Genomic DNA, 72,089 nt, shown 5'->3' with positions numbered 1-72,089 from the left:
TCAGGTTTCATTCCAGGATTGCAAATTGGCTTTTTAACTTTTTAACATTTATTTATTTATGTGACCACGCTGGGTCTTTAGTTGCAGTATTTGGGACCTAGTTCCCCAAACAGGGATCGAACCCAGGCCTCCTGCATTGAGAGTGCAGAGTCTTAGCCACTGAGCCACCAGGGAAGTCCCACAAATTGGCTTTTTATTTGCAAAACCCAAAAGTTTATGGAAGTGCTTTCGCTAAAATGCAGTCTGTATTGAAAGGGAAATTTCACCTTTCGCTTAGGGAAAGAAAACCATTTATTAAGTTAAATATATATATATATTTTCCATACATCTAGGTATTGAGTTTTCAAAAGTATTGGAGTCCTTTATCAGGTAAACAAGTGGTTCTCGTACTTTGCTGAGTATTAGAATCATTGTAAGAAAGTAACTGTTAATACTTGCCAGCCACACTCCAGACCAATTAAATTAGCATTGTAGGAAATGATTAAAGAGAACCAAAATTTTATCTGCAACAATCTAATTTTTTCAAAATTAGATTCCTATGTTAACTAGTTATTAAAAGTTAATAAAAATATAAGAAAAATAATGATAGGATTTTTTAAAGGGGTAATTTATTGTGAGATGAGATAATTATAGACCTGTTATTCAAAGCCAAACTTTTTTTTCCCATTTTGGTTGACTGGAGGCCACACAGAGACAGTAGTCATAGAGCCATCATCCAGTAATTCTGGGAAGCTTCTGGAATACAAACATTCACAAAGAGTACAGATGTCAGGGACTTCCCTGATGGTCCGGTGGCTAAGACTCCACACTCCCAATGCAGGGGGCCTGGGTTTGATCCCTGATCAGGGAACTAGATCCTACATGCTGTAACTAAGGCCTGGCACAGCCAAGTAAATAAAAAAAAAAAAAGATAACAGAGTTCAGTCAGGCTCCTCTTTCAGATTGCCACTTTCACATGAATAAACCCAAACAATAATCCTTATAGACCTTCCTTCCCATACAACTAAACATATGGACAACTCAAAGGAAGCTGAGAAAAAAGATGAGGTCTTGCTCACTCTTTTTTTTTTTTTTTTCAGATGGTCCTTTTATTTTATTTTTTTTTCAGATGGTCCTTTTATTATGCTCCCATCCCTCCACTTGCCCACACACAGATGTTCCCTGTGAAAGAACTTGGCTCTATGCAGTTCATTCCAGAATGGGATGGTCCCAGAAAGTTTAAAGAGAGGAACTTGCATTTCCTGAGATGACTTGCTCTTGACATTAATTCATATTTAGGAAGGAGCTGCCTAAGCCTTTTATAAATACCCGTGAAACATAAGTGACTCAAGATTGATTTTATTTCCTTCTGTCCCCCTGATGCCTCTTTAATCTTCCTGGAGTGATGCTATAACTTTGGTTCATGACAGCAGTGAGTGACAGCCTGGGGCTAGCCGTTTCCTCCAGCCCTGATTCAAAAGCAGTTGGGTGTTTCCCACAACTTGAGGGCCCAGGTGCTTGGAAATACTGCCAAATACTTCTTCCAACTTAAAAAAAAAAAAAATTATAATTATATCCATTAGTTCTGGGTTAGGTAACATTCAAAATTTTAAAATTCAGAGGGTATGAAGAACACAAAATGGTATTTGTTCCTATGTCCGTGTCCCCCACCTTCCCAGTTCTCTTCCGCAGTGCTACCAGTTGGAGTATCTTCTTCAAGACAGAGATTTTATGCATATTTTTTAAAAACACATTTCGGAATCCCCTAGTGGTCCAGTGGTTAGGGCTCAGAGCCCTCACTGCCCGGCCCCAGGTTCACTCTCTGGTCAGGGAACTAAGATCACGGCTAAAAATAAAAAAATAAAAGAATGTGTTTATGTTTTCTTTTCCTTTTTTTTTTCCTACCTTTTGGCTGTGCCTTGCAGCATGCGGAATCTTAGTTATCCAAGCAATCAAACCCACGCCCCCTACAGGGGAAGCATGGAGGCTTAATCACTGGACCGCCAGGGTTATGTTTCTCTTCTCCCCTTTATTCTTTTATCTTATATTAATGATAGCACACCCTACAAATATATTTTTCATCTGTTTATTTTTCCTTCTACTCCTGCCACTAGAATGGATGCAGAACGAGGAGAGGGACTTTAATGGTATAAAGTTATATCCTCAGCGTGTAGAATGGCACCTGGCATACTGTAGTTTCTTCATAAATATTCATTGAATAAAGTGAATGAACACACTATTCCACTTCTTGCCCTTAGGAAATCATCTCATTTCTGGAACCTTCTCACAAGGAACCTTCTCACTTATTTTCATGACTGGATAGGGTTCTATTTCCGGACTCATTATTATTTATTTAATCAGATCCCTACTGATGAACATTAGTTTGTTTCTAATCCTCAGCTATGAAAAAAATAGTCCTGGCATTCATATTCTTGTACAGACATCATGTTGTACATGCGTGAGTATATTTAAATGTAAGAGAAACTCATAATGTAAAAGAGCTGGGTCAAGGATAAGCTTTGAGTTACATTTTGCCAACTTCTTTTTAATCAGAAGCACCTTGCCACATCTAAATAGTGCTACTGTGGTCCATGGCAGTTGATGTAAGCCTGTTCTAAGAAAATCCATCATTAATGAAATTGTTCTGGTTAGGCCCGAATTTATGGCTTCCACTTACTCCTGCAAACCCAACAGAAAACCATCACCCAGGTGGGAGCTGTTGGAACAACACAGATGTATCTCAAAAACACAATGTAGAAAGACAGGTGCACACTGCATGGTTCCAAGAACAAACGAGACAAATCTAGGTAACAGGAATCAGAACAGCGGCCTCCCAAGGTTTGGGGGACAGAAACTTTGGAAAAGGGATATTAGGCAACTTCTTGAAGAGAAGGAAACATTATATCGTGATTTGGTGGTGGTTTACCTGAATGTTTGCGGTTGTCAAAACTCATTGACCTATGTTACAATGTAGATATTTGATTTTTGTAAAATATGCCTCAATTTTAAAAACTTGAAAAGAAAACAAGTAAAAACTTGAAAGAACTGGACTTTGAGGGTATACCATGTTACTGCCTGCAGATTGCAGTCATGCTGGCCTTTTTTCAGTTCCCCAAGTACACTGTGCTTTTTCTCACTTGTCAGCATGCATGTATGCTATTCCCACTGCCTGAAACACTCCTTCCTTTTTACCAACACATAACTACACCCATTCACCCATACACACACACATGTGCACGCACATCTGTCTTTTTATAATTCACAGTGCATCAAAAATATAAAGTATAAAAAATAAAATATATATATATATATTAGTTCCCTCTTATACATGGGGTGTATGTTCCAAGACCCTCAGTGGATGCCTGTAACCTCGGAGAGTACCAAACTCCACATATACTATGTTTTCCCCTATACACACATTGGTTGTTCAGTCGCTAAGTCATGTCTGATTTTTTTGTGACCACCCCCCCCCCGCCCCGCCATGAGCTGCAGCATGCCAGGCTTCCCTGTCCTTCACCATCTCCTAGAGTTTGCTCATCCATTGAGTTGGTGATGCCATCCAACCATCTCATCCTCTGTTGTCCCCTTCTCCTCCTGCCTTCAATCTTTCCCAGCATTAGGGTCTTTTCAAATGAGTTGGCTCTTCCCATCAGGTGTCTAAAGCATTGGAGCTTCAGCATCAGTCCTTCCAGTGAATATTCAGGGTGATAAAGTTCAATTTCTAAATTAGGCACAGTAAGAGAATATCCAAATTGCCAGCATCACTACTCTTGAGCCTTGGGGACACTACTAAGTAAAGTAAGATTTACCTGAACACTGATGTGATGACAGTCTGCTAACCTAGTAGACTGCTGAGTGACTAACTAACGAGTTAGCATATATATTGTGGATACTTGTCACAGCCCTGGTGGGATGAAGCAGGATGGCATGAGATATCATCAAGCTACTCAGAATGGTGCACAATTTAAAACGTATAAGTTGCTTATTTCTGGAATTTTCCACTTAATATTATTGAACCTTGGTTGACTGTGGGTGACAGAAATGGTAGAAAGCAAACCCCTGGGGAAGGGGTGGGATTAGATAGAAAATGGCTGGAATGATACATTTACTGTATGAATTACTTTGTAACCTGTATGAATTGCTTTGTAAAACTCAGGCATTAAGAAAATGTACATTTCTCAATTTCCGGGAGACTCAAACTTAAATGCAACACTATCTCTACCTTCCAAGATGACGGTGGGTGACACAATGTTGCTCTTTTTGGCCACGCTGCCAACTTGGCCTCCTGAGCCAAGAAATACCTGGAGTTTAGGAATTTCAGAAAAATTAAAGGGTCTTTGGTCCACTTGGTGGTCCCTGAGATGCTCATTGTTCTCTGTGGTTTACTTGAAGGCGAAAGGCTCAGCATAGTGTCAAGCTCAATCATCAGGAGCCTCTTGGAGAGTCCCAAGACCTAGGAAGTGTTTAGCACTCAATCTTCCTAAGGCCACCAGCCACCCCCATCCTGCCACCTTCTGGGGTTCCATGTGGGGCTGAGGAAGGAGCCTCTGTTGTTCTGGAGCTTGCCTTCCTTTCAACCCTCAATGGGTTTGCCCCTCAGAAAACTATCCTGCAGAGAATGGCAGCAGATAGAGTGGCTTTGGGGAGACCCCTTAAGGCTGGTAAATCCCCATGTCGGAGTCAGCCTCAGCTTTCATTAAACAGCAAATGGGAAAACTGGAAAAGGAGAAGGAACTTTTTTTTTAAGCTTCTAAGGATTTTGCAAACAATTGAAGTAATTAAAAGTTCTCAGAAGTAGCCGATGGTGCCCTTTTCACCGAGGGAATGTGGGCCAAGCATGATATATTAAAAGAAAGGGAGCTGCTCTATTGAAGTTAAAAATAATCTTCTGTCACATGGCTAATTTGTTGGAATGCAGCAATTAAAGGGCTCTGGGCAGAGCAAGAGCTGGAAGCAGCTGGGGAGCTTGCAGGCAGAGTGCACGCCCTGGGGACTGTTGTTTGCAGAGAGAGAAAACACTGTCACAGCTGACTTAGGGCACCTTATCAGAAAGCCCAGAAAGGAGCCAGGAAGAAGGAAAAGTGGGGTTGATTTTAGACCTGTGACCTGTGGGTTTATCAGACAGTGTAGGGATGGGTCAGGACTTGTCACCTGTGCTCTGGGATGGTGATTCACTCAGCAAGGATGAAGGCTTTCCAGTTTCCCCTGCACTTTGAAAACGCGTGCCTTTGAATCCATTTCAAAGGAACACGTAACCCGAAGCCCTTTGATCCTAAATTCATGGGAAAAACCAATCTATATGATCTTGACAGGCAAAGCTCAGGCCAAGAATATAAATCCTAGATTGGGGAGTTGTGTTTTGAAAGTTTTTGTTTTCCTGAAATTTTGAGTTGAAAGAGGTTTTTTTGTTTGTTTTCACTTTTTGGCTGCCCTCTGTGGCATGTGGGATCTTAGTTCCCTGACCCAGGGAGCGAACCCACGCCCCCTGCTGGACCACCAGGGAAGTCCCAAAAGAGATTTAAGAAAATGGTTCTCTATCTGGTATGAGTTTTCCAGGTGAGGCAACATGCTCAGAGAGGCTGATTCAGGCGTGTAACATGAGAGGAGGACATGGTAGTTAGGAAGTGCAGGGTTCACATGACCATGACGCACATTCCTGGCTCCAGGGGCTGTGGAACCCTCTCACAAGTGCCTAACCCCTCTCATCTCAGTTTCGGTGTGTGTAGAGTAGAAATAGCAATAGTACCTACCGCCCAGAATTGTTACAATGCATGTGAAGTGCCTAATGTCTCTCTTGATTAAATGCTAAATAAACTGTTAGCTGTTATTTTTCCACGGTTTTTTCCACACTGCCCTGCATCCTAGCACCATCTTGCAAGTTAACTTGCCCACACATCCTCTTCTTTTTGGTTGGGGTTGTCTTTCTCTTCTTTCTACCTCCAGCTCTCATTCATTACATATAAAGGAAAAGAGGATCAGTCACTTTCTCCTTGCATTTTGTGCATTCCAACACACCCATATTACTTGTCTTCTCTCAAGCTATCGGCCCTCCAGTCTGTACTTCCAGGTTGCTGGCAAGAAAAAATGGCAGCAACATGAAGACGCAAGTATTGCTGCCCCAAATGCAGTAACCAGAGCTATCTGAATCTTTTAGAATACTTGATCAGTTTTCAAGTTTATAAAGGGCACCGTGAAGGGGCTCTGAATGTCCGGTGGATGTTTTGACTTCACAGCCTAAGCACCCTTGGAGAGTGGAGGCCAAGTTCTGTGTGTGTGCATACATTGCAAGGAACGGACAACCTACCTGACTCTAGCTTGAGCCAGAAATGGGCAAGTTTAGTGGCTCATGTAACCACAAGGCTAGATAGATTTCATTTCTGACTAGATCCAAGGGTCAACAACACCCCTAGGGCCCCTTTCTGCTTTGTTGGGCTCTGTTCTTTAGATTCTTGCTACTTATGCAGACAAAATAGCTGTGGAGAGCTCTGAGCTTTACTCTTTTTCCAAGTCCGGTATTCATATTAAGCAGTCTTCCTGCCTTTAGTCCTGTTTCCTCATTGGGTGCCTTAGATCAAGTGTCTCTTCCTGAAACAGTAGGGCCAGGGAAATGAGCTTCTCTGATTGGACAGATTGGATCACATGCCCCAACGGCATCTGATTGGCAGCCCTGCTAGCTTTGCATACACCACAGCAGGAACAGTTCCTCCTGGGAAGATGGGGTACAGAGACCAGAAGAAAGGGAAAGGCAGACAGAAACCGTTAATACCAAAGCCATGGGCACTTTTGTTCACTTTTCTGAGGGGGTGGTTTATAGCTTGCTTCATATCTTCCCAATGTTCTATAGTCCAAGAAATAGTAAAACTTTGGGAGAGGAAAATGCTTTTTCCCCACTCCAAATATTTCCTTCCTGTGGAGGGTCATCAATTAGCATTAACGCTCCCAGCTCCTCTCCATGCCTTCCTTCTCCTGCGCTTAGGGAAGAAGGAGTATTAGGAGAAGCTGGCCATGAGTCTCCCAATGTCGTCTTCTTCCTGGGCTCTCAGGGTCGAGATGCTGGGAAGCAGCATTCCTCCACCCAGGGAGGGCACCCTGGTCCAATGTTTCCTGGGACTGTGGGAAAGTCTGTTTAATTAGGATTCAAGAAAGCCTACTGGGCACACATGCTCAGCCACATCTCTTAACATATAGCCTTATCAGAAGATAATTCATCTCCTGACCACCCAGACCCCCAACTGATTCAGAGCCTGAATATGGAGGAGGTGTCCTTTTTATTGAGCCCCTTCTCAAAAGTCCACAAGAACCATCCACTTCAGTTATTAGGGACCCACAGATTTCATCCTTTCATGCTCCCTTTCCTGGCTGGGTCCCCCACAGGAGAAGCTGTCCACGGAGACAGTGGAGTGCTGGGAGTGGGCTCAGAGGGTGGCCACAAAAATGATAAGAGGCAAGGAAGCTAGATTTACAACAGCAGGTGAGAGAAACTGGGATTATTTCACATGGGCAGGTGGGGGGAAAAGCCAGCAGAGGGGTGATTCAGGAGTAACTTGGACCTTCCCAGGCGGTCCAATGGTTAAGACTCCATGCTTCCAATGCAGGGGGTGTGGGCCAGATCCCTGGTCAGGGAACTAGGATCCTGCATGCTGCATAATGTGGCCAAAAAGTAAAAATTTTAAAAATAAAATAAAAAACACGGATTAAAAAAAATAGTAAAAATAGTAGACGTGACCAAAACCGTGCTAAGGGTGTGGCATCGCTGGTATTTTTCCACAACCTCACCCTGACCCTGAGTGTAGTCACATGTGTGTCTCTCACCTCTCCCATCCCACTTGGGTCCTTCCAAGCGCACCTCTTTGAAAATAAATTGTTCCACTTCCACAGAGGAGAGGGAAGTTGGGGCACACAAATCAACTTAAAAAATAACACTATAATTTCTTTTTGATTACAGAAGTAATATGCAATCTGTGAAAAGAATGGAAAAAGATACAGAAAAGTATAAACATGAAAACTAAAATACCACTCTAAGCCCTCAACCCTGAGATAGCTGTCGTTAGGATTTTGGTCTGTTACTACCCAGCCTTCTTTCTACACATATTTTTTTTTAATGTATTCTTCATTTCTTTAAAAAAAATTATAAAAATATTTCAAATAAAATAGCAGCATGTAGTGTAAAAGAGGAAAATATTATGCTATTTCTTATAATGTTATTTCTTTTAGTATTATGATCTTTCTTTTAGTATGTATGCTATTAAGTGAATATTTTCTATTGTTCACTGCTTCCTTTTCCCTCTCCTGGCCTCAGCAATGGTTGAGGAAAGCACTAGTGTCATCACACCCGCTTTAGAGACAGGGATCTGTGACTTAACCACAGCCACACCCAGCTCCTGCCTGTGGCCAGGATCCCAGGGGACACAAACCATTTCCTAACGTAATAGACACCTTTGTTGAGAAAAGCCAGTGAGGAAGATGGCTTCCACAAGCCAGGGTTCTTGACCTTCCTTCTCTATTCAGAAATACCCATCACATCTACCATAGTTGCCTCCAGAGCCCCAGGATTTTGATTCTGGGAGCATATAGCTGCAAATGAACAAAGAGCTGAGGAAAAGTTCTTTATCAGCAGGAGAATTATTTGATTCCATGTGTTTCCTTACATGAGTTGGGACAATAAGGGAAAAGAATGAGAAGAAATAAAAGGCTAGTTACTCAGGCTACTTTTAATGAATCACCGTGCCCCCCCCCCCTCCCAATGTCATTACCCATCTCCAGTCAGGAAAGGCTTGAGTTTTTCCATGCCAAGAAAAACAGAGGGCAGGAAGAAACAAATTATGACCTTGTTTGTGTTTTGTTTCTTAACTATTTGATTTATAGGCCCAGATCCAATGATTATGGATGAAAGAAAATATGCCAGTGTCCCAAAGCTAACCTGAACTTAACCGGGGTGGATCTCACGTCCACTGCTCAAAGTTAGCACGAAGTTAAAATGCTTTAAGAATAAAGCCTCAGGGTTTGAGGCTGCCTGAACAGCCCAGTAGCAAAGCCAGATTCCTTTCCCATCACCCCAATTCAGATGAGTACTATGAAGAATTTAAAAATACTAAGTATTGGTGAGAATGTGGAGAAATTGGAGTCCTTGTGCACTGCTGATAGGAATAGGAATGTAAAATGGTATAGCTGCTATATGGAAAATAGTATAGCAGTTCCTCAAAAACTTAAAAATAGAATTACCATATGATCCAGCAATTTCATTTCCAGTACTCAAAAGAATTAAAATCGGGGTCTCAAAGAAATGCCTTATACCTAAATATTATTATTTTGGGTTGGTTTGTTGTTTGCCCAACCATTATTTCTTGTTCTGGGAGGCAACGACTAATACATTGCCTTTAAATCTATCAAATGCACCCCCTGCCCCCCGTAGCTTCCTGGTACTTGGAGGAGTTCTGAGTTAAGCAAAATGAAGGTAAAGTTTTTGAGCTGGCCCTTCAGAGAGCCACCAGACTGGCTGAAATGAACAACCACGACTTTTGAAGAATGAGATCACTGCTACTACCTCCAGGACTAGGAACTTGTGCCTGGAATGGTGACTGCCATGGTCAAAGCTTTCTGTCGAACTGGAGAGCAGGGGATGGAGACAGGGCAAGTTAAAACATCACAGAATTCTCTGACTGAGACTCATCTGGTTTTTTCCCCTTGATTAAGCATTCAGCTGGTTATTGTAATTTTTTGCTTAGTTTCCAGAATGCCAATAAAGTTGATTTTGAGAGAGAAAAAGGAAAGAAAAATATCATGTAGCCACGAGCTCTATAGAAAGAAAACACAGTGATGTTTTGGACAGAGTAGCCACTCAGGATGTGGTGGCTCACCGAGGCCTCACCCAGGGGCTGACATTTAACCAGAGGTTAGACTGATAAATCTAAATGTGAAGTTGGGCAGAGAGAATATCCCCAAAGTAGGCTTGTGCTTGGCATATAGAAATGAAACCATCTTGACTCAAGAAAGAAATTTTTGGCCATTAGGGGTTTTTTTGTTTTGTTTTGTTTTTTTCAGATATGGATCTAGATGGAAGGTTGATAAATTCCTCTCTCACTCTTAGCTATAGAAAAAAGATGTTTGACCTCACTCATAAGAAGAGAAATGCAAGTCAAAACCACAGTGTGGTATGATTTTTAAAATGTCCCACGTTTTGTTTTGCTGGCTGTGCTGGGTCTTCGTTGCTGTGCTGGCTTGTCTTCAGTTGCGGCGAGCGGTGTAGAGTTTGTTGCCGAGCCCGAGCTCTAGGGCCCGTGGGCTTCAGTAGCTGCTGCTCCCAGGCTCTAGATCCACAGGCTCAATCGTGCTGGTGCATGGACTTAGTTGCCCCATGCATGTGGAAATTTCCCAGACCAGGGATTGGACCTGTGTCTCCTGCATTGGCAGGCGGATTCTTTACCACTGAGTCCACCAGGGATGTCCTAAAAACGTCTCGCTGTTATAATCCAAAAACTTTGATACACACTCTGGGACTGTGAGGAAACCGGCACTCATGTACATCGCCAGTGAGAATATAAATTGGTGCAATTGATAACATTACAATTGCATGTGCTTTTGACTTAGAATTCCCATTTCTTCTTATACATGTGTACAGTGATGAAAGATCAAAGTTGTATTAATTGCAGCATTATTTGCAGCTCCAAAACACTGGAACCCAAATCTCCATCAGCGGGAGACTAGTTAAATTATGATATATTCACACCAAACTGTGAATACTGAACTATAAAAAACTATGCAACTGTAAAAACTATGTAAAAATAAATAAGGAGGTACTTTATGTATCATTATCTAAACACTTCTAAGATGTCATTAAGTAAAACAGGCAAGATGCAGAAGGGTGATGTTCACTACCTCTTATATGTAAAGAAAACTTAAGTATAAAAATGTTAGTTGTTCAGTTGTGTCTGACTCTTTGTGACCCCATGGACTGTAGCCTGCCAGGCTCTTCCAGAAATACTGGAGTGGGTAACCATTCCCTTCTTAAAGGAATCTTCTTGACCCAGGGATTGAACCCACATAGCAGGCAGATTCTTTACTGTCTGAACCACCAGGGAAGCCCTTAAAACTAAGTATAAATATGTGTATTTACTTGCATTTTGCATGGAGAAACTCAGGAAGGATACACACAAAAAAATTGTTAAATGGTTTCTGTGGTGGATGAGTGGAAGGGAGTGGAAAGTAGGTAGAAAGGTGGTGGGCAAGACACTTTTTATTGAGATGTTTAATTTTTTTTTTTTTTTAGTTTGGAGCCATGTGAATATATTAAGACTTAAAAATTAAATTTAAAACTTGTTCCCTTTACTACCTCTTATCTTAATTTATTAATTTATCACTTAATCCATAACCATTGTTCACTCCTCCAGCCTGAGGAAGTGTTTAGTTAAATGAATGTGGATGATGGTTATAAAAAGTACATTAGTGTGTATATATTATATTTTTTAAAAGCTGACTTAAAAAACACATTAGAGATTAATCTAGTCATGAAGGAGATTTCTGTGCTTTACCCCTCATCCTCCACAGATTAAATAAAGGTCATTGACCAAAGACATTTGGAACATTCTGAGGGCAAAACCAGCCTAAAGGAAACTTTGTGTTTATGGAAACATTATGATTTTTCAAAGTGGCCTTTGGCTCAGTAGATTGTAGTAAAAACAATGACATCATCCAGTCTCTGAACTGGATCATCTTTATCAAAAAGAACCCTTTACAGGGTAAAGAATGTCTAAGTGTTGTTAACATCTTTTTGCATCCATTTTTTCATTGGCTCCGTCTGGAAAGTATTGTAGCCCTTTAATGTTTTTTGATTCCCTCCTTGTGCCCTTCCCCTAACCACTAAATTAACTTTGTTTTTTCCTTAACAGCTTTGTAACTCACATACTATACAAATTATCTATCAAAAGTATACAATTCAGTATCTTTTAGTGTAGTTACAGAGTTGTGCAGGCATCATTTCAATCTAATTTTATAACATTGTTACTGTACACAAAAGAAGCTTCATCCCCATTAGTGGTCATTCACCGTTTTTTCCCAACCCTCTCAGCCAGGTACAACCACTAAATGTACTTTCTGTCTCTATAGATGTGCCTTTTTAAAAAAATAATTAAGTAGGCTGTGTGGGGTCTTAGTTGTGGCAGGCGGGCTTAGTTGCCCTGCAGCATGTGGGATCTTAAGTTTCCTGACCAGGGATCGAACCCTCCCCTCCTGCAGTGGAAGTGCAGAGTCTTAACCACCGGACCACCCGGGAGGTCTCTAGATGTGCCTTTTCTTGAAATTATATATATATGAAGTCATACTGTATGTGGTCTGTTGTGATGGGCTTCTTTCACTTAGCACGATGCTTTCAAGGTACATTCATGTTTTAGCATGCTATTTTTTTTTTTTACTGCTGAATTACATTTCATTGTAAGGACACATACACATTTATTTATGTGCATATGGAATCCCATGAACAGAGGAGCTTGGTGGGCTACAGTCCATATGGTCGCAAAGAGTTGGGCACGACTGAAAGCAACTTAGCGTAGCATATCTAGATGATCGTATAAAATCATGTAATCATCATCCTAATAGATGCAGACAAAATATTTGACAGGCTTTCATCTCCTTTTATGATTTAAAGAGAAAAAAAAGACACCTCAGGAAACAAGGTAGGTAGGGGAATGCTATCAGATGAAGAGTATCTACTGAAAAATCTACAAACACCATATTTAATTGTCAGAGACAGAATGCTTTCCTATTAAGATTAGGAACAAGCCAGAGATGCTCATTTTACCATTTTTATTCAGTGTTCTTCCAGAAATGCTAGTGTGAAATACTCCTTGCCAGTGAAATAAGGCCAGGAAAAAGGCATATAGATTGGAAAGGAACAAGTGAAACCGTCTCTATTAGGAGATGATATGATTGCCATGTAGAGTTTTCTAAGAAACCTACAATCACTAGAACTATAAGTGAGTTTAGCAAGGTTATAAGATACTAATTCAATGTACAAAATCAATTATATTTCTCTATTACAGCAGCAAACAATTGAAAATGAAATAATTCCATTTGTAATAGCAGAAAACCATAAAATATTTAGAAATAATCTTGACAAAAGATGTAGAAGACCTCTAGCTGTAAACCACAAATTGAAAAAACATTCAAATAAATGGAGCAGTGTACCATGTTGGTGGATTTTGAGCCTCAGGATTATTAAGGTGTTCATTCTTTATAAATTCATCTATATGTGCTTTTACAGAAATTAACAGGCTCATTTTTAAAAGTAACCATATTATTTCGGGATATGTTCAGATTTACAGAAAAGTTGCAAAATAGTTCAGAGTTGTTATATACCTCTCACCCCACTTCCAATAATGTTAACATCTTGAATATACCATAGTACATTTGTCAAAACTAAGAAATCAACACTGGTGCATTACTGTTACTTTAATCTGAATTTTACTTTTTTTTCCCCTGATATCCTTTTTGTTTTGTTCTAGGATCCAATCCAGGTTTCCACTTTGCATTTGAGTTGTTCTGTCTCCTTAGTCAAAGTGGGTCTGTGACAATTTCTCCTTGTTTCCTTTTTATTTTTTAAATAAGTGTGATGGTTTTGATTGCTATTGGTCAGGTATTTTATAGAATGTTCCTCAATTTGGGTTTGCCTAATGTTTTTCTCCTGTTTAGACTGAATTATGGGTTTGGGGAAAGAATGCCACAGTGGGGAAGTGGTTTGGAGCACGTACCAGGGAGTACATGCTATCAACATGATTTGTTACTGGTGCTGTTAACCTTGATCGTGTGGCTCAACAAGCTTATTTTAAAACTTTGGTGAAAACATAAAGGGTCTAGAATAGCAGAAACAATTTTGAAAACTCAGAAAACCTGAAATACTTTCATCACTTGACTCTAAGCCTTACAAAGTGATCATAACCAAGATAGTGTGGGACTGGCGTAAGGCTAGACAAATAACTGGAACAGAATAGCAAGTTGAGAAAAAGACCTATACTTACATGGTCAGTCAGTTTTCGACAAACGTGAAAACAATTCAGTGGGGAACTGTTTTCATCAAATAGTGTTGAAACCCTGAGTATCCACTTGGAAAAAAGATTTAGAAAGCCAGCTGAGGTCACCAAGTTTATGAGTAGCAGGGACACAGGTTTCAAGTTAGACTTTCTGGCTATCATGGGCTATCATTGTGAATATGAATTTATTTAAGCCATAGTATTTTCCTGAATCAAATTCAATTTGAAGCCACATTCTAAAAAAAAAATGCCTACGTCATGGAAAAAAAAAGCAGAGTCTCAAGAATCATGCCTGATTAAAGGAAACCAAGGAGACATACATAAATGCAATACATTATCCTGACTTGGATCTTTGATCACATAGACATACCACAATTTCACAAAGAACAGTATTATAATGATTGGAAAATAATGTGGACAGCTTTTTAGATAATAGTTTTATCTGCATGTTAAATTCTCTGAACTTGAAAATCATATAGGGGCTTTTCATAGAAGACACAGAATTATTTGGAGGTAAAGTGTCATGAACAGTATGAAAAGGCAAAATGATAGGATACTGAAAGAGGAACTCCCCAGGTCGGTAGGTGCCCATTATGCTACTGGAGATCAGTGGAGAAATAACTCCAGAAAGAATGAAGGGATGGAGCCAAAGCAAAAACAATACCCAGTTGTGGATGGATCTGGTGATAGAAGCAAGGTCTGATGCTGTGAAGAGCAATATTGCATAGGAACCTGGAATGTTAGGTCCATGAATCAAGGCAAATTGGAAGTGGTCAAACAGGAGATGGCAAAAGTGAATGTTGACATTCTAGGAATCAGTGAACTAAAATGGACTGGAATGGGTGAATTTAACTCAGATGCCCATTATATCTACTACTGTGGGCAGGAATCCCTTAGAAGAAATGGAGTAGCCATCATGGTCAACAAAAGAGCCCGAAATGCAGTACTTGGATGCAATCTCAAAAATGACAGAATGATCTCTGATTGTTTCCAAGGCAAACCATTCAATATCACAGTAATCCAAGCCTATGCCCCAACCAGTAACACTGAGGAATGCCGGAGCCTGCCGGCAAATGAACTGGTCGAGAATGCAATTACCAGAGTACCTAGGAAAATAAGACTCAGAAAGATGGGGTTGAGAGGGACGGAGTCCGCTTGCGTCTGACTCTGCCAACTTTATTGAAGAATACCACGCCTATATATACGCTAACAGGAGTTACTAAGAATAGATCGAGGGTTTGCATACATGCAGAGCTACAGATGTTTTAAATTCCCACACTCAAGATCAGTAAAGCATTAATTACCCTAGCGCCCAACATGATTAAGATCAATAGAACATTAGATAGAAAACAGGCTTCATCAATAGAACATTATCTAGATGGAAAACAGGTTTCGAGCATGATGAGTTTATCAGCACCAGAAAAACAGGCAAAAGGTCACCGGGGTGTTTTTTCCCTGAAGGAGACAAATGCCAGTCTATACTTTAACAAGAAGGGGTGGCAGGACAAAGAGAGACCTTTTGTTCTCTCTTAGGGCCGTAAGGGGCCTGTACGTTCAGGCCCGCTCCCTGCTGAGGAAGCTGAAGTTGAACAGTTCTATGAAGACCTACAAGACCTTTTAGAACTAACACCCAAAAAAGATGTCCTTTTCATTATAGGGGACTGGAATGCTAAAGTAGGAAGTCAAGAAACACCTGGAGTAACAGGGAAATTTGGCCTTGGAGCATGGAATGAAGCAGGGCAAAGGCTAATAGAGTTTTGCCAAGAGAACACACTGGTCATAGCAAACACCCTCTTCCAACAACACAAGAGGAGACTCTACACGTGGACATCACCAGATGGTCAACACCCAAATCAGATTGATTATATTCTTTGCAGCCAAAGATGGAGAAGCTCTATACAGTCAGCAAAAACAAGACCGGGAGCTGACTGTGGCTCATATCATGAACTCCTTATTGCCAAATTCAGACTTAAATTGAAGAAAGTAGGGAAAACCACTAGACCATTCAGGTATGACCTAAATCAAACCCCTTATGACTGTACAGTGGAAGTGAGAAATAGATTTAAGGGACTAGATCTGATAAACAGAGTGCCTGATGAACTATGGACAGAGGTTTGTGACATGGTACAGGAGACAGGGATCAAGACCATTCCCATGAAAAAGAAACGCAAAAAGGCAAAATGGTTGTCTGAGGAGGCCTTACAAATAGCTGTGAAAAGAAGAGAAGTGAAAAGCAAAGGAGAAAAAGAAAGATATTCCCATTTGAATGCAGAGTTCCAAAGAATAGCAAGGAGAGATAAGAAAGCCTTCCACAGCAATCAATGCAAAGAAACAGATTAAAACAACAGAATGGGAAAGACGAGAGATCTCTTCAATAAAATTAGAGATACCAAGGGAACATTTCATGCAAAGATGGGTTCGATAAAGGACAGAAATGGTATGGACCTAACAGAAGCAGAAGATATTAAGAGGTGGCAAGAATACACAGAAGAACTGTTCAGAAAAGATCTTCATGACCCAGATAATCACGATGGTGTGATCACTCACCTAGAGCCAGACATCCTGGAATATGAAGTCAAGTGGGCCTTAGAAAGCATCACTATGAATAAAGCTAGTGGAGGTGATGGAATTCCAGTTGAGGTATTTCAAATCCTGAAAGATGATGCTGTGAAAGTGCTGCACTCAATATGCCAGCAAATTTGGAAAACTCAACAGTGGCCACAGGACTGGAAAAGGTCAGTTTTCATTCCAATCCCAGAGAAAGGCAGTGCCAAAGGATGCTCAAACTACCGCACAATTGCACTCATCTCACACACTAGTAAAGTAATGCTCAAAATTCTTCAAGTCAGGCTTCAGCAATATGTGAACCATGAACTTCCAGATGTTCAAGCTGGTTTTAGAAAAGGCAGAGGAACCAGAGATCAAATTGCCAACATCTGCTGGATCATCGAAAAAGCAAGAGAGTTCCAGAAAAACATCAAATTTCTGCTTTATTGACTATGCCAAAGCCTTCGACTGTGTGGATCACAATAAACTGTGGAAAATTCTGAAAGAGATGGGAATACCAGACCACCTGACCTGCCTCTTGAGAAACTTAGATGCAGGTCAGGAAGTAACAGTTAGAACTGGACATGGAACAACAGACTGGTTCCAAATAGGAAAAGGAATACGTCAAGGCTGTATATTGTCACCCTGCTTATTTAACTTCTATGCAGAGTACATCATGAGAAACACTGGACTGGAAGAAGCACAAGCTGGAATCAAGATTGCCAGGAGAAATATCAATAACCTCAGATATGCAGATGACACCACCCTTATGGCAGAAAGTGAAGAGGAACTAAAAAGCCTCTTGATGAAAGTGAAAGAGGAGAGTGAAAAAGTTGGCTTAAAGCTCAACATTCAGAAAACTAAGATCATGGCATCTGGTCCCATCACTTCATGGGAAATAGATGGGGAAACAGTGGAAACAGTGGCTGATTTTATTTTTCTGGACTCCAAAATCACTGCAGATGGTGATTGCAGCCATGAAATTAAAAGATGCTTACTCCTTGGAAGAAAAGTTATGACCAACTTAGATAGCATATTAAACAGCAGAGACATTACTTTGCCAATAAAGGTCTGTCTAGTCAAGGCTATGGTTTTTCCAGTGGTCATGTATGGATGTAAGAGTTGGACTGTGAAGAAAGCTGAGCGCCAAAAATTTGATGCTTTTGAACTGTGGTGTTGGAGAAGACTCGTGAGAGTCCCTTGGACTACAAGGAGATCCAACCAGTCCATCCTAAAGGAGATCGTCCTGGGTGTTCATCACAAGGACTGATGCTGAAGCTGAAACTCCAATACTTTGGCCACCTTATGCGAAGAGTTGACTCATTGGAAAAGACCCTGATGCTGGGAGGGATTGGGGGCAGGAGAAGAAGGGGATGACAGAGGATGAGATGGCTGGATGGCATCACTGACTCGATGGACATGAGTTTGAGTAAAATCCAGGAGTTGGTGATGGACAGGGAGGCCTGGCGTGCTGCGATTCATGGGGTCGCAAAGAGTCGGACACAACTGAGCGACTGAACTGACTCAACTGAAAGTGTCATGAGGTCTGTAACTTACTCTGAGATGGTTTGGTTTAACAATATTAACAACAATAATAAAAATAAATATAAATGAAATAAAATATGGAAAAATAATAACCATTGGTGAATCTAAGTTAAAGTGGGAATTCATTGTATTATTCTTTCAACTTCAGTTCAGTCGCTTAGTCATGTCTGACTCTTTGCAACCCCATGGACTGCAGCATGCCAGGCTTCCCTGTCCATCACCAACTCCTGGAGCTTGCTCAGACTCATGTCCATTGAGTCGGTGATGCCATCCAACTATCTCATCCTCTGTCGTCCCCTTCTCCTTTTGCCTTCAATCTTTCCCAGGATCAGGGTCTTTTCCAATAAGTCAGTTCTTCGTATCAGGTGCCCAAAGTATTCGAGTTTCAGCTTCAGCATCAGTCCTTTCAATGAATATTCAGGACTGATTTCCTTTAGGATTGACTGGGTTTGATCTCCTTGCAGTCCAAGAGACTCTCAAGAGTCTTCTCCAACTTCACAGTTCAAAAGCATCAATTCTTCGGTGCTCAGCTTTCTTTATGGTCCAACTCTGACATCCATACATGACTACTGGAAAAACCATTTGAAATTCTAAAAAAGAAATTTAAATATTAATTTAAAAAAACACTTTGATTCTAATTCCAATTGCCATGATGGTGGCAAATTGAATCTCAGTCATTTATGAGCATTTCTCTCCTCTGTCCCAGGGGTTTTACATAGTGCAGAACATTCAGGAAGGGCCCTCTAGTCTTCAGTCCACACTGGTCACTTCCTGAAGATCAGGCAGAACTGACAACCTCTGCCCTGATGCTGAAATATGTCTGCTAGCTGGGAGCGTTTGCAATAAGGGTCCAGTCTTTCTGCACGCATCATGTAACCCTTCCACTTCAAAATCCTGTCACTAACCTGGGTCCCTTTGGCAAAGCTTATAGGGTTCTTGCTACTGGAGGAATCCCAAACTGCTTTCTTCTTCCCAGACTCAGGAAGCCCAATTTAGCTTTTGTGGTACTCCAAATATATTTGTCCAACCCCTCCCTTTGTGGAGAGTTTCTTCCATGCTAGCTTCTTAGGGTCTTCAAAAACACTATTGGACTCAGTTTCCTAGAGGTGGAGGTAGTAAAGGAAATGCTGTGTGATTTTACTAATTCACTATATGAAAGATAAACACATATTAAATATGCTTCAAAACAGACTCACAGGGAATTCCCTGGTGGTCCAGTAATTAGGACCCTGTGCTTTCACTGCCAAGGGCCAGGGTTCAATCCCTGGTTGGAGATCAAAGATCCAGCAAACCTCAAGGTGTGGCCAGAACAAAAACAAAATAGAATGGCTTAAAAAAAACCAACAGACTCACATATAATAGAGAACAGATTAGTGATTAACAGGGGGTGCGGGTGGGTGGGAGAGGGGCAGTATTGGGGGGAGTGGCAGGACAAATAATTGAGTGTAAGTTAGGTTACAAAGACGTATTGTACACCACAGAGAATATAGCCAATATTTTCTAATAACTGTAAATGAGTGAAGCCTTTAAAAATTGTGTAGAAAAGTTCAGTGTTTCCCAAAGTTACCCATAGATCATGTGCATCAGAGTCATTCAAAATACTTGCTAAGAATGTTAATTTCTAATTCTATATCCAGACTTGCTGGGCCTGAATCACTGGAAATGGGGCTGGGAATTTGCTTTTTAAAATTTTTTGTGTTTTAAAACAATGTTTTATTATCTTATAATTCTGGGGTTGATGGGGCTGACCTGCTGATATAGCCTGAACACAGTCATGGTTTGCATTAAGTTGATTAAGGGGCAGTCTCAGCTGAGACACCTTTAGTAGCTGATCTTTGTCAACTGGGGGCGGGGGGGGGGGGCCAAAAACAAAGCATAATGTGTGAGCTGTGTTTTGCCTCATTTGGGGAAAAATAGGCCCAAAGAGACAGCATTTCTGTAGCCCAAGAAATAGCATTTCATATAGCTCTGAGACACTGCAACAAAGAGGTAGGGGGGAATGTCAATATATATATGTGTGATTTTGGTGAAGGGAGAGTACATGCAATGAAACACATAGTTTCTGTAGATTACTGCTGGTCACGAGGAGCATATGTCACAATGAAGGATTTTAGTGCATTTCTAGATTCAAGGAGATGCAAAAATTGGGCTCATAAAATCATCTCCTGAAAATCCCTAATTATCTGAAGACTTGTTCGGCCACTTTTTCCCAGAGCACAGAGTGCCTCATTCCTGATCTCCACCTCAATTCCTTTCATGGGGTGTTGAAGGTCTGCAGCTGCAGTGGCTTATAATTTGATCCTTGTAGAGGTAGGTGGCCGGAGAAGGCAATGGCAACCCAATCCAGTACTCTTGCCTGGAAAATCCCATGAATGGAAGAACCTGGTAGGCTGCAGTCTATGGGGTCGCTAGGAGTCGGACACGACTGAGCGACTTCACTTTCACTTTTCACTTTCATGCATTGGAGAAGGAAATGGCAACCCACTCCAGTGTTCTTGCCTGGAGAATCCCAGGGACGGTGGAGCCTGGTAGGCTGCTGTCTATGGGGTCACACAGAGTCGAACATGACTGAAGGGACTTAGCAGCAGCAGCAGCAGAGGTAGGTGGCAAGTGCCAATGTATAGGTAACATCTTTAATCCCAGACTTCTTCACAGCATCATGAAGTGTTCTAAGATGGTGAAGATAGAAATTTCAAGGTCTCTTGAAGTCTAGATGTTGTACCTTGCACAGTACCATTTCTGTCACAATCTATTGGCCAAAGTAAGTAACAAGGGAAGCCAAGATTTAAGGTGAGGAAAAGTCTCACCTTCAGGATTGAAGGTGGGAGGAGATGGGGACGACAGAGGATGGTTGGATGGCATCACCAACTCAAGGGACGTGAGTTTGAGTAAACTCCAGGATTTGGTGATGGACAGGGAGGCCTGGCGTGCTGCAGTCCATGGGGTCGCAGAGTCAGACACGACTGAGCGACTGAACTGAACTGAAAGTCTCTCTGTCTGGACTGGAGGGAATCTGCTTTTTTGTTGTTGTTGAGCTGCGTGACTTGTAGGATGTTAGCTCCCCCAACCAGGGATCAAACTTGGGCCACTGCAGTGAGAGCTCAGAGTCCTAACCACTGGACTGCCAGGGAATTCTTGGGAATTTGCATGTTTAACATAGCCTTCTAGTTGACGCATGCACACCAGGGTTAAGCATGCACACCAGGGTTAAGTATGAATTATCATTTAACAAATATGTTTACAGAGCTGTGTCCTTTTTGCATTTGCTACAAATCTCTATTGCTAGCACTTAAACTTATATATATGTAAATATTTTAGTTCCTTTCAGAAATTTCTGAAATAATAATGTGCTGAAGTACCATATGGAGATGGGATCACTGGAGCTCAGAATGGTAGCAGAGGTTGTGAAAAAGAAGGAATTTGAGGTGCTTGAAAGGTGAGTAGGCATCAGAAGTAGAGGGTATCATAAGTGGGTGGACCTGATATGACCACAGATGTGGGCTTAATACCAGTAGGTTTAGGAGTCAGTGACTGGTGCACAAGGCTTGTAAAAGGGAATGGTTGGGGATGAATTATGGAGAGTAATGACATGACTGAAGTGACTTAGCATGCATGGAGAATATGGGAGAGTAACATGATGAAAGTAACATCTCACCATGACCAGTTTGTCAGTTGTAATGGCAGTTAAGAATGCGTAGCTCACAATACTGCATATTAACCAAACTTATAATTCCAAAATGCTGGGACCTCTAACCAGCCACAGTTGAGGCAAAATTCTATTTTAGAACACGTATAAACAGTGTAGTTGTCCTGGTCACTTAAGAATTAACTTAAAAACAGATCCCTTCCCCGCCCTAAGCCTTATTTAGAGATAATTGACATACAAGAAAATCAGATTCTCAGTAGTGGCACAAATTTGGGATTCTCCATATCGTACCCTCAAACACTATCTCAAGGTGCCGGTTCACCGCCTGTCATTTATACACTGATTACTAGGCACCAAGCGCTCTGCAGGTACATTCTCTCTCTCAATCGGCCAAATTTCTCTATAAAAGTAGAGATTATCATGCCCGTTTTACTGGTGAAGAGGAAATTGAGCCTTAAAGAGACTGGATTCGCCAGGTCACAGCCGGGAGTGACTTTGCCCCGTCTTCCAGAATTCTGCAGGTCTGTAAGCTGCTTCCCTGGTGGATCAGACGGTAAAGAATCCGCCCGCAATGCGAGAGACCTGGGTTCCATCCCCGGGTTAGTAAGATTCCCTGGAGGAGGCGGCATGGCAACCCACTCCACTATTCTCGCCTGGAGAATCCCCATGGACAGATGAGCCCGGCGGGCTTGGCCCATGGGGTCGCAAAGAGTCGGACACGACTAAGCGACTTAAGCGCAGCACCTAAGCCGACTGAAGAGGAAACCTCTTTCTCAGACGGACGTGTCTCTTAGGCGCCTTTCCAAAATCACGGTATCTGATTGGTGAGATTGGAGGGGCTGGGTGAGCCTGATTGGTTAGTTGGACCTCGAACCAGGCCCACGCCCCTAGGGTCTGGCGAGGAGTGTGTGGGATTTGAAATAGAATTCCTCGTTTCATTGGTGAAAAGAAAACGAACCAGAAGCTATTCGTAAGCGTGATTGGCTGTTGACAGGTTTGCCCCGGTTACGGAAGCCGGTGAGGACGGAGCGGGAGGTCGACTTCCAGGAAGTTGGTAGTGGAAACCGGAATAGCGGTGGAAAAGAGGTTATCTCAGGCCCAATGGCGACTGTGGTAGCAAGCGGCAGCGATGGAAAAGAGCAAGGAGTCGAGACTTCCGTCACCTATTACCGACTGGAGGAGGTGGCGAAGCGCAACTCCCCGGAGGACATATGGCTGGTGATCCACGGGCGAGTCTACGATGTCAGCCGCTTTCTTAACGAGGTGGGGCCCAGGAGGTGGACTGCGCTGAGGGAGTACGGGCCCAGAAACGCTGGTAGGCTGTGTGTGGGAGGGAAGTGAGGCCTAGCTGAGGACGAAGAGGCGTGCCAAAAGGGACCGCGACCCTTCGAGACCGAGTTTGGTGGGGCTGGGGGGGAACCTTAGGTCTGCGTGCATTTCTTCCGGCACTGAGTTCTGGTACCTTTGATAATATGCTTCTGTCACATGTTGAGCATTTACTGTTTGCTTGTCTAAACTTTTGAGTCACCGGTATCACCATTTTACAGAAAGAAAACCCGAGCCTCAGAGTTTCTCACCTAACTGCTTAGAGTCATTCGAACCTAGGTCTGAAAGCCCCAGATCTCTACTCATTTTTTTAACTGTCCCTTCTGAAGCAGTATTCTTGCCTGGAAAATCCCATGGACTGAGGATCCTGGTAGGCTACAGTCCATGGGGTCGCAGAGTCGGACACGACTGAGCGACTTCACTTCACTTCACTTCTGAAGTAATACCAGTGTTTGGTTTTAATTTTCTTGAGAAGCTGAGATGCCTTCTCCCTTCCTACCATCATGCTGCCTTTCTTTTTCCTATTTTGAGCAAACCTTGAGCCCAGAGATTATGAGTTGGTTTTTTTTTTTTTTAGCTCTGACTCAGACTCTGTTACCTCTTTTGTAAATCAAGCATGTGTATTACGTTTTACAAGTTCTCCTTGAGACTGGTGCAAGTGATTTTTTTTTAAGTGATTTTTTTTTTTAAAGAAATATACTTTTAATGTGTTTAACTCTACTGAGGTGTAATTTACATACAATAAATCAGGCATGTTTAGAATGTACAGTTTGATGAGTTTTGACAAATGTATTCACCCATGTAATCACAACTCCAGTTGAGAACATTTTCATTACAGTAAAAATTTCCCTCGTGCTTTTTTGTTGTCATTCCTTTCACTCCCAATCCCTGAGGGTTTGGGATTTTTTTTTTTTTTTTTAATGTAAATGTGTTTGGTGGTTTATTTTTGATGTGTATATTTTTATTTTGAGCAGTAGATTAATAATCTAATGGTTAATTTCTTGGGCATATTTGTATAATATAAACCTACTAACACTGAGAAAAAGTTTTATTTCTCTTAGTTCTCTTTATGACGCAAATATACTAGTAAAAAAAATTTTTTTTTCTATTAATTTGGGGCCTAGGGCACAAAGCTCTACATCCTGATTCATAAATCTCTAAAAAAAATTTTTAAACTTAAAGTCCCCCCCCCCCCATACAACACTGATTTTAATAAATCTTTCTAGTGGCCAAGAAGTTAACGTCTTAGCATTTAGTAACTTCCTGTATTTGTGGGGTTTATGGCAGTTAAACACTTTTAAAAGTGCTTTCCCGTTACTTCAGCCTCAGAGTAACTAATTGAGAGTGAGTTGGATAGTACTGATCCTTATTTTAGCAGGAATATAAGAAACAGGTTCAGAAAGATTTTGGTCAGGCAACTGATTAGTGGCAGGGTATGTTCGATAAATTCCTTGGTTTCTTTTGTCTACATAGCAATACTTTGGAATTCTAGTCTTAGCTGTATTATGGTGTATGCCTCATAAGTTTCCAGTGTGGCTTGTAGCAGAGTAAAGCATAGTTCAAAATGGGAAGCCAGGATGGGTTCTTTTGTGGTTTCATTCTACCCACCCCCCACCCCCCCCAGTTTCTTGTTGATTAATTCAGAATAGATAATGAACTTGGAAGGAACACTCAGTGCACATAGTGGACATTAGTTTAATCTTGAACAGTTACTAGCTTGGTTCACCACATGCTGATGGAGCCAGAGACATCATAGGTGTGCCAGCAGGGCCTTTTAAGCTTGACTTGCAGATCTTTACCTGCAGTTCGCCATTCTCACTTATCCTGTTCCAGAGTCTCTGTCCCTCTGTTCTTGTTCATTCCAAGTCAAGTGCTAAGGAGAAAAGTGAAGCAGAGAAGAGGACTATGGACATGTATGGAGTGACAGCATGAAGATGAAGGGTTGAAATTTTAGATATGGTGGCCAGAAATGGCTTTATTAAGATGATTAAAGTAAAGGCCAGAGAGAAGTTAAGAGAGCTGGCCTTGTGGACATCAGCAGGAAGAGCTTGTTCAAAGCAAGTTCAAAGGCCTTGAGGTGCAAGTATGTCCAGTGTGTTTGAGGAACAGTGAGGGAGGTTATGGTGGCAGGAGAGTAGTAGATGAGGTCAGCATGATCAAGGTGAGGAGCAGGTCATGTACAGTTTTGCTGGTTTTAGAAAGGATTTTGACTTTTGTTCTGAGATGGGTAAGCATAGTGGAGCAGAGGACCAGTAATATGTGACTGAATGGTTTACTATTCAAGCATTACTGACTGCCCTGTTGAGAGGAGACTGAAGGAACACTCGAATCCAGTTAGGAGGCTGGTGGTGGTAGTGGGGGTAGTGAGAAGTGCCAGATTTTGGATGTGCTGTGACGGTAGAGCCAATAAATTTAATGATGCCTTTTTTTTTTTTTTAATGATGCCTTGAATTTGAGAGTCAAGGGTGACCGAGGTTTTTGCCTTGCAGGTCTGGAGGAATTGGGTTGTTGTTAGATCAGGTCAGGAAGAAACATCAATTTTCATCCTTTTCTTTCCAATCTGAATTCACTTTGGGGCTCCTCCTTAGAAAGAGTTTCCTCGTTTGAATATCTAGCATTTATAGATTCCTTTCTTTTTTGATTAATGAATATGGTTAGAGTGTTACTCTGGGCTTTGAATGTGATAATTTAGGATTGATAATATAATTGAATTATCTAATAGATTAATTTCATAGGTTTCAGTCAGTGGTATTGATTTAATTTATTGAAATCACAAATGAAAAACCAAAACATTGCAATCATACACATCGTATTTCTGTTACTTAGTGGTTTTGAAAAAAATGACGTAGAAGTGGTTACAATATCTGTGCCATTGACTACAAAATATCAAAGTGCATCTATCTTAGCAAGGGTAAATATGATTTTGTGAACTTCGTTTCAGTTTATATTCTTACTACTGTATCACAAATGGGAAAAGTTGGGAAACCATTGTCTTATATATAATTAACCATTTCTGACAACAGTAACCTAAAATAACCTGTTATGCTGTTTTAAAGCTTTCTATGTATTTTTTTAGTGACTGTTGGGATGAGTGGGTGTACTGCTTTAGGATCTGCTTCACAGATGGGATAGCATTTTATTCATTCAGCAAACATTTGTTGAGTGCTGAGTCTTCTCAAGTGCTGTGGTACTAGGTCCTGGTAGCATAAAAATAGACATAGATCTGCCCTCTTGATGCTACCCTTCTAAGGGAGACAAAGCAAAAACAGCCAGGCAAGGAGTTGAGAAAGTAAAATGGCCATGGTGGGGAAGTCTACTTTAATAAGAGTGATCTGGGAAAGCTTCTGTGAAGATGACTTTTCGTTGATGAGAGGGAACTAGCTTTGGGAAGATGAAAGAAGAGCATTCCTACGGCATTTGCAGAGTCAAGCAAGAGTTTGGCATGTTGGTGGGACTGAAAGCATCTGTGGCTTTAGTGTATCCAGTAAAGGTCAAGAATGGCCAGAGAACTTGGCAGGAGCCAGGACAGGCAAGGCTGGGTAGGTGGTATGGATTTGTGAACCATACCATAAGTAAATGGAAAACCACTGATGTGTTTTAAGGTGGGGGTGACATTGAAGGAATTTATTTCAAATATATTATTTTTGCTGAGGTTTTGAGAATAAATTGAAGGGGAAAACAATACAGAAGGGAAGAAAGGAACTCTTTAAATCCCGAGAATTTGAATCCTCCATCTTCCATGGAGTGCTGCAGTCCACAGGGTTGCAGAGTCAGACATGACTGAGCGACTGAACTGACTGCTAAACAGAAATAGAATCATAGTATTCCTTAATCAAGTTATAGTGTCTATTAATTGATTCAGTGCCATAGTAATAGTATGTGTTAGGTGCTTATTATCGTAACAACTTGCTTTTTTTAATCCACTTAATAGCCCATTTTAGAGATGAGAAAACTGAGGAGCAGAGAAATAACTTTCACAAAGTCATAATGCTAAGTGGTACAAGCAGTCTGACCAGATAGCCTGTGCCCATGACATTAGGATTTGTCTCTTTTTTGTTTTTTTCGTGGCTATAGAATATGGAATTAGGTCTGTGTTACAGCCACCTTCTTCCACATCTTAGACATAATTTGGAAGGGTGGGAATGTGATAGAGGGAAGTTAGAACTAGCATCTTTTTTCTGGAACCCAGGTAAGTTTTTAATTTTTTGAGTAGGTCATATAGGTATACTGTGCAAAGCCTTCTTCCCATCTGCCCACTATCACCACCTCCTAAAATTAACTACTACTGTTTGTGAATCTTTCCAGAGTTTTGTTTTGTGCCTGCAAGCAAAAGTGAATGTAGTTCCTCTCATCCTCTCATTCTTCCCCCCACCCCCCGCCCCGACCCCCCACCCATAAGGTAACTGATAACATGCCTTGCCTTTTTCACATAACTGTATATCTCAGGAGTCTTTCCACATCCACATCTGGAACACTTCCTTATTATTCATAGAAATTGTTGAGCTGATTCTGATTTATTCAAGCAGTCTTCTATTTATAAGCATTTGGGTTGTTAGTAATATTTTGCTGTGTAGATTTTTCCCCCATCTAAGTCAACTCTATTGAGATCTAATGTCCATACAACAGAATGTAGAGATTTTGTATGTGGAATTCCATGAGCTTTGACAAAGGTCTCACCTGTATAGTCCCCATCACCATCACTGTTTCAAACATTTCTACCATCTGTGTTCTTGGGCAACCAGTGATTGATTTCTCACATTGCAAAACAATATGCTTTGTTCTGTGTCTGACATCTTTTACTTAACGTATCTGTGAGATTCGTCTATATTTTTTCTGTGTGTCAGCAGCGTGTTCCTGTTGAGTGCTTATTCACTGTAACTATACTAAAATTTAGCTGTTCACCTGTTGATTGACACTGGCTTGTTTCCTCTTTTGTTTTGTTTTTTTTTGGCTATTATGAATAAAGCTGTTGTGAACTTTTCATATACAAATCTGTGTGTAGACACATTTTCATTCCTCTTGGGGAAATACCTACGAGTGAGATTGCTGTTTTTTGTTTTGTTTTTTTTTTCTAGCTGTACCACATGGGTTGTGGGATCTTATTTCCCCAACCAGGGATCCCTTGGCAGTAAAAGCTCTGAGTCCTAACCACTGGATGCCAGGGAATTCCCATAGGTCATATTTTTTTGTTTTCTTTTGTTTTTGTTTTACATTTGAAGCAATTGGCAGACTTTTTCCCCAGAGTGGCCCCATCATTTTACAGTCACACCAGCAATGTGTCTGTCTTCCAGTTTCTCTACATCCTCACTGACGCATGATGGATTGTGAGTGCTTTCACTTGTAACCATTCTGATAGATGTGTGCCGGTATATAATAATGGTTTTAACTTGCTTTTCCCTGATGACTAATGATTTTGAGCATCTTCAAGGGCTGATTGGCCTTGTGTGTGTCTTGTAAAGTGTATGTTCAGTCTTGCTCATTTTTAATTGTATTGTTTTTTTATTACTGACTTGAAGGCAGTCTTTATATATTCTGGATGCAAGTCCTTTTAGAAATATGTATTGTGAATATTTTCTCACAGTCTGTATTTTGCCTTTTCGTTTTCTTAGGTGTCTTTTGAAGGGAATTTTGGTGAGATGTATATATATATATATATATATATGTACATGTACATTCATGTATATATACACACACATTTGGTATATAAAACATTCTGATGACTAGATGTGGGCTGTGGGGTTAAAGAGTCTTGTTCAGTTTCCTACTTTACTGTAACTTTAGGAAAATGTGCTCTGTGAAGACCTTTTCCCATCTGTTCAATGGAGATTATAGTACCTACTCCACAGAGTTGTTGAGACAGTTAATTTAGGTAATTCATACAAAGACTTATCATGGTACCTGATATAAAGAGCTCAGTAAGTATTAGTGGCTGTTTTTATTAATAATTAAAAATTACGTTGTTTCCTATAGCATCTTTTGAGTGCATAGTAACTAGCAGATGCCCTGAAGATGTAAAGATGAATTAGATGCTTTGGACTTGCCGGGAAGATGAGATCTGTGCACAAGCAGTTGTTGTGCATGGTAGAGTAGTCTTGCCTTAGGAAAGACAGAATGTGGGCTCTGCTTGGTGCCACCCTAGGGTACCCCCTGAAAGTTTCAGAGTTTGACTAAGCACAATTCTTACTGTCTTTCTCCAAGACTGGTCAAATGAAGTGCAATTTCGTCGTTATCTAGCTTGTGGAATTAACAAATCTATAGAAAGTATGCTTTCTTTCCTCAAACAGGTCCATGTGGCTAGTCCTAGGGAAAGCTAGAAATAACATGAGGCAAAATTTAACCTCCAGCACTGTCCAGGTGAGCTGCCCTGATTGACACTTTGACTTTGGGGTGTGTATTTGTGCAGCTTACATGCCAGAGAGGGAGAGAGGGCAGGTGGGAGTGGAGGAGGGCATTGTGAGCGCCCCCTAGATCTCACTGTGTTCCAGGTTCTGTACTATATTCAGGAATGTAGCCAGGAGTAAGACAGCCATGGTTCCCGTTCTTAGGGAGCTTATAGTCTAGTGGAGGAAGAAGACATTAAATAAACAATTGCAGTTGTGATAAACACCATGAAGATGCCTAAGGAATTGTGAAAATCTGTATCAGTAGGACCTAACATGGTGGGGAATAAGGGTGTATCATCTGGTGGGGATGAGTTATGTTTGGATCTGCAGACCTGATATTTAGACCTTGAGCAGTTGGAACTGCCAAAGTTACACTCTTTCTGGCAGCCATCAAGTTAACCTCTCCTAGGTGACACGCTGCCTTACGAGGTTCTTTCTAATCCAAACGCAAATACCTGTGGACCCGCACCGTTTCCTGCTGTTCACCACCCAGGTCTCTTATCTTTCTTTGAGTTGTCAGACTATTTTTTAGGAAGTAGTTTTTAATCCTCTCCAAAACTTTAACCTCCATATCTTATTTTGATGATTAGTATTCTGCTAATCCTGTTTGGCTAGCCTGGCCTAATTTTGCAGCTTCTGTAATCTTAATGTTTCTAGATTTCATTTTCCAAGTCAGGTGGTCTTTAGCATATCCTATTGTTACATTTTTATTACATCACCATGGAATTTCCATTCACAGAGAATTTGTGTAATTTTTTTCCCAACAAGATTTTTATTCTGTAACTGGCATTCTTCACATTCTCTTTTCTGTCCATCTGTTCCTTATCCGTTCCATAGAATTAGCAATCTAGAAATATTATTTTATGTTAGCAATTTGTCCTCTTTCTTTTCTGTATTAAAATATGACTTTTCTGTCCTCCTTTCAATAAATACTTAGTACATGAACTTAATGAAAAGCTGAAAGATTTCCCCTGCTCCCTGCCACATGCTTTGTGAATTTACTAAAACCCTTCACAGAAGAACCTCACCAAGTTTCCTTTGTATCTGTATAAAGTATTTCACTTGATTATTGCTGGACTGAAATAGAAATGAATCCATCACAGGCATTGTTTCATCAATTGAAAGTTTATGATCTTGACTGCCATATAGTTTATTTGAAATATTTGTAATGCTATTTAATTGCTTATACAATAAAAGCTAAGACAAGATCCGTTAGTCTTAAAACATAAAGGCTGTCAAATTCAGAAGAATCTTTTTTGCAGATTCATATGAGACTTAAAAGCAAAGCAGAAAAAAGTGGGGAATGTGTACCACCTTATGTTAGATCTGCTTAATAAAAATAGGGAGAAATTTATGATTGTGTGATAGATTTGAATAGCACCCGTAACCAATCTAGTTCACTAACATCCAGACTCTTTTGGTCTTACTTGTTTTATTTTGCTATGATTCAGACAAAAGTAAATTTTTGGGTTATGTTAATTATAGGTATGTAAACCAAGCTTTGTATGTGTGTGTGGTAAAGTACACATAAAATTTGCCATTGTAACCATTTTTAACTGTACCATTAGGTGACATTAAGTGCACTCACAGTTTGTACAACCAACACTGCTATCCATTCCTAAAGCTTTTTCATTACCCCAAACAAACTTCATCACCATTAGGCAGTGACTGATCTCCTGAACCTGTGGGCCTGGAGCCCGTGCTCCTCAGTAACCGGGCTCAGCAGTTGTAGCGCGTGCGCTTAGTTGCCCGCAGCATGTGGAATCATCCCAGACCAGGAATAGAGTAATCGTCTTTCCTTGGCTTTCTTGACTTTGATATTTTTGGAGATCACAGGCAGATCATTTTGTAGAATGTCTCTCAGTTTACGGTTTTCCCAGGTTTCCCCATAATTGAACCCACAGTATGCATTTTTGGCCAGAAGACACAGGAATTATGTAGTGTTATCCCGTTTGCTCCTGTCACAGGATATACATGCTGTTTCATCCCATTGCTGCCATTTTAAAGGAGAAAAGGGAAAAGAGGAGAGCAGCGGGGGAGGAGCTTATATCAGTTAGCTTTTCAGAGAGCCCTTACTTTAATAATATCTTTTTCTTGTAGCATCCTGGCGGAGAAGAGGTTCTGATGGAGCAAGCTGGAGGAGATGCAACTGAAAGCTTTGAAGATGTAGGCCACTCCTCTGACGCCAGAGAAATGCTCAAGCAGTACTACATTGGTGATGTTCACCCGGTAAGAACCAGCTGAGCTAGGAGTGCCTGTAAGAGAGAGGAAGCTATCTAGCAGCCACGGGTCGTGATGAGGAATGAATGACTAAAATGGAGATTCACTCAGCCCAGCCATTAGGCTAAATTTTCTCCAAAATCATCCAGCCTTACTGTGCTAAGCTGAAGCTTCTTATTTGTAAATCAGCACATAGAGGATCTCTGAAAAGGAACTGATTTTGGAAGTGGGTTTTTAGTTGATAAGTTTCTTTGTAATGAGGTTAATATCATGATCTAAAATAGTGCTTTGATTGTTCTTGCAAATTCTTTGCTAAAAGTGGTAACTGTGGACCATGCCATTCTAACAAGGGACTGTGATGTGCTCAGAGTCAGGGATGCAGGGGTGAGGTAGGGGGTCGTGGCAGGACCCTTCTACAGACACTGACATCTCCTAGGGGATTGCTACCAGAAGGTAGTCTCATGTCCCAGAGTTAGAAATAAGCACGTAATGAGTTTGTTTGGATGTGTCTTAAAATATTATTTATTTTCCTCTTTAAACAGAATGACCTTAAACCTGGAGGTGGGAGCAAGGTAAGAAGTCCTCTATTTATCTTGTGTGTTTCAAGTGTTTATATTTCTATTTACTCAAATGGAATTGCTGGGTTTTGTTTTTTTTAAGTATTTTAACAAGAAATGTTTCTCTCCAAGCAAAAATCCCATTTTTCAGGAAATTGCGTCCAGTACCATCTCAGAAAAAAGTAGCAGAGTCTTGAACAATAGGAACATTTTGTTCAGGCCTCTGTTCATTTTTTTAAAAAATTGAAACTCTAAAGCTATGACCCGTGTTCTTACATTCAATAGTATAGATGATAATAATTGCTTCTGTGTTGGAAAAAGAATTGGAAAGTTGATTTATTCTTGCAAGTCTTAGAACAAGTTGTAGACTGGAATAATTGAGTAATCAACTGGAACAGACCTTTCTGTCCCCATTACCCTGTTGTCTGGACTCAAATAGGTCTACACACCCTTCACATTCACTCGGTGATACCACAAAAGTAAAAGATTAAATATTTGAAAACTTTAATGTGTACTGCGTAATGTACCAGGAAGAAAATTTGAATGCCTTTTTGTTTCCCACAAGCTGGATGCCTCACTTCCCTTATACCCTCATTTTTTTTCTGTTTTCCTCGACTCTTCTACCCTCTTAATTTAAAGACGCAACAGTTAGTTGTCACCAGAACTTCATGGAGGCGATGCTCCTTCCCCTTTTCCTCCTTCTAGCTTCCCTTTCCACATTGAGCTGGAATTACTGAACCTGTGTGACAGCAAAGTTGGCCAAGACACACGGATTCTTTCAACTCAAGAGGTTGCTTGACAGATTCTGCCACCTGTTCCCCCACCATCCAGAGTGTTTGTGTAAATTAACTCTTCCATCTTGTTGCACTCTGCTACTCTGAACTGTTGAATTGTTTATGAAGGGGATGTGAAGTGGTTCCTTAAATGCTTTGCAAGCACTGGTAGTTGTTTGTCCCCTCCTCCTAACACGTGTACTATCCATTCTTGAATCTTCACTTGTGTAATTAAGATAAAATTTGAACTAAGCATAGTTTGTTTGGTATATTGAAAATGTCCAGAAACCATTGCTCTCAGAGGTCAACATCTGGTTTGAGGGATATGCCTGTTTGTACAGGAGATGTACCTTAATTCAGGAACCATAACTCACTTGTTCACAGCACCCTGAGAGCAGTTTTTATATTAAAACAAATAAAATCTGTTGGGGGGGGGGAGTTCTAGTGTCCAGAAGTCTTACAAATTGCTTCTTGTTGCCATTTTTCTTCCTTGGTGGTATATATGTAGTTAGGACCATTCTTAGGAATGGAGAGCAGTGTTTTTACAGTTCTGTTCCTTGTACCGCCTGTATTGGAATCTCTTGGCATGTTTTCCGAAGTGCGTATTCCCTGGGTTTCCATTACTACTACTGATTAATGCTCTCTGGAGGTGGGAGTTTGCATTTAACTAACCCAGGTAGCCAAGTGCCAGACATTTGGCTGAATGACATGCCCATCTTCTCATGTGAAAACTTTTAGGGAGCTTTCAATTCTCTTCTGTGGAAAGCACTGTCTGCCTTCTGTAGATCAAAGAAGTAACTAGAGATGTCTCAGATAAATTAAAACTGTTGAGCCTTGAACTTTTTATAAGAAATAAAAAGAAACCCTTTCAGCTGGTGAGATTTGATGAAATTTGTTAAGAATTTAGAAGTCTCCAAATGTAGTTTGGCCCCAGCCCGGCTTAAATTAAACAGTGATTAAGGGCAGTGTTTTCAAGGCTCTGTTTTCCTCATGTCTGCTGTACTCAAAGGACAGTCTCCTTTAAATAGAGAGTCTGATTTTTGAGTGTTTCCAGTCACACTGCTGTACTTCAGGCAGACCAGCCAAGGGAAACCTTTGGGAAAATTTTCAAGACCACCTACATAGGTTGTCATAGAGCTTATATAGTCCAGTCTGATTTTAGTTCCAGGAAGAAATTCTTGCGCCTTCAAATTTATTTCTTACATGAGTTTTAAATAAGCCTTTCTGCATCTAGGCTGCAGGTATCTCTTTTCTTAATTTTTTTTACATTTACCATGAAGAAGTAAATGTCAAGTTCATTGCACTACTATTCTTTCGGTTAAGGTTTCAGAACCTCTGTAAAGAATTGGTTTTTTTTTTTTTTACAATGTCTCATTTAGAGGTTTCTTCCGCCTTATGGACAGAGTTTTCATTTCCCTTCTTCCTTTATTTCTCTGCTTCTCTCTTCCCTCCGCAACTCCATATCTCTTCCCCGTCTGAAACTACTTCTGCACCCCTGCAAAAAAAAAAAAAACCTTTTTTTAAAGCACCTAAAACATGCTATTCCAGAGTGCAAACCAGGAACTTTTCCCCAGTTTTTTAGAAACTGCTTTTCATACTACTTTTGCTTTGACACGGATGGTCACCTTTGTTTCCTTGTAATGCCTGAGGTTCAAGACCCTGAAGTGTTTGTTACAATACCAAAGCTTAAAAGCTTAGAGACTACGGATGTTTTTCTTAGCTGCTTCAGTTGAAGATAACTAGAATTAAAAACATTTTTATCTCTTAAATCTCTTCTCGGCTGAATTAGTCCCCATGTCCCGAGAGCTATCAGTCTTCTGTTCACATTTGAGTTAACATTTTTCTGGTCTGCTTTTGAGTTATGGAAACTCACCTTAGAAACTGTTCTGTGCCCATTTGCCTGTCTACTGTGCTGCAAGTAACCAAGATACATTTGTGGTCAGTGATGTCTCTTGATTATGCATTTAATTCTTGGTTAGAATCTTTATCAGTCATGAGTCTACTTTCAGTTCAGGAGATAAGGTCACATACAGATGCAACCTGACCAAAAAACGGGGTACTGTTTCATTCATTTATTCAGCAGGTATTTTCTAGGTTACAGTTCCCAACTGCTTCACTAGTCAAGTCTCACTGCAGTGAATAGACCCAGTAACTTGACCATTTTTCCATTTAAGTTTTTTGAATGGGAAGTTTGTGGTGTACATGGCTAAAAATTCAATAGTACAAAAAAGTATACTATAAAAAGGACTCCCGTCGCCAGCCCTGTCTCCCAGGTCCCTTCTCCTGAGGTAGCCAGCTGCCATTTTCTCGTTTACTCTTCTGAAGAGATTCTATGCATACGTAAATGTAAATGGATGGGTGGAAGGCAGGTGGATTGACCAACAGACCAACTACCCCATCCTTTAAAAATCTTGCACATACTGTTCTGACCCTTGCTTCTTTCTACTAAAGCATTTTACCTTAGTGACTTTCCTATCAATTTATAAACATCTTTTTAAGCAACTAAGGTTGTCTCTATAAAAGCTTAGCATGTTTCTTAAACTTCATTTTTCAACTTAAGAAATTTAACTTTTGAAATCTAGTCAGTTCCATCTATGTTAGAAGCAATTTGTAAATTGCATTTAAAGGCAGGTACATTTTTCTCTCCCAGATGTCTCTACAGACTTTTGTTATACAGAGTTTTCTATTAAAGGTACATCCAGGAACATACATAATGTTCCATTTACCTCCTCTTTTCTGAGAGGGAAACTAAAAAGAACACGTACTTTATAGTTTTGTTATGTAGTTGGTTGCAGCATACTAAAAATTTCCTTTTAAGAATTGTTAATTATTCCTATCATACCTACAACCCAATTTATTAATATTTGAAATGGATATGCCTTTGGATGAGTAGTGCTTGCTATTTACCAAAGAATTTTGTGTGGTTGTTTCATTGTTGACTGTTTGTTTACCTAACGTTTGTATTTTGTAACATAATCTTTTGAAATAAAGCAGACTATAATGGCAAGGTCACTCTTGAAAGACAAAATACCCTTCTTGAGAAATCTCAAGGGTTAGTGTGTCTCCTTGTAATGCTTTATTTAGGAATGACGGGTAGTTTTGCAAAACAAGATGTCAGAAAGACAAGGGTAACATCTTTTTCAAATCCGCCCTCCAGTGTGGTGATAAGTAGAATAGTCTCTGAGTGTGTTAATTTTTTCCTTCTGTGTTATCTTCTATATCTTGTCACAATGAGTTCTTGAGAAAGTCGTGTAGAAATTTGTCTCAGCAGATGTTTTCCATGTTTGCATTTGCCCTTATATACAGGGAACTATTTTTTGTATGACTGGGCTGACCAGGCGTTTATGCTTTACAAGACAGTAGTTGTTAAAACTGTATTCTCATCTAGAAGGAAATATTAGTACATTGGAGCTTCATGAGAAGGCTGTCCTCAAGATCCACACCATATGGCCATGAATATATTGACATCATGTACTTTCAAAACTCAGCTTTCCTGGATTGTACGGTGAACCTCGCATTGGAATTCACGTAGTGAGAGCTGATGTTACCGACGGTCCTTTGTATTCTGAGGGGAGAATCCTTTGCAGTAGTTTGAAGCACAAAGTTCCCAAGTTGTTTTTCATGTTTCTGGCCACATACAAACCAAACTATTCTAAATAAAAAGCTACAAAAACTACCAGGCCACCCAGATACTCATTAAATTTGTTGAAGGTGTCCTGTGGCTTAAAATCCACTTCTTCCAATTTTAAATACTTGGAATCCTCTAGGAATGGCAAATATTCAATTTAGGAATTAACATATAAGCTTCTTATGTTTCCCTTTTATTTAAATCTCTGAAAGTCTAAATATAAGCTATTTAGGCTTGAAAGTATATGTATAATGCCCTGTATATATATTTGAATGCCTCATAACCATAATTTTGACTCACTGCTTCCTATGTTTATATTCTGGTGACAAAATACACCATTCCTTAAGAATGTGTTCTCCTGTTTTTTTCCCTAAACAGGGTTCATAGTGAAATCACCCCCCACTGATCCCTAAATCCTTTCCCATATGTTTGCCAGTTATGAGATTTCTTTATCATTCTTTTAACCACGTGAAAGCATATCAGAAGAGCATCTGGAAGAACGCATCTTTATGTTCTACTGTGAGATAGAAGCATCTCTTTGTGGTGCTCCTTCAGTCTTCCTGGATGTGGGAGCATGATGTCAACATCTCTCTCATCTTTAGAAGTCTGCTCTTATAGGTTTTGCTACTACAATGCCCTTGGGTCAGAGAAATGTGTTAATTGAGTATGACTTTAGAATTCAGGTTCATCTGATCTGAACTTTTCAATTCACAAGTGAGGAAACTGATTTAGCATGGAGCCTGAAGATACCAGATGTAATTTCAGTTACAATCAGCATTAATAAAAAGGTTACTCAAAAATTATGAAGTATTTCCTTTGTTTAGTATTTATATGTGTGTGCATGTATTTATTTATGTATTTCATGAGGGAATTAAAGCCTTAGTGAATCTTGAACTTGAGGAACCACCTTGTTTAAACAGTTAATTTCTGTTAATTTTGAATTAAAGTTAGAGTAGACTTCGAGGTGGTTGTTTGGAAGTGTATTCCGGACTTGTTGAAGGAGAAAGAAACATGGATGTTAATTACTTGGGAAAGCTTTTGGTAGAAGAACTCTGGATTTGAACTGCTCTTTTGTAACTAAAATCATAGGGTATTGTAGTTACTACTGTCTGTGCCAAAGATGGAGACCAGTGCCTTCTCCTGACCAATCTTGCATGTAAATTAACGTGTGGGCAAGAACATAAGCAGCCAAGATATGCCTGAACACCCACAGGGGTAAATTAAAGTCAATCATAAACTGTAGGAATTTTACCTAAGCATCTGTTAGACTCGGCGCAGAGCTCTGGAGTGGAAATGAGAACTATGCATGGTGAGAACAGAAAGGTAGACTCGAAGAAAGGTTTTGTATTAATAGAACATTTTTCTTTTTAATTTTGTTAAATTAAAAATAACTTTTTTGGCTTCTTTCCTAAGTTGGCTGAGGCACTTTTGGCTACCATGAGCAGTGCCTTAAACAACTCTTTCATTTATAGTTGATTAAAAGCAGAGTAACTGTGCTTTGGCATTTATTTGGCTGTCAGTATTCTAAAGAGGATATGCTGCTTTCTCTTCTCTTTCCTCCAGTGTTAGGGTAGTTCTTTTTGCATTCAGGGAAAGCTTGATCTTAAAACGGGTTGAGGTACTTGGTTAAAAGGAGGAATGAGTGGTAGGAAGGAAGGATGCAAACCATATATATTTAAATTTTTAAAAATTGCTTGTTAGGAACTATTACCATTTCAGTATATTATGGTCTTGGTATGTCTCCTCTCTTTCCCCCCCTCTTTCTTCTCTGGGTTGCTTACTGCATTGTCTGAGGTTCACTCGAGTTAGCACACACCCAGTGCTTGTGGTTGTAAAAGAGGCTAAAAACTTCTAGAGAATTCCTTTATATGAACTAATGGCTTTTAATGTTTTTATAGGTTAAGCAAAGTGATACATTTATTATTCATTATGCTCATGTAAGCCTTTCAGATTACCTTCTTTTTTTATTTTTTATTTATTTTTTTTTCAGATTACCTTCTTTTTTTAAAAAAAAAAATGCTAATTCTACATTTTTTGTTTTATAAATCATTGGTATATTTGTGGATAATGAAAGCATAAAAGACCGTGGACATTTTCTTCATAGAATTCAATCATTTTTTGGTTACTGTAGTGGAATATTTTGAAAGGCAGTGTTATAAATGAGATGCAGACACAACCGTCAGTACTGTTCCCACCTTTCAACTCTGCAAAACATTTGCTGTATTTCTCAAAGATTGACAGTAACATGTTTTAACTAGCCTGACTCATTCTACTCAAGGAGAAATATCCCAGATTGTTATCATCAGGGTCTCAAAGAAATATAGTAGTAAAGTAATAAGATTTATCTAAAACTTCCTAGAGGTTTTATTTGGCTGTAGGTGAATTTCTTTCAGGTTTCAGGCATGGTCTCATTTGCATTGCAATGTTCTGAATGTAGGAAGCTAAAACTCACCTCATGGTCTGCTCTAAAGTATCTAGGCCAGTATGTATGTAGGGTTGTTGGAATTCTTGGAGGTTACTGAGAACTGTAATTATGTGTTCATACCCTGGCATACTGCTGACTATTGGCAGAGATGATCTTTCGGGCAGCAGTAACCTGTGCTAATGGGTTACTGTCCTCTGGCGGTCAGTTAGCATGCTTTTTTGTACTCTACAACTAATTAATGAAATCCATAAGTTCATTTGATGTTTACATAAATTGAATTTAAAATTTTGGTATCAGCTTTATTAAGATGTAATTCACATTTCATCCAATTCACCTATTTAAGATGTACAGGTCAAGGGTTTTTAGTATATTTAGAGTTGTGCAACCATAATCACAAATCAGTTTTTGAGCATTTTCATCACTCTAAAAAGAAGCCCCGTAACCTTCAGCAGTCATTTTCCGTGTCCCTCCAGATCCTCTTCTCCCTGCCCTAGGAAACCACTGATCTACTTTCTTGCCTCTTGGTTGCCTGTTCTGAACATTTCATGTAAATAGACTTATGTAATACATGGTCTTTTTGTCTGGTTTTGTCAAGTAACATTTTCAGGGTTCATCAGTGTTGTCACTGATGTATCAGTACCTCTTGATTAGTTACTTCCACATTTAAAAAAAAATTTATTTTGGTATGTTCTTAACCCTAACCCCATTTTTCCTGTTTTCAGTATGAAAAGCCCTAAGATCTCTAATCTTAATTATTATGATTTCAGAGAGTAAACCAGTTTGCTTTTCTAAGTCACAGAGCAGTCATCTGCATGCTTTTGAGCATTTCCCAATTGATCTCTCTGTTACAAGAGAGGAGTTTTTATTTTTTTAAATACGCTTTCAGGAAATGTGATTTTAACTACTGTCACTGGCAAGCCCAGCTAAACTAGGCATATCATTGTGACTTCAAATGAGTTCATTAATTTATTGTAATATAGTTTGTATCAATGGCATTTTTTTTCCAATAAATAAAAAGAGTTTAGGTCATTTCTGTGTGCTTTCATAGTGATTCTTTACTAGAGAATGCCAGTATATTATCAGAAAAAGAACTGAACATCTTCCTATACATATGGATACTTGCAAACGTCAAATTACATGAAAAATGAAGTTGTTATTTAGTTTCATAGTTTACATGAATATGCATGAGAAGTTTTATATACTCTGTGTTAATCTTTTTTTTGTTTTGTTTGTTTTTAAATATGCATCTTCTTCAGGAACCTCCGAAAAGCAATACATGCAAAAGGTTGGTATCTCCTTAATAGACTTTCTTATGCTCCAAAATACTGTGTGGCCATAAATACACCTGTGTGACATAACTTAAAGAGTATAGTTTGACAACTCATTCTCTTTTTTTTGGTCAAAATTATTGCAAATCAGTAGTCTCTTAGCTTTAGCAAAATTAATTTTTCCAGTTTCAGTAATCTTGAATAATCTAAAAAAAGTTCTTGCCTTGAGTAACTTTTAAATCTCGTTGTGACATTAATCAAAGTCATAGGTAGTAAGAGGCAGGAGTGCATGGACAAGTATCACTCCTGAGTCAGACCCACAGTCTCTGCAGCTCAGCCCAGCTGTGCAGTTTCCACTAAAAACTTACTCTCTTTTAATCCTCACAACACACCTATAATGTGGGTGCTGTTATTACATTTTACAAAAGAAAAAAATTGTGTATTGCAGTCATATTCAGGAGTTTGAGTTTTCTCAAAGGTTTACCTTATATCCCTTGCAGTAATGTTGCTAATACAGTAGTAGTAGCCCTGAAAAGTATACATTTGGCATCCCTTAAATAGTGTCTCTACTTGAGATAATTGTAGAATCCTTGGCTTATAAAAATTTATAGAGATTATATAGAGCTGTTTCATCTTTCTGAGATCTCACTTAAGGCATTTCATAGAGAAAATATGTCTTCCCCCACCCCGCCCCTATAAAACTAACATGTCTTTTTTGTTTGAGATGATAGTCAGAATATTTTTAAAAAGTGGAAATTAAAGGAAACTGTTAGTAAATTCAGCTGATTTATACTCAGCCCAAAGTCCCATAAAGAATTTGAAAATACAGGCCATAAACTTGCTGTAGACTTTTACAACACTTAAAATTGGTTAAGAATTATTCTGTGGAATACATAAAGAATTTTTACAAATCAATTAAAAAATAACTGTAGAATATGAGAAAAAGATTTAAGCACCTTACAGAAGAGGAAGCACAAATATGAGCATATTAAAAAAAAAGGTTTGATTTCATTTGTCATCAGAGAGATGCAAATTAAAATCATAGGGTATATTTCACACCTATCAGATTGGCCAAAATTAAAAATTCTAAAAATAAGAGGAGTTGTTTAGGAAGTGAATTACCAATATTCTTAGGCCCTGTTAGGATCTTGAGGAAATGTAAATGGGTACAGTCACTATGGAAAACAGTTTATGCATTATCAAGTAAATTTGATGATATAGTAACTTTTGATCAGCAATTCCATTTCTAGGGATATATATATGTATATATACACTCAAGAAAAATGTGTATACATATATACCAGTGAACACATTACAGGAATGCTCATAGCAACATTATTCAAGATATTAAAATATTGGAAACAACCCAAATAACCATTCACTAGTAAGATGAATGAATTCATTCTGGGATATTCACACAGTGGGATATTACAAACCAATAAAAATAACAGTCACAGCTACAGGCAATAACCTGGATAAATCTGAATGGATAGAGTTCTGTCTTACGGGCAGGAGGTTGTTGTTGAACCTGTGTCTCCTTTGCTGAAGTACAGGTGCATTGCCTCTGCTTCTCTTCTCTGTGGTCATAAAGTGACAAAGGATCATCTGAGGACTGATGGTCCTCCATTCTTAGTCTTTTGCACTGAAGGCTTTATCTTCTGTGTTTTGTCAAGGGTCCTGCTTTTGATCTCTTTTGCCTCTTGGGCTGCCCTGGAAGGTGCCTGAAACATTCCTCTTTTGGGGAGATTACTTTTATGTGTTTCCCTGTGCCATATAGCTGTTGTACATACTGACCGACTTGCTTGTGTCTTTAAGCAAAGCTACCTGGCTGACATTCTAAACTTGTCCAGAACAGCTTTCTGCCATAATTTAATGTACAAAGTGCCTGGCGTGTTCAGACAAAAGGAATCATTTTTATTATTGAACCACAGCTGGTTTTTGTGGACTTCAAAGACTTTTAGTACTAAGACTGCATATGTCTTAAGTGGAGGTGCAGCCAGGTCATTTGGATTAAAACGAGCAGTGTTAATAAGTTCTAATAGAGAAGAAGGATTTTTTTTTTTCTTTTTTTTTTTTTTGACTGTCCCATGTGACTTGCAGGATCTTAGTTCCCCAACCAGTGATTGAACCCAGGGCCACCGCAGTGAAAGTGAGTCGTCTTAACCCCTGGGCCACCAGGGAATTCTCTTTATTTTGAGGAGAATAATGACTGTCCTGAAACTGAGGAGAGTTTCTTTGCAGGACTTCTTACGCCAGCCTTCTTGAACCATTTGCCTAATCTTATTAGCACCCTCAGTATGTTCTGTGTGTGTGTGTGTGTGTGTGTGTCCTTATTAGTATCCAAACAAGGATAGGAATCAAGCTGCTTGACTAACTTCCCTTTGTGATTTTGGGTGCAGAGCTTGTGTTTTCTATGTGTAAAATGAGAATAATAATAGTACTCATTTCATGGGATTGTTGTGAGGATTACATTTTTAAAATAATTTGGGGCAGATATAATATTATCAGCAATTGTATTAGGTATCATTGGTTCTACATTGATAATTATATACATAAAATGGTGGCCTTTTCCTGTTTAAGGATGTTAATTGTTGAATATGTGAAAAGTCTTGAAGAAAAATTTAAACTATCTGTAATCCCATAAACCAGAAATAACCATTTATGTCTTTGTGAAAACACATACTGAGGTGTGTGTGTGTATTATCTTTTTTTGGTATCATGCTATATGTTCCATTTTTAGTCCTTTTAAAATTATTGTTGAACTCTCACTTTAACTAAAATCTTTGTTGGTTTTTTTTTTTATTTTTTATTCAAATCAAAGAATTTTGAATATTAAATGTGAAAGTATTTAAATACTTTAGTATTAAAATATGAATGTTGAATGATAGGGAATGTTTGGTATGAAATGTTCACAATTTTATTGTTTTTTTCCCCCTTGAACATCTAGCTACTGGTCGTATTGGATCTTCCCCATCGTGGGTGCTATTCTCTTAGGTTTTCTGTATCGTTACTACATGGCAGAGAGCAAGTCCTCCTGAGGAGACCTTGTTGAAATCTGGAGAGCATTTCCACTTGGGAGCAAGAACTAGAGACTTACTTGGAGCCTGCAGCGGTGCCCTCTTCTTGAGTCCTGCCATTTGTATTCTTAGCCCTTGGAACCCAGATGGTTGGCCAGACATCCACCTCAGCTCCACGGCTGTGTCCAAGTCATTTCTCAAGAGCCTTACTCTCAAAGCACCTGCTCATTTTTCTGTATCCTTGCCTTTGTTTCCTCTCTTTACTCTTTTTCATGAGCGCCTTTATGTTTCAGAACTGTCTTCTCTGATTACAGTCCACATGTCATTGTGGCATTCCCTTTGGTAAAATTGCCTGCTTTCCAGTGCTTCGAACGCACGTTAGACATATTTAACAGCGTGTCACGTTCTGGTTTTGAAGCATTTCTTTTTCCCTTTTTCTTTTAAGTAAATGTTCCTATTTTTTAAATTATGACTTAATTTTATTATTTATCATAAGAGGTTTTAATTCATGGCATCAGGTTGCACATCTGTGACTTAAAACACAACTGCAGAATTACCCTTTTCCTTGTTTGTAATTGTTAAAACTGACCAAGTGTAGCAAGGAGCCCTTGCCACCCTCTAAGGCATCAGATGGTGGTGCAGGGCAGAACTCTGCTTCCCTTTTGTTCATTGGGAGTGGAGAGAAACAGGGAGAGGGGGAGATGAATTAGGATGATAGAGTGAATTCATAGTAATCTTTCCTTTGAAAAATATTGAAAAACACAACTTTAAGGGCAAGAGTTCAGAAGAACCACTAAAACTTCATCCTTTTTTTTGATTTGGCACCAGTTCCTAACCATCTTTTTTCTTTTAAAGTTACCATCTTTTATTGGTAAAATGCAAGTAAGTATATCTTTAGGGCTTTACAGTTTTGTAAAGGATTTTGCTGTTTTTTAATCAATTGGCAATTTTTTATTTACCATTTTATAGAAGTGAGAGACTCCAAATTGATCAAAGATACAGTATTTGATCTTCTGTTTGCCCCAGTAAAGTAACTCCCATGGTAAAGCGGCATTTGGAAGCAGGAGAGCGGGGCAAGAGTGTTTTCCACTTCATCTTATTTTACCTCCATGGCTCCAGTTTGTGGTTTTGTTGTTTTTCCATTGAGAGGGGGAAAAAAAAGTGGTAGTTACTTTTTTTTTCCCTTGGATAACTGTTTCCGTGAGGAGTAGGTTATTATTCAGAATTATATTACTGTTTCTCCTCAGTTCAGGCATTTCTCTGGCGTATTTAACTGCTTTCTTCCTCTCAGTGGAAGCACCTGAGGAGACCATCCACTGGCAGTTTTCTGCTGACAACTGTGGTGATTCTTCCTCTGTGTCCTTTGAGGATGACCAGTCTGCTCTGAGCCATTGTCACGTACAGCAGGGAACCGCGTGGTTCAGGAAGGACCGTGGCCACTGCTCAGCATCTCCTCCCCTCTCCTGCTTGCCAGAGACTTGACAGGACAGGAAACTACACAGCAAACCTGTGTCTGCCCATGCAAACTCCTTAAGAAAAAGTTCAGCCCAGGTCTTGTATCCTGTGATTTAGCCGTTGAGCAAATTCAGAATTCATAAAAATAACATTAACCTGGTAATTGTGCACTTGGTTATGACATTATGGAGTAATTTTAGGGGATTTCTGGCCAGCTTTTATATGTCAGGGATGTGGGTTAACTTTTAAATTTTTATCTTTAGAAAGTATTTTGTATGTATTATAAGATGCCACTTTAAGACAATTTACTGAAAGAAAAATCTTTGATGATTATGTAACAGAGGTGGTTGTGACTTGGTTACTCCTCAATTTGAAGGCAAAGAAGGGTTGCCTTGAATAAGAATTGATACTGAATTGCTGTAATCATTTAAGTCACCTGATGAGATGGGCCCACACTGGGGTAGAAATGAAGAACAAAGGAGTATTGAGCTGGAAAAGGGAACATTCGAGCTAAGACTAAGCCAGAAGATAACTTGGATTAATTAAAAATGTGTTGGCAGTCCCCCAAATTGAATGGAAAACATCTGGCTTAGAAGAAATGTTAAAGAACAATATTCTTAAGTAAAATTTGTGTTTTTTGGTATTTTTTAAGGTAAAGACCACTGCAAAAGGTATGTTTTTCTGTTTCATATTGGTTGTCGTTTCCTGTTTACATCTGGACTTGTTTTTATTCAGAGCCAGAGGAAAAGATTTTCAGACTTTGTCTCAGCCAGCCATGAAATCCATCCAATACCCAGGGCTCTCTTTTGATCTGCTAATGTGATGTCACTTTGTGTTATAAAAACCACTTTTGGGTCCACCTATTATTATTCTGCTGCCTACATAAACAGCCAGGTGAAAGGTAGAGCTTGTGTGAGAGTTTGCAGAGGTTTTTTTTTAAACAATAATGTAATACAGTATATTAGCCAAATCTATCAAAAAGGACTTTTGTTTTAAGACATGGATGGGAATTCTTGAAACAGCCTCGACATTGATGGGTTGTGAAAAACCCCTCTGCAGAGCCGGTGGAGCCAGTCCCTGTTGTCCGGAGCCTCCTGGGGTGTCTCTGGAGTGTTGGGTTGTTTATTCCCAAGGAAGGCTTAACCGCCGGCGCCCACCATTCTGTCAGCATAATGGCTGGAGATCACAGGAGAGGGGATGAGGGGAAATTAGTGCCCCCAAATAAGGACGTTAGTGCCGGGTCCCAAGATTTCCTGCCTCTGTCTCTCAGGAGTTGGTTTTGGTTTCCAAATGACTTACGTTTTGTAAAGACAGGAAAGTAGTGGGGACAGAGTTTATACTGTGTTTAGTTCTCATGTGACCACTTAAGCTGCAACAAAAATCCATTGGAACCTGTAATTTGACCCTGTAAATTTCTTTCAGCAGTTGTCGTAGATGCACATGTTGTGAAATAAGAATATTATTGTGTTTACACTCGCTCAGTTCCCATGTGGAGCAATGAAAAACGCTTTTCAGGCCAGATGTGTCATTACTTACAGAGTATCTCATGTTTAAAATCTCAAGTGATACCCATCTGATTAAATTCCATTTTAGAAACATAGAACAGTAATGTTGGTTACTTCCTTCCTCGGGAGAAATGGATTCAGATGTGTCTTGTGTCAACAGAGACTGTTGTTTTTTTTTTTCTTTCTTTCAACCATCTTGTTCTTTTGCCAAATATCATGAAAGTAATGAGGAGTTTAGTCCCATCTGGCGGTTGTGCTCTGCGAGAGCTGGGTTTGTAATTTGTTGGGGGTGATCTCAGAGGGGAGGTTCCAAGAAGCAGAGGTATTTTTCAGGTTACCTACTCCACACCTAGCTTCTCACTCATGAACTTGAGGGGCCAATTTGCACCTGCACCTATATTCTCCATTTGCTGTTTAGACAAAGCATGGTGATTTCACTTTCTTTCTTTTGATTTTACCCTCCACTCTGAGCAAGTGATATTAACATTCCTCTTGTGTATTCAATAAATGGAGTTTGTTTACCTATTTTATTTCAGCATATTTTGAACAAAGATATTTGTCTGCTGGAATGTGCACACAGTGAATGTTTGTTTAGAACTACACACAATAAAGATACTGTTTTCCTTTTCTTGCCCTGACTACAGTTATTTATTTATTTATTTAATTTCTTTTTTTAGTAGAAATTTTGGTTCTGTAGTTCTCAGGTGTTCTGGAAGAAAAGAATTGGGAAGCATAAAAGCCACCTGTATCAATGCTGATACTGGGTTTAGTGTAACTGGAGAGAGTTCTGCGGTTCTTCATGATTTTTGCTGCTGTTGCTCTTTCCTTGATGCGTGTTGCTCATTTGATAATCACGAGAGGCACAAACCAAGACTTTTGCTGAATTAACAGATGTGATATGGCAGCAAGGTAGACAGGTTTTTACTGAAACCATCTGATAAAGAGAAACCAGTTCAAGCTAATAATATTTGTTATCTATAATGCCAGTCTTCAAATGGTTGTTTTTCTTGGAAATAGCTAAACTGTTGGGGAAAATTAAGCATTGAGATCGAAGTTCTAGTGACTGGTAATAAAGCAAGGTAAATAAGCCATTTTTACAATTAACCTTTGAAACACACTGATAGCTTTCTAACATTACCAATGAGACATCGTTCTTTAGGGTGTAGTTATTTCACTATCATATGAAATGAGGATTACAAATAGAAAAGCCCCATTCTTGTTGCTAGTGTTTGAGTCTAATGTTTAATCTTCAGTCCTAATAATTCACTGTTCCCGATGCTGAGTGTTTGGCAGGTATTTGACAAATCCTGGTCAATTCCTGAAAACCTGAGATGGAAGATTGTGATTTCTGTTGTGTTAATTTAAGGGACCAAGCACCCACACAGTCTGCTAAATAATTGGTAACTGCAGGTAACGTAGGTGACCTAACATTAATCAGCTTATATCTGTATACCCTGCAGGTTTTCATCCGTTTATGAGATGGTTACGTCCCAGTAGTGAGTATCATACTGGATGTCATTGGCCCAGGTAAAGATAAAAATTCAAAAGTATGAGTTTTACTGGATGCACATCACTTCCGCTCTCATAAAGTAGAGAAATTATAAGTTAAACCACACTAAGCCTTTCAGGGCCAGTCAGCTTAATCACAAACTTAACATCTTAGAAAACAATTCTTGTATGAAGCATTCAGGAGAGACTAGGGTTGGATTTCAGGCAAAACGTGAGGACACAGTTGTAACGCTCATTTATGTGTCACCTGTTCTGCCATGCCGTATCTTAGACGACTTCCACACACTTCTGATTCTGCAGGGTCTTTACATGGAAATCGAGGATATCCAAATTTTACCAGTGACTTGAGGCCACACAGCTAAGAGGTGAGCTAGACTTTAAGCCCAAATCCAGCCCTGCAGCTCTCAGTTTCTACTGTTGGTTGTTCCCGTAGAGTCTTCTGTGTAGGTTCAGTGGTTCAGACTCTGTGCTTTCCACTGCAGGGGGCACAAGTTCAATCCCAGGTGAGGGAACTTAAGATTCCACAGGCCATGCAGTATGACCAAAAAGACCCCAAAACTGAGCTCTAGCTGTACCAAAATAATATGCCTGGTATTCTACTACTGATTATCTTTTACATATATAGATATTTCTGTGGTCAATAAAATAGAATCGTGAATAATACAATCATTTTTCTTAATCAGTAGATAACCAGAAAATAGGTGCTATCTTAGGAATCCACCCCCAAAGTCTTCATTGTTGAAGAGAATCATATTGGTTTAGTGTGAACAATTTAAAATGACCCTCACTCCCTTCCTCGCGAAACAGTTTCTTGATGCCAGTTACTGAGAATTTAGATTTGAACTGTATTATTAGAGTCAACTTTGGAGAAAAGGTAGCCTGTAAAACAGTTAAAGACTATTGATGAAATCCTTAGGCAGCAGAGATGAGACATTCTTGCATAACTTCTTCCATCCTGTAATCCAGTCTAGGATTCTGGATGAGATTTAACTTGGAAATATATGTATGTGTAAACTTACAGTTATTAATGATGAGTAATTGTTAATAGATTGGCTTGACCTTTGCCTTTTCTGAATCTTATCTCTATAAATCATGAGGAAATCTGAAAAATGAAAGTCTTCCACTTCATGCCATGAAGCACACAAGACTTGGAAACTGTCATTTCTAGCTTTTTTTTTTTTATATCATTGCAAAAGATGATTCAAGGTCATTGGAGGGCACAACATAATGCAAATACAAATGCTGTTTGTTACAAGTGTGACAAGTGGATTTTTGACCCTTCAGTGCCAGTCTCAGAGCAGTTTCCTATTGTTTGCTCCTGGTCCTAAGTTCTGTGCCTGAAACATCAATGTCATGTTAACTTCAGAACCACATGGACCTGGTAAGAGAAAAATTTAAGAACCCAGGAGCCTGAATTTCATTTCTCCTTCGAGAAACTTACTTTGAGGATCTTCCCCCACCCAGTTTCCTCACTGAAGTTTTTCAGGAAGAAAGGTGGCATTACCTTACAGAATAATAGGGAGATGTCCACAATAAAAAGAAATCTCACACACCTGTCCACTATGATTTAATTATCCAAGAAATCTAATCAAGAGCAGTCCAGGAAAGTGAGTTTTCCAAGACTCCCAAATCTGACACCCCCACCCCCGGGTTTTTTTTCCCTGAATCTTTTTTGTTGTTTTTGTTTTGTTTTGTTTTAAGGCTTTTCAGTTTTTAGACTTTTTCTACACTTCCTTCTGCTCCATCTGGCCCCCTTAGACTACATTACTCTGACTCATGTTTTACTAATAAGTGACAAGGTTACACCTCAGCTACGTGTCTCTTCATTTTTAAGTATTATGGTCCAAAAATATACACACTGGCCTGTCTTAGAAAACGTTTGAAAGAAATAAAGCTGATTTGTTTATAAGCTGGGCCATCCATGTAAACTAGTGCAGTCCTGTTGGAACATCTTTATTGACCTCACTCTGGGCTAAATTCTACCTCTGGACCTTTCATGTATGAGTCAATACGTTTGGTTTTTGTCTCAAGCTAGTTCAAACTTGGTTTCTAAAACATATCCTAAATACAGTGACCTCTGCAGCTTACCTGACCTTAAAATGCCTGCCTCAGTAGCATCTTTGAAAAGGTTCAGCCTCTCCAAGTATACCTAGCTCCTGTAGGGCAGAGACTCATTTTCTTATTCTGTGCCAAGTCCTAAGTATCTTTGCAAAGAACTATTCATTACTTTAAAAAGATACACACTCAAAAAAAAAAAATATATATATATATATACAAGTTTATTTTTGTCATAGAATAAGATACATAAATATATTTAAGATAAACAGTTGCAAAGGGAACTTGTTATCAATCAGTTATGAATGGGCATCTGATGGGACCTAGGGGTAAGGAGCACAACTGAACCTCGTGTGCACTAGAACCAGTAGGAATCAAGGTGGCTACGTTGGTTTCTAGTTCAAACCTGTGAGGAAGACTAACTCTTAGAAGTGAGAATGTAATTAGCCAGATAGCATCAGAGTGTACATTTCTGGTCCCATCAAAGAGAACAGGACACATTCCTCAGGTTTGAATGGGAGAAGGATCAGGGGAAGCAGATAGCCAAGGCAGGTACTGTTATCATATACTTTGTGTATTTTGTCTGAGTGCCTTCATCAATAGACTATATGCTCCCTGAAGGAAGCATCTTCTGCATCCTTCAAGTTGCCCTGCTTTATGCTGGACCATAAGAAGGACTAAATAGATTCCGTATGGTTTTATCATGCTGTGTCTAAATGAGCAACCTATCCAAATTTGTTGCAGAAGTATCTAGGACTCCGAAGTAGAATTTTGATATGAATTCTTAATTCTTCCCACATCACTAACAACCAAGAACCCCATTCACTCCTGTGTCCCTACAAATCCATTCTGTCTTCTCTGTAAATAAATTCAGCTGCCAGCATTTATTGGTTTCATAGACATATTTTAACAACTATATTTTAGAGCAGTTTTAAATTTAGAAAAATTACAAAGATAATACAAAGAGTTGACATAAACTCAGCACCCAGTTACTAGCATCCCCTGTTACTAGCATCTTAAATATTAGTATGGTACATTGGTTACAGTTAGTGAACCAGTATCAATACATCATTATCAAAATCTGTAATTTATTCATACTTCCTATTTTTACATAATTTTTTCTGTTCTGCTGTTAAATTTAGTCATTTCTTCTTTGCCTCTGCTTGACTGTGACAATTTCTCAGACTTGTTTTTGATGACCTTAAAAGTTTTGCGGAGTGTTGGCTAGGTATACTGAAGGATGCCCTAAATTGGAACTTGATGTTTTTCTTATAATTAGACTGAGGTTATAGGTCTGGTTGGGGCCCAGGGAAGCTCTAGATGTAATTTGTTATCATGTCATGTCAAGGGTATATGCTATCAGTATGTTGTATGATTGATGAGGTTGTCCTTGATCACCAGGTCAGCCTTGATTACCTGTATAAGTCCTGCCTGCCATCATGGGATCTGTAAAGAGGTAGGATTTGTCCTAAGAGTATACTGAAGCATTATGTTCTGTGCTCAACATAACTGGTAACAGACACCACCTGAGTAACTTCAAAAAATGTTTATGACTCAGTGCCCAAATGGGCAATTCCAAGAGGAAGGATCATTGAATTCAGAGCAGAGGGAGAGAGGGCAGAAGGCCGCTGTGTTTATTTTGCCATGGTCAATTTATTCTCTCCTCCCAGAGAGTTACTTACCTCTAACCTTGAATCTCTCTAACATTAGATTCAGCCACAAATCTCCCCTGTTTATGACCCTTGCTACCACTGATCAATATAAAGCATGTGTATACATGAGCGGAGGCAGGCATTTTCCGCCTTCATTCATTTTCCTCATTCATTGCTGTAGGGAGCACTGGCATGGGCTTCTCAACATCCATCACACCCGAGCTGATAAGCCTAGGACAGTTGGGCCTGACTTCTGTCCCACATGGTTCTACATGTGACCCAATTCTCACCAGTGGGATGAAACTTGTGGAAGAAACTTTCTCTCCAAAGACAAGGGTCACAGAAAGAACTGCTATGGCTGTTTTGCCACCGTCTTGAGAAGAAAGCGACACATCAAGATGCCTGAGTGGAGGAGAGAACAGGAGACTCTTGCCAGCTGCTGACACAGTGAACCCTGAAGCATACCCTGTTTAGCAAGACTTCCATTTAGGTGGAGATTGTAAATGCCTTTATTGTTTAAGCCCTTTAAGTCGGGGTTTCTATTACTTGCAGCTGGAAGCATCCTCACTGATAAACCATCCCTAAGAGGAATGACTCATGGGGAAACAGTCCTCCCAGCTTCTGATTAACTCTGGCCTCCAGAGATAATTATCTGGGCCATCAGATACACAAGTATGGAGGTCATAAGACTAAAAGGAGAGTGGTTACATTTAAGGAGAGGGTGAAAACAGTGGCTGGGAGGGGACCTCAGAGGGGCTTCTGGAATGTTGGTAATTTCTTGATCTGGGTGGTGGTTTGGTGAGTGTGTTTACTTTGGGATAAATTCATTGGACTGTAGACTTACGGTTTGTGTACTTTTCTGCATGGCGGTTATACTTCAATTTTTAAAAGCAAGTTTTAGCAAACTTTTAGTAGAGATATTACCTTGTAACCAGACCTCCACACAAACTGTTTATATCGTGAGTGGAAGGATATGAATGCCATACTGTGGTCATTTTATTAGGCAGCCAAACTCAGCTGCAGTGATGTGCTTTCTTTGATAGGCTTCCAGAATCTCATTGTGAAGACCCCTTGTCACTGGTGTGTGGCCAGCCTTCTCTAATCTCAGCCAGAATACTTTCCCGTAGGGTTCGGATGGGAGGGCGTCACATCCTTGCAGATGAAGTACTTCATCATTCAGTCACAATGACTATTAAAATCAAAATGAAAGCTTACAGGCTAGCGCCTGTCCACATAAGGCTTGGTCCTTCTCAGGCTTTCTAGTTACAGGAGGGTCCACTCCAGAGAAACCACAGAGTTTGAAGACTGCAGCCAGCCACCTCATGCAGCCTAGGTTGAGGCCTCTGGTTCATGGAGGAAGGGATGGAAGATGTTGAGTTAGCTGTTTGTGGAAGAAGAATATATAGGCTTTGGGGACCAAATTATCTGGAAAAAGACTTGGCACCACTAGAGGAAAACCAGATAAGAAAACCTGGTAAGAAAAGTTACCATAGGGACCCCCTGGCAGTCCAGTGGTTAAGACTTTGCCTTTCAATGCAGGGGGTGCAGCTTCAATCCCTGGTGAAAGAGCTAAGATCCAACATGCCTCTCAACCAAAAAAACAAAAACATAATAAACAGAAACCATAGTTAAAACTTCAATAAAGACTTTAAAAATGGTTCACATTAAAAAAAAAAATTTTTTTTTTTTTTTAAAGATAAAAGTTACCATAAATTGTAACTTTATGGAGAGTGGAATTGGACCTGGGGTCGCAAGTTGCTGGTAATATAAATCCTCGTGAGGGAGTGGATTTGGAGAGTGATTACATCATGATACTAAATGGGGAATCTGGTTGGTGGTCAGACCCATGGAATTCAAATTCCTTAGCTCCTTATAGCCCTGTCCTGATTGAGGAGTTACGCTGACCTGCAGAACTGGAAGCTCATCAGAATGTGGAAACATAATTTCTGTCCCACCTAACTCATCAAGGTGCTTACACATCCAGTATAATATCCTCGCTGAGCCTTGTGAGGTAGGTAATTTAGATATGATCATAAAAGAGACAGTGACTAAGAGAACAGACCTTATAGTCTCAGACCTGTGTTTGAATCCTGTCTGCCTTCCCAGTGGAACTGTGTTGTGAAATATATTCAAGCTGAGTGGTCAGTTGTTCTTAACCCCCATATGGCAACCTATGGAGACATTTTTGATCGTTGCAACTAGAGGAGTGCCCTTAGCATCCCATGGACGCTGTTGAACATCCCGTGGCGCACGGGACAGCTCCCTACTGTAAAGGACTGTGCAGCCCGAAGTGTCAGGAAACCCCTGACTCTAATCTGATTTTTAGTCTCCTCATCCATACAGTGGGGATACTGACAGTACCTAGTTGGGTTGTTAGGAAGAGTAGATGAAATACTAGTTGATGTCAGATTGTCTGTTCTTTCATTCTCCCTGCCATTCTCAGAGCCGCCCTCTCTGGAATAGACATCTCTCCAGAGTTAGATCTCCATGGGCTGAACTGCCGACTGTCCATAGTTCCCATTTGGTTTCATGATATTTGTCCCTGGCAGGCGTTTTGCATGGTGTGTCTCTGCCACGTGCCACAGTTGATTGGATCAGGGCTGAGGCCAGATCCAAACCAGCAGTAAGAGTTCTTTCCTTAAGGAACTGTGTAATCTGTACTGAGAGATGTCGAGGCTCTGTCTGGCTGGTGTCTTGAATCAGTTCAGTTCAGTTCAGTTGCTCAGTCATGTCCAACTCTTTGCGACCCCATGGACTGCAGCACACCAGGCCTCCCTGTCCATCACCAACTCCCAGAATTTACCCGAACTCATGTCCATTGAGTCGGTGATGCCATCCAACCATCTCATCCTCTGTCATCCCCTTCTCCCGCCTTCAATCTTTCCCACCTTCCAATGAATATTCAGGACTGATTTCCTTTAGGATTGACTGGTTGAATCTCCTTGCAGTCCAAGAGACTCCCAAGAGTCTTCTCTAACACCACAGTTCAAAAGCATCGATTCTTCGGCATTTAGCTTTCTTTATATTCCAACTCTCACATCCATACTTGACTACTGGAAAAACCATAGCTTTGACTAGACAGAACTTTGTTGGCTAAGTGATGTCTCTGCTTTTTAATATGCTGTCTAGGTTGGTCATAACTTTTCTCCCAAAGAGCAAGCATCTTTTAATTTCATGGCTGCCGTCACCATCTGCAGTGATTTTGGAGCCCCCGGAAATAAAGTCTCTTACTGTATGGAGAAGTTATAAACCGGGCAGCTGTGGGTGGTCATTTTCTCGCATATGCTGCTGCCAAGTCACTTCAGTCATGTCTGACTCTGTGCGACCCCATAGACGGGAGCCCACCAGGCTCCCCCATCCCTGGGATTCTCCAGGCAAGAATACTGGAGTGGGTTGCCATTTCCTTCTCCAAGGCATGAAAGTAAAAAATGAAAATGAAGTCACTCAGTTGTATCCGACTCTTAGCGACCCCATGGACTGCAGCCTACCAGGCTCCTCTGTCCATGGGATTTTCCAGGCAAGAGTACTGGAGTGGGGTGCCATTGCCTTCTCCTCTCGCATATGAGTGGAGTGCAAAAACAACCAGTTCACAGCAAAGGAGAAGAATGCAGCAGTTCCAGAGAGAAGAGCTGCAATGAGAGACAGATTCTGTTCCCTGCTGCACCCTGCCCTTAGGTGATTGAGGCCATTTCTGCAACCATGTCATACTTCTTGCTTGAGCTAGCTTCAGTTACGTTTGTTGTGCTCTTGGGACATATTACCAATGACATATGTAAAAACATTTAGCATGGTGCCTAGGAATAGTCCTAAGTAAATACAATTATTATCATTGTTCCCATTTTAAAGATGAGGAAGTCAAGGCAGAGAGATTAAATAATTGGTCTTATATCACTCGGCTCTTTAGGGGTAACCCGATCTAGAATCCAGGTGTCCTGACCCCTCGACGTGGGTTCTGTTCCATCTGTCCTTTGAATTGTGAAATAAAACTTTTAAGAATAGTGCATGAGTAAGTAAGTACCTATGTACAGTTAAAAATAATTCACAGTGAACCCTGGTGTATCCATCACCCAGGACAAGACTCGAAAATTGGCTGCCACTCAGAGGAGCTTCCTCCGTCCCTCCCTGACACGTCGTCTCCTGTTCTCCCTGCCAGAGGTACCCAGTATCCTGTTTTTTGGTTGAAATAATTTTTAATAGTTTTTCCACCCGCATTTGCATCCCTGAACCACATGATTTCACTTTCTTTGTTTTGGAACTTTATATAAATGAAACTACTATACATACTCTCTATGACTTATATCTTTCAACACCGTGTTTGTAAGGCTCGTCCATGCTGTGATGTGTAGCTGAAGTTCATTTGTTTTCTTTGATGTATAGTCCACAATGTGTTTATGCAAGGTACTGTGAATGGGCACTGGATTATTTCTGACTTTTGGCCAACAGTATGACTGGAAGCATCCTTGTTTGTATGCTGGTGCACACGTGCAAGGCTGTCTCGTGGGTGTGTAAGTAGGAGACAGACTGCGGTGTGTGACTTGCTTTGCTCCATGTCCTTGTCAGTCTGGGCTCTCTTTCATGCAGATGCCTGTACCTGGGGCCACAGGACAAGGCAATTACTGCGTAGTGCTGTAGGACACACAGATTTAAAACACAGAATCCTGGGACTTCCCAGTGGTCCTGTCATTAAGACTCCAAGCTTCCAATGCAGGAGGCGTGGGTGCAATCCCTGGTGGGGAAACTACATTCCCATGTGCAGGCAAAAAAAACAAGAATAAAACAGAATCCTTCCTCAAAAAGTTACACATAGAATTACCATGTGACCTAGCAATTCCACACCTAGGTATATACCCAAGAGAACTAAAAACATGTTCACACAAAACTTGGGCATGAATTTTTGTACCAGCATTATTCATAATAGCCAAAATGTGGAAATAGGCCAAGTGTCCATCAACTGATCAGTGAAATATGGTCTGTACCTACAATGGGATATTATTCAGCGTTAAAAGAAATGAAACGCTGATTATACTTCAACTTGGTGGTAAGTGAAAGAAGTCCAGACACAGAAAGTTACATATCATTCTGCTTATATGAAATGTCCAGAATAGGCAAATTCACAGAAGAGAAGTAGATTACTGATTGCCAGGAGCAAGGGGGCAGGGAAAACGGAGAGTGACATTGATGGGTACAGGGTTCTTTTTTGAGGGGATGAATATGTTCTGGAATTGGTTTTCCTGGTGGCTCAGATGGTAAAGAATCTGCCTGCAATGCAGGCAGCCAGGGTTCGATCCCTGGTTCAGGAAGATCCCCTGGAGAAGGAAATGGCAACCCACTCCAGTATTCTTGCCTAGAGAATCCCATGGACAGAGGAGCTTGGGAGGCCACAGTCATGGAGTCACAAAGAGTTGGACACAGCTGAGTGAGTGACAGTTTACACTTGACACTGTATGTTCTGAAATTAGTGGTGATGGTCTGACCAATTTGTGAATATACTGGAAAACCACTGAATTGTATGCCTTAGGGGGAATTTAATGGTATGTGAGTTATACATATATATACATATGTGTGTGTTTGGGGGTATTTTATTATTCAGCAGTAGATAAACAGAAAGACTTTCCACTAAACAAAAAAGTTTCAAATGTTGCTTAATTAGAGGTATAAATTAAAATAAATTCTTTCTGCTATACTGCCATTTCCCTCACTTATGATAACCTGCTATTAATTTGTGATGGAATTCTATGTGAGGAGTCCTTCATTGGGGTTCCTTATTACTCCTATCTGACGTTTAGGCTGCAAACCTTAAAATAGGTGTGTTTCTAACCTTCTGTTAAACCTTCTGAGGTTCTAGTTTTAGCTGGATGTTCCCCCTCTTTGATAAACTCTTTGTTGAACCTCAGACAATGGTCATGCGAGTGGAAGCATTTTTTTTAAAAACAACTTTCTTATTTATTTTTGGCTGTGATGGGTCTTCTTTGCTGTAGGCAGGCTCCACTCTAGAGCGTCACACAGGCTTATCATTGCTTTGGCTTCTCTTCTTGTCGAGCTTGGGCTCTAGGGCACATGGGCTTAGTTGTCCTGAGGCATGTGGAGTCTTCTCTGACCAGAGGTCAAACCCAGTCCCTTGTGTTGACAGCCAGATTCTTATCTGCTGGACCATCAGGCAAATCCTAAGGGGAAGCATTTTTGTTTTACTTAACTGGGATCACCAACTTTTCTAATTCTCTTTAACTTTTCTTTACTTATCAGAGATTTATTTAGTGTCTCCCTCAGGCCCTCCGGACTTCCCTGGTGGCTCAGATGGTAAAGCGTCTGTCTACAATGTGGGAGACCTGCATTCGATCCCTGGGTCGGGAAGATTCCCTGGAAAAGGAAATGGCAACCCACTCCAGTACTCTTGCCTAGAAAATCCCATGGATGGGGGAGCCTGCTGCAGGCTACTGTCCATGGAGTCACAAAGAGTCGGACACGACTGAGCGACTTCACTTTCACTTTTTCAGGCCCTCCATCATTCTTTGATTCCTACACTTTCTATGGCGCGCTAAGTATTACAAGCATGTTCTGTTTAACCAATGGTATGTGAATTATATCTGAACAGAAACATCAATACAAACACAGTTTCTTTATTGTTCATTAATTTATTCAAAACACATGTATTGAACACCTAGGACATGCCAGATGTTCCTTAGCACATTGTTGGCAAAACTGTGGTCAAGGAGTTAGATATGAACCTTATTTTGGTCAGAACCACCGTTGGGTAGCCAATGCACATTCAGGTGGGGTCACCAGGGAGACTTTAATGCAGGGACAGTTTGTAGAAGTGGGGGCAGGGCTAAGAGATCCCTGGTGAAGGAATGGTGGTGTGGCACCTTGGGGTGGCAACAGCTGGCAGCCAATGCCACCCGGGCCTGGGAAGACAACAGGGTTAGGAGAACCCAGCAAGACCTGAGGGAGGAGGCTGGACAGTGGCCCTGCAGAGGCAAATGGGGAACTGCCTAGGAGCCCCTGTTGTCATAAACTTTAGGTTTTGAGTGGAGAGACAAAGAGAAAAATAAAACAATTACAGAATGTGATCAACATACAGGATGACGTGAAGGAGGGCATCCTGGGGTGTGGGTGGCTGTTTGGGAAGGTCTTTCCAGGTAGGAGACGCAGTTGAGCTGGGACCTGGAGGGTAGAGCCCCAAGGTGACGAAAGCACCGCTGGCCAAGATGGGGAAGATCAGAGGAAAGTCAGGTTTAGGGGAGGAAATTCAGGAACTTCGGCACAGGGGCATATTAAAGATAGAACCTATAAAACGCAGAAGAATAACAAATCAAGGCCAAGCAAGAGTCCGTGGGGTGCCCAGAGAGGCAAAGGAGGAGAGGCGATGGCTGAGGGCTGACGCCCAGCGCCTGCCTTGGAAGCCAGGACGTGTGTGGACTGCACCCTCCCTGGAGGTTACACCAGCGCTGGCACAGTGCTCTGGCTCCCAGCCCGCCCGCCTGCTCGTGGGGCTCCTTCCAGTGTTTATTGGGCCTTCTGCCACGTCTGAGGTCCTCCCCTTACAAAGGCAAGAAGGGCCAGGGAAAGGGAGTGTCCCTTCTGAACACCAGATGGGACACATAGCCTTAAATAGGCAGTGGCCACAGGGAGAAAAGTGGGCTTGCTAACTATGAAGGGTCCAAAGTTTGCTTAGAAATAGGCACCCAGGCCCCTGATGAGTACCATGATGCCCAGAGCACTTGGAGGAAACAGCAGGCCTGACATCATGGCCAGAGCCAAAGCAAGGCATCAGAAGAGAACTGAGTCTGAACCGGCACCTTTTTCCTCACCTGGTGGGTCTCTTGGCAGCAGCCAGAGCCCACCTTCGGGTGCTTCTAGCCCTCACAATTTGGCACATCTCTATATTTTCTTCTTTCAAGGTCTCTGCCCTCTGGCTCTCTGCCCAACCAGTTGCCCACAGACTGGAAAACAAAGGCTCAAAGCCTTCCCTGGAGACCTAGGCTTAAGGGATGGGCCTTGGGCAGGCTGGGCGGATGCTCTGTTGATTTTTTTTTTTTCCAAGTGCAGAGAATGTGACAGCCAATTCCTGTTGGAAATAGCTTTTGTTTTCTTTGGAGCATGAAGCACTTTTCCTTTCTCGTGATTGTCTCAGTTCAGGTCATGTTTAGGATGATGATTTGCTAATCTAATTGCCTGCCTTCCAGATCCAGAGTTCTTAACCTTTTACAGTAGAGACCCTATTGCAACTCTGATAAGAACTATGGACCCTGTCCCCCAAATGTACATACACACAGATACCCCCAATTTCACATTTAATATCAATCCTAGCAGGTTAAAGTCCCCTGGGTGAAGAAGAAGAGTGTTGTTCTTCCTACCCCACACCCCCGCTCCCACCCCCAGCTTTTCTTCCCCATCTGGATCTTAAAATCCCCCAGCACTTCTTGCCTGGCTGCTGCCTGAATTAATCACCCCTGCTGAGGAGCAGGGACACTGGCTGGATTCGGGCTGCCTCTGGTTTCACGACTCCAGGTCCGTGGTGCTTCAGTTTTTCAGGCAGCAGGATATTCCAGTGGGGTTTGTAAAATCTCTGTCTCATCCATGCCTGGTTATTATGGAGAAGTTGGGCAGCCAGAGTCTCGGAGATTCTAGGAGAGGTGGCACAGCTTTGGGTGAGACTAGGGAGACAGGCGTTGTCTGGTTTTGTTAAATTCCAGAAGCAAGTCATTTTGCCAAAAATGCCAAAAATAAAAGGACCGTCTAGACACACACTAGAAGCTCTCCTATGAAGAGAGACCTTCCTGAAGATCATTGATTTATACTTAAATGGCGAGACTAGAGGGTTCGTTTATTTTTTTTTTTTTTTTGGCCACACCGTGCAACTTGTGGGATCTTAGTTCCCTGACCAAGGATTGAACCCCAGGCCATCGACAGTGAGAGCAGCTAATCTCTGGACCACCAGGGAATTCCCTGGGTTCATTTATTTAACCGGCATGGTTTGCGTCCCTGGGGCGCACTGTGAATCAGACAGACAACAAACCAGAGAGTTTTAAAGGTAGAGACAAGGGCAAGGATGAAAATATAATAGGGTGAAGTGATAGATGTGAACTGAGAAGGTGCATTGGAGCCAAAACCTACATATTGCAAAAGAAGCTTCCATCTGGAGGAGAAGAGCTCCAGGTGGAGAGAGCAGCTGCTGAAAAGGCCCTGAGGCTGAAACAAATTGGGCTGCTTAAGGAAAAGGAAAAACACCTGTGGCTGGTGCAGCTTCCGGGAGAAGGAAGGTCCAGCTTCCAGGAGAGGGGGGGTCCAGCTTCTGGGAGAGAGGAGGCTGGGAAGGGGACAGGAGTGGTAGGCGGCGGGTGGGCTGTGTTGGGGTTTGCAGGAAAGACGATGGAGGGGGCAGAGCAGGCGTCTGTGACTGGATTTGCAGATTTGCATTTTGAGATTTGGCCTCCGCGGAAGAAGTGTCTTCAGGGAGAGCAAGAGTGGAAGACGGACCGTAGCAAGGCTGACGATTGGCCCAGGTGAGTGGGAGATGGGGGCTCTGACCTCTTGGTGGCCGTACAGATGGCAAGACAGACCCATTTTCCAATGAACACACGTGGTTCATATCATGTAATAATATATGACAACTCCAGGCGGGTGAGACTCTGTGGGAACCTTTTATTACTGCGCAGAAGGACCAAAGTTAAGGTGCTCTTGCCAGTCTAAGATTTCCTATTAGCGTCCTTCCAAGAAAAATGTGAACAGAGAAACGAATCCTCTTTTAGAGAAAGTTGCTTGGCTGTTCTTGTCTCTGCAGAATATTAATCACCTTGGCAGGCAAGAGGAGGGGGAGGAGAGCTGGTTATGTATTAGGTACCAACTGCATACCTTGATTTCATCTAATCCCACAGTAACCGTACAAGGCTCATGGTTTTTTGTTTTGTTTTGCTTTGGTGTTTTCTTTCTTTCTTTCTTTCTTTTTTTGAGATGAGGAAACAAGTTCAGAGAGGTTAGGTAAATTGCCCAAGGTCACAAAGAGAACAAGTGATAGAGCTGGGACCCAAACCCAGGCCAGTGTGGTTCCAAAGCTTTCCACACCATCCCAGGTGAGCACATTGAGGAGGACTTAGTAACCTCAAAGCTCGCAGGGTTTTAGCTACTCCTTGGATGAAAACTGGCCTCTGTTGGGGAGTCCCCTGACTGTTTCAGGACATGGGGTATGCTGAGCGCAGTGATGTCCAAGACTTGCATTTAGAGACATTCCCTAATGTTTAGAAGATTTAATGATGCCAGAGAATCTAAGGGAGAAAGAAGGATTTGAGACTTCAGATAAACAGGCTCATTAACTAGCAACAACTTGGTAAGGGTGAACTCAATTAGGGCTTACTGGAAGGTAGAATTTATGCCACCTGGCTTGACTCTTGAAATGAGAGACTGATGGTGGCTACCAGTTTATCATGGAGGTGTAACTCAGGGACAGAGACTCTACTAAGAAATTCTGTTTTAAATCCTGCTGCTCTGCAGCCAGTTGCATGGCAGGAGGACTCTGGAGGGTTCTGGAGGACTCCAGTGTTTCCAGCAGGACCCCTGGCCCGGGGACTGGGGTACCAGTCCTCAGGATACCAGAGCCTCAGGACTCTGTGTATCATGAGGACTCCTTTTGTCCTTGCAGAACAACCTAGAAGGGAGTGGACCTCACAGGGTCCACCTTGTCTGACTGCCTGGGATTGTCTCAGAGAAAGACTAGGGCAACATTCCCAGCAACTGGACACAGGAAAAGCCAGCCCATCACACCCAGGGTTACACCCAGGGTCACAAAGAGAAACATGACACTGTGTTCCTGCCTTTGGTATTTCAGGCTCTCTGGTGGGTGTGCACACCTATGACTAGACTGCAAGCTCCGTGGAGGGAGGCCTGTGTCGTCGTCTTTGTATTGTTTTTGCTGTGCTTGAATGAATGGACAGAGGTTGACAGATACTGTCTTCATCCTCTAGGATTTGACATTTCAGCTGGAATTATAAGCCCACAAAGAGAAAACTGAGGCTTCCCTGGTGGCTCATTGCTAAAGAAACTGCCTGCAATGCAGGATATACGGGTTCGATCCATAGGTCAGGAAGGTTCCCTGGAAAAGGAAATGGCTACCCACTCCAGTGTCCTTGCCTGGAGAATGCCATGGACAGAGGAGCCTGGCAAGCTACAGTCTGTCCGGTCATAAAAGTCTGACACAACTTAGCGACTAAAAAACAAACGAGAAAACTGAGGCATTAGGGGCAGAGCGTTTTGAAATCAGATCTAGCTTCCAGCAAAGATCATAAAGTCTTGGTTTCCTCATCTGCAGAAAGAGGTGATGAGACACATGATAGAAAGTGGCTGTAAGTATTGAATGAAGTCATGCATTTATGTGCTGAGCAGAGAGCTCAGCTCATAGCAACCTCAGAGCATAACATTTCTGTGCATAACATTTCTGCCACAACCCTCTACACCTTCCATGGTACTTCTGTTTCAATAGGAACTTTCAGATCTTTTTGCTGTGATTCACATCACAACCCTATAATGTGTGTGTGTGTGTGTGTGTGTATACCTTTAAATATAAGTAAAATGTAAATTTTATGAATTAACACTCCTTACTATGTGTAATGGATTCTGATAGTTTCTACTCTATTCAATTTTGTGGGAAAAAAGAATGCTAAAGGGGCACAGGAGAACTTTGGGGTGATGGACATGTCCTATATTTTGATTAGGGTGGTTGTGGCATGGATGTCTTTGTCAAAAATCATTGAACTCTACATTAAGATAGGTGCATTTTAGTACTTGTCAATTATATCTCAATAGATTGGAAACCATCCAAGTTACTTTTTTATTGAGATACAATTCACATTCCATAAAATTCATCCTTTTAAAGTGTACAACTTAGTGATTTTTAGCATATTCACAGAACAACCATCACCACTAGCCAGAACATTTTCATCACCGTGAAAAGTAACCCTGTACCCACTGACAGTCACTTCTCATTCCCCCAATTCTAGCTTCTGGCAACTATTAATCTACTTTCTGTCTCTGTGGACTTGCTGGTTCCAGGCCTGCGGGGCTGGGATCAGAGTCTTTGAAGCTGGGCCCCCTGGGGAAGGGGCACACTCACCCCCCAGAACTGGTATTTCTCTTTTTGGCCCAGGTTCTGGGTGACTTCCAAGGGCATCAGCAATACCTGAAGGTGTGTCACCCTTTGCCTCTACTTCTTTCTTTAAAAATATTTTTATTTAGTTGGCTGCAAGTCTTCGTTGTGGCACCCGGGATCTTTCGCTGTGGCCCCCCCAGGCCTACCCAGTCCTCTGGAAATGCCCCTTCCTCTCCTGTGGAAGATGACGAACAAGGATGCACCCAAGCAGTGTTAGGGGAGGGACTCGCCAAGGTCAGTGTGGGAAACCCATCCCAGAAACACAGAAAACGATGCATGTTTAGGCACATGTCCATCAAGGCAGCGTCTGGAAGTGGATCCGAAACGGGGCTGTTACTGGCTGCCTGGAGGAGGAGGGGGGCACCTGGCGGTGACTCATACCCCGCGTCCCCGCCTCTTTCCTGCCCTGACACTCCTTCCTGAAGTGCCCTTGGTCCCTTCACTCCCACTGCCTGGGAGAGTGTGGACCAGGAGACCCCTGAGGGAGGGAGAGGGATGTGAGGGGGAACCGACTCCGCAAAGCCAGTGAGGGTGGGACTGACCTGGACCGACTGACGCCAGTTCTGCCGTCATCTAGAAACGGGTCTGACGGACGGGCTCTCCAGAGAGAAACGTGGAGGTGTTACCAAGGGCCACCTGGAGACGTAAGAGAAAAAATTCCTAGAGTTCTAAAAGCCCACTTTCTCCAGCTGTCAGGAAGGAAAAGGAAGGCTCTGGTGATGTCTAAGGAGTGAAATCACACCGACAAGATAAAATTTTAGAGATGTGTTAGGCATGCTGAAGAGCATAATTACCTACAACCCTATTTATATTAAAAAAAGGGTATTATGTATGATTGTTCATAATAGACCCAAATCTGAAAGGAGTCTCACCAACCTCCCATTAATAACCTTAAGTGAAAGGAATTTCGCTGTCTACTATTTTTTTTTTTACAGTTGTATGCTATTTGTGTAATTTAATAAAACATTTAAAATTTATGTTTGATCTATTTTTAAACTGGTGATACATTCACTTGGAAAATCTCCTTCCCATTCTTGTCTTCATCTGCAAAGACAGGTGCTCTGCATGCCATAGAGAATGTAAGTTACGTTCCTAAGGGTTTTTTTTGGTATCCTTCCAGAATTTCCTTATGTATATGTAAGTAAATTTGGATAGAGATTCTTTGTGTTTATTTTTGGCTTCCTGGGTTTTCATTGCTGCGCGTGGGCTTTGCACTGTGGTGGCTTCTCTTGTCGCGGCTCTCGGGCTCTGGAGTGCCCGCTCCGTAGCGGTGATGCACGGGTTTAGTTACTCTGCTGCTCGTGGGATCTTCCCGGGTCAGGGGTGGAACCGTGTCCCCTGCATCGGCAGGTGGATTATTTACCACTAGACCACCAGGGAAGTCCCTGGACAGAGATGATTAATGCAACTCTTTTGGAGCTCTGTCTCTAGGAAGGAAATCGGAATCTAAACCCAGTGACCAGACGTAAGGGCTCTGAGGTTTTCCCATAGTCAGACATCTACAGGGGACCAGTGAGCAGAAGGTACACCTTTCCAAAGAGGAGAAAGCTTTTAAACATGATAGATGTAAAATAATCATTGGTAAATGCTCGTTACAAAGGGGCCAAGAGGGAGTTCCCTGGTTGGTCCAGTGATGAGGACTTGGTGCTTTCACTGTCAGGGCTCAGGTTCAATCCCTGGTTGGGGAACTAAGATGCCACAAGCCTCATGGCCAAATTAAAAAAAAAAAAAGAAAAGGACCAAGAGATGCAATAAAAAGGAAAATCTCCAGAAAATCCCCCCAAATCTCTGTACCCCAAACTAACAATAATTGACATCAATAAAACCTCTCATCTGGACCAGTGATGTCCAGTAGAACTTTCTGCAATAATGGAAATGTTTTCTGTGCTGTCACAGTAACACTACATATGCCCATGGAGTGCTTGGAATGTGGCTAGTATAACTGAGGACCTGAATTCTTTATTTTAATTAGTTTTAACTTAACTCCACAGCCTTGTGTGTCTAATGTTTGCTGTAATGGGTAGCAGGGGTCATAGACCCTTTAAACGCAGGCGTTTAAGTGGGAGGATGTAAAGAGAGGCTAGGAAGGCTGACTGTTTTGGCTTCACCTGCCAGAGGCTTTATAAGGGTGATTACTAATTAATCTAGGATTTCTACGTGTGGGAATTATCTTAAAGTAACGGCTATGAATTTGCTCAAAATCTTAACTCTCAGAGTGTTCATTAATGTGAGAAACTGGAACGTTGTAGGAAAATATTTACTGACGTGAGACTATGTTCACAACTGTCTATTAAGTGAAAGGCAGGTTACAAAGCAGGACGATTTCATTAAAATATGAATTTCCTAGAAAGATACATTTCATATGCTGCTTGGTACATGGCAAACACTCAATAAATATGTGTTAATGAATGAGTGAAGGTTAATAAGGGTTAGCACTGGGTGACAAAATGATGAGTGATTTTATTTTATTTTTTATTATTTATCTATTTTTGGCTGTGCTGGGTCTTCGTTGCTGCCCATAGGTTTTCTCTAGTTGCGAAGAGCAGGGCTACTCTCCAGCTGTGGTACGAGGGCTTCTCATTACGGTGGCTTCACTTGTTGCAGCGCATGGGCTCTAGAGCGTGAGCTCAGTAGTTGTGGCTCACAGAACTAGTTGCCCCACGGCATATGGACTCTTCCTGGACCGGGGATCAAACCCACATCCCCTGCATTGGCAGGTGGATTCTTAACCACTGGACTACCAGGGGAGTCCAATGAGTGATTTTATATTTTCTTTGACTCCCTTATTTACATTTTCTAACTATTTATGGTGAATGCATGTACCTTTGTAATAAGAAGCAGCATGGATTGAAAAAAGAAGTATAGTCACCGGGTCATAGTATTTCAGAGCTGGAAGGAGCTTTGGAGACAAAGGCACACATGGCTAGTTAATGGCAGGAGCCCAGGTTTCCCAACTATACACAGACATCTCCCCACGCCAAGGAGGAAAGATTGCTGGATGGTCTCTTGTTCTAGTGTGGCAGTTCAGGGGCGGATTTAGAAAGGAAAAAACAAAGGGTAACAGTGATCTTCAACAAGACATAATACAACATCATGAAAGATCTCACTAACAAACTCTGGGCATTGATTTTTGCTCCAGCTGCGTCTGCCCCACCCAAACTGTCCTGCTTTGGGACACCCTGCTGGTCTCCCAATCCAGCCAATGTTTTGGAGAGGAGTCTCTGTCCCTTGCAGGAGGAAGTCTCCTGGTTGTCTTTACATACTGGCTCTTCTTCACAGCCTGTGCTTTTTCAAAATTCTTGACTGAATCACTCAGTCCCTACCTCAGATGTCCTTTCTTTTTATCCAGACTTTGCTGTTGGCATTTGTACTCAACTTTGGAATTTAATGGAATGCACTTTACTATATGAAACGATTATTGCCACCCAGCAGCTCTTGGTTCCACCACTCAGTTCGTTTTATCACACTTTTTTTCGAGTAGTGATTAGCTTGTAAACATTGGTGGCTACAGAAACATACAAAAAGATATTTATCCATGAGAAATGAGAACATACACCCCAAAATCTACAAATATGTTCACAGACGCTTTATTCACAGTAGCCCAAGCTGTTAACCATCCAAATGCCCATTAACAGGGGAACAGATAAACAAGTTGCAGCAAATGCATTCAATGCAATGCCACTGAAACAGAAAGGGATACAATTCCGACACACACACGATAGTGTGGGGAAACCTCAGAGACACTATACTCAGTGAAAGAAGCCTGAAGAGTGGGGGTGAAAAAAAAGGGGAGGTGTGGGCTGTAAGAAAATAGTAATGAATAGAGTAGAAGTGGGTAGAGATATAGGTGAAACAAGAATGAATGAATGTTGATAACTGTAGTATAGGTCAGTATCCCTGTTGAACATAGATGCCAAAATCCTTAGCAGAATATTAACAAACCAAGTTCAACAACACATTAAAAGAATTGAACACCATGATCAAGTGGGATTTATTCTAGGGATGCAAAATGAAGGATAAAAGCCACATGGTCATCTCAGTAGATGCAGGATAAACATTTGACAAAATTCAGCATCCATTTATGGATGAAAACTCTCAACAAAGTTTATAACAAAGTTATAAAGGGAATGTACTTCAACTTAATAAGGCCATAGATGACAAGCCCACCACTAACTTTGTCTTCAATGTTGAAAAGCTGAAAACTTTTCCTCTAAGATCAGGAACAAGACAAGGATGCCCACTCTTGCAACTTTTATTCAACATGGTATTGAGTGTCCTAGCAAGAAGAGTTAGGAAACTCTATTATTTTCATAGTTTTTCTGTATATCTAAAACCATTCTACAAAACAAGATGTATTAAAACGTTAATAACCTAGGCTATGCTCTCAAGGAATGTAGTGGCTGGGGGCACGAATTCCTAGTTGATCTCCTGGGTCCAAACCTTGACTCCACTATGACCTTGAAAGAGCCCTTTTGGAGGCCAGTTTTTGGCTTCCGAAAAGTGGGTATAATACTCAGACCTACCTCTTGGGGGCACTGTGAGGAGCAAATGAGATACTTGATACAAAGTGCTCAGCGCCACCGCTGCCTCCAGTTAGAAATCAAGGCAGATAAAATAAAAGTGATTGAGAGAGAGTACATTTCTGGTACAGGCAGTCTGGATTCAAAGCCTGGTTCCTCCAGGGCCTGTTCATAAAACTGTGGGCCTGTCACTTGGACTGAGCCTCAGTTTCCTTAGCTATAAAATGGGGTAAATAGCATCCACCCAAAGTGGGGATTGGAGGATTGACTGGGCACGTGTAGGTGCAAAGCCCCAGCACTGCTCAGGGTAGGCCTTGCATCAGTGTGAGCTGCAGGAGGAAAGTATTTAAATGTGCGGGAAGAATTCAGAGCAAGTAAAACTGCCTGAGCGTCCAAGAAGGCTTCCCCAGGAGGCTGCAGAAAGGGGCCCTGCTCTGGCTTCTGCACTGAGGCAGCTGATTGGCTGGCTTCATGATCCTCCAAGGTCCTGTGTGACCTCCTCCTCCACCCTGTGAGGTCCTCCCAGGTCCTGAGCTTTGGAACAAAGCCTCTGCCTGCTGTTCCGCTACTGTTCTCTGTCTGAACTCTGATTAGGTCCTTATCTCAGCCAGCTTTGCCCTGCTTGGCTGCCTGTCACATTCAATTCCACTCCAGGGCTTTCATTCTGCCTTGGCTCGAGTGTCTCCGAGTGTGAGGCTCTGGGACGCAGGGCCTGGGCTTCATTGCCCTTTGTTTCCCACAAGCCTGAGCACTGTGTCTGGAACACAGCAGTGGAACAGAATAAAATTATCTTGATGCCAACTTTTGGGTCTTGATGTAGTTGGATTTCAAGGCCACTGAGATGCACCAGCACACTTCCCCCGTCACAGAGCACCTTCTGTCTCTGGACTCTCTCTGGCCCCAGGTTCCATGATCAGAACTCTGTTGCTTTGGCTTAAGCCAAGTTAGGACCTTGTACCTGATAAAAATTGCAACATTCTGTCCTAGCAGGGAACAGATGGTTCACTCAAAGGGTTTAACTGAAAAATAAAATCAAGTAAGGTAATTGGTGACAGGACTCCATCCAGTGAAGTGGGGAGGACAGAAAGAAACAACAGGAATGGCAAGGTGCCTTGGGACTTGTGACAGCAGACAGCTGTTAGCATCCTGGGGTGGCGAAGCCGAAGGGAGCCCAGTGAAAGCTGAGCTGTGAAGGAGTCGCCTTGAGGGGTATGAGGCTGTAGAGATACAATACTGCCCAGGTGTGTGAGGATGAATTATCTCCATGTTTCTCTCTCTCTCTTTTTTTTTAATATTTATTTTTTTGGCTACACCAGCTCTTAGGAGGAAAGGGGGATGACAGAGAATGAGATGGTTGGATGGCATCACTGACTCAATGGATATGAGTTTGAGCAAGCTCCAGGAGTTGATGATGGACAGGGAAACCTGGTGTGCTCCAGTCCATGGAGTAACACTAGTCAGACACAACTGAGCAACTGAGATCTTAGTTGCAGCACGTGGGATCTTTTCATTTGAGGCATGCAGGATCTCAGTCCCCTGACCAGGGATTGAACCCTGGCCCCTTCCACTGGGAGCGTGGAGTCACTGGATTACCAGGGAAGTCCCTCCATGTTCTTTTCTTGCTCTCAGGTCTCCTAGCAGTGACCACATTGGCCAAAACCAAATGGAAACCACAGGCTGAGGGGCTGAGGCAGTGTGAAGGGCCTTAGAGGAAGCACAAGGGCAGAGGAAGGGAGTCCTAGGGTGGAATGAGGCTCTCTTGGGGCTGGAAGGGGCCAGAGATCATCGAGGGCCCCATAACTCAAAGTGAGGTCCAGGGACCAGCAGTATCCAGATTATCCACATCACCAGCAAGACTGTAGGAAAGGAAGACTCTCAGGTTGCCCCCCATACCTGCTGAGTCAGGATTTGCATTTTCACAAGATCCCTAGGTGAGTCTCATGCGCCCACATGTTGAGAACCACTGCCCTAACCCACCCTGCTCAGATGAGCCTGCTTGCTCATTTTCCCTCTTTTTCACCCTCACAAGTACGTTTGTGTGGCCTTCGTTCAGAAAGTCATTCAACAAATACCGAGTAACTAATCCCAAGCCTTGCATAAGGGATACAGAAATTAATAGTGGGCAGGAAAGCAGATAGCCAACTTCAACTCAGTTTGAGAAATGCTAAAATCAGGATACTGAGTGTGGGTGGATACAGATGGACTAAAGAAGGGGCCCCCCTCAACCAGTGGGGGAGGTGGTAGTGGTCAGGGTAGCACTTCCAAGACTTGTGCCCCTGCAATTGGCTCAAATTTCCTTTCCCAATCCCACCCTGCTCCTGACGTCAGCACCACTCACTCTGCCTCAAATCCTCCTTCCCTGATTATTTCACTATTTGTGTGCCCAGGTTTCATTTCATTAACTAAAGTGGACTCCTCTTGTTTCCTCCCACCCTAACATCTAGTAGGTCCTGAATCTTAAATATGAGGGGGTAAGTGAGTAATGAATTGGCAGATGGATGGTTCAGTACAGATGATGAATGTACTGGGGAATGGTGAGACCCACTCCCTTTTCCTATCACCTATCAACCTGCTTTGCAGACCCCTTATCCCTCTCTTCCTGTCGGTATATGATTTTTGAAATATGAGTGTGTATTTCCTCACTTATGGGTTCTTTAGAAGCAGCTCGCAGAACAAGCCAGGAGGCCTCACGTGAGAAAGTGGCTAGAAGCAGAAATGCAAGCCAGACACCTGAGTTCAAATGTTGGCTTCATTATTTACTAGGTCAGTGACTTGGGGCATGTTGCTTTACCTCTCTGCGCCTCAGTTTCCACAGCTGCCGAATGGGGTAATAGGAAAGTACCATGTTCATAGGGTTACTGGGAGGTTACACGAGGTGTTATCTGTAAAGCTACTTGGACAGCGCCTGGCACTTGGTAAGCGCTATGACAGTGTTTGCCGTTGCTGAGAAATTGTGTGTTGGACCTGTGATTCATTTGCCACATCTCAGGTGGTCAGGAAGGCTGAGAACATCCTGGAGACTGGTGAATAGACAGAGGCTGATCTTTTCTACACACACAGCAGAGAATTCAAGCTGGAGGTGACAGGTCTTTGTCCCCAGCAGGTGGCCACCGGGCTGTGGGCTCACCAGGGGCCATCACAGTCTAGTAACCACTTTTATTTTTAATTAAAACAATTTTTTTAAGTTTTTAATCTTTTTTTCGCCACACTGTGCAGCACGTGGGATTTTAATTCCCTGACCAAGGATTGAACCTGAGTCCCCTGCGCTGGAAGCATGGAAACTTGACCACTGGACTGCCAGGGAAGTCCCAGTAGTCACTTTCCTAGGAACTGGAAATGCCATGTTGTCCTGTCCGCATGGTGGGTGCTGTGACTGAGTCTTGTCAGGGAGCTCCCCGGACCTCCTCCTCTCTGAAACCCTGTGGGACTGATGAGCTTTCTACTTCCTCTCACTGCTCACTGGAAGTCAGTGGGTTGGCTTTGGCAGGTAGATGGTGATACCTGGATATGGCTGGTATTGAGAGTATTCGGTAAAATTAGGATTTAGTGAGTTTGCCAGGCCAGAGGGCCAGTCTGTTTCACTTGGGCATCCTCTGGACCTTGACTGAATCTGTTTCTTCTAAGTCAGTGGTGCTCCCGGCTGCCTCCTACCCACCTGGTAGAATGGGAATCAGAGTGTGCGCCCTACATCTGAGACTGAGCATTTCTGGGGCCAGTTCAGAGACGTTTGGCTGACTTTGTGGCTCTGAGATGTTTTTGGAAACTTGGGGGATTCTGCACTATGGCTTTCTGGCTAGGCTGCCTCTGATTTGGAGGGAATGGGAGAGATTTCTGTCTTCCATCTCAGGGCTCAATACACTGATTCTTGGGGAGCAAGGGGTCAGGTGGTGCTACTTGCCAACCTGGGACATGATGGAGG

At 41.4% G+C, this 72,089-nt stretch overlaps 1 protein-coding gene across 1 annotated transcript; it reads left to right on the top strand.

Moving 5' to 3' along the window:
• The first annotated feature begins 22,764 nt into the window (after positions 1-22,764).
• LOC122420498 (cytochrome b5 type B) lies at positions 22,765-46,923 on the top strand. Its single transcript, XM_043435628.1, has 5 exons — positions 22,765-23,001; positions 31,548-31,676; positions 32,210-32,239; positions 40,307-40,335; positions 43,266-46,923. The coding sequence occupies exons 1-5, from the start codon at positions 22,840-22,842 to the stop codon at positions 43,354-43,356; spliced, it is 441 nt and encodes a 146-aa protein (XP_043291563.1). The 5' UTR covers positions 22,765-22,839; the 3' UTR covers positions 43,357-46,923.
• The last annotated feature ends 25,166 nt before the right edge of the window (positions 46,924-72,089 follow it).

This window comes from Cervus canadensis, chromosome 18 (assembly GCF_019320065.1).
Source record: "Cervus canadensis isolate Bull #8, Minnesota chromosome 18, ASM1932006v1, whole genome shotgun sequence".
Taxonomy (NCBI): Eukaryota; Metazoa; Chordata; class Mammalia; order Artiodactyla; family Cervidae; genus Cervus; species Cervus canadensis.
Note: the sequence above shows the minus strand (reverse complement) of the source record. Positions and strands in the feature narration are given on the sequence as shown.

What these genes read in the sequence shown, in the direction of transcription:
- LOC122420498 (XM_043435628.1), top strand. Translation starts at nt 22,840, where the DNA reads ATGGCGACTGTGGTAGCAAGCGGCAGCGATGGAAAAGAGCAAGGAGTC. An exon ending in TCAGCCGCTTTCTTAACGAG is followed by an intron (nt 23,002 to 31,547) that starts GTGGGGCCCAGG and finishes TTTTTCTTGTAG; the next exon opens with CATCCTGGCGGAGAAGAGGT. An exon ending in AAAAGCAATACATGCAAAAG is followed by an intron (nt 40,336 to 43,265) that starts GTTGGTATCTCC and finishes TTGAACATCTAG; the next exon opens with CTACTGGTCGTATTGGATCT.